Source organism: Netta rufina, assembly GCF_964035555.1.
Source record: "Netta rufina genome assembly, chromosome: 1".
Taxonomy (NCBI): domain Eukaryota; kingdom Metazoa; phylum Chordata; class Aves; order Anseriformes; family Anatidae; genus Netta; species Netta rufina.
In genome coordinates, this window is record NC_140123.1 from 63,679,367 (window position 1) to 63,740,796 (window position 61,430).

Below are 61,430 nucleotides of genomic sequence, written 5' to 3' on the forward strand. Positions count from 1 at the left end.
GGCTGTTCTCTTAGAAAGCCATTCCGCACGGGCATCATCAAAACACCCTCCTGATCCTCCCCACAGCTCTTCTTCCTTAAAATCCCTCTTTGCCATGCCACCAGCAGCAGTCACAGTAGGCTAATGATACTGCTGCCAATTGCACTGCCTAGCTTTGTCTCAGCCCTTTAATCACTCTCTCTTATCTTTTATGCTGCCATCAAACTGTAAAGGACTGGGGCAATGCCCATCTTGTCTTTTCTGTGTATCGTTTAGTCCGATAGAGTCTAGCTCATGATGAGGAGATAAAGCAAAAGAAATGAAAAGATATATACTGTGAAAAAAAAAATAATAATACAGAGTTAAACAAAGGAAGCAATAAGGCCTCATACTTAGCATATTATAAATATTTTTAAACAGCTGGTAATGGAAAAGATCACCATAGGAATAATAATTGTTACTATTTTTGCCTTGTGTAGATCTTTTCAACTATAAATCTCTGAGCACTCTAATTAAAGACTTAGCACATATCCAAGTACAAATAATTCCCATCTGGAAGGGATGGGATGCTGAGAGAGAAACAATCTAATGCCAACAATCCCCTTGTCTGATGTTATCACTGCAGATCTGGGGTTAAGTTTCCATTTTTAATTAGCTAGCACTCTCAGTATGACACAACTGGATCAAGTCCTCCTCTACTGTTTGATACGTGGGCTGGCAGCCACCGTCAGGCCTTGGCTGTTTGCTATGGGCATGTACCAGCAGAACTGTGACTCCTGAAGTGACTCAGTCCCTGGCTAGAAACGCCCGCATGCCGCTCTGCTTAGTTTCAGCAATAAAGCTGGGATTCAGCTTCAGTGCTGAAGTTGGTAATTTCCTTCCCGTTTTACCACTCGACTTGTGTGGTAAAATAATTCCTTCCTCTAATTTCTTATTGACAGCATTGAGATTTCAGCTTTCCCTTTGTGGGATGGCAACCGCCTCTTCTCGGCTGTAAGCAACTGAGCAATCAGTGTCAGCAGTAACCACACACCTTTTCCTTGGAGTCAGGCAGCCGGAGTCCCAGCAGACAGTCTTCTCTGTAGAAAGCAGCAAGCTTTTACATTTCTTTGTACTAAAACTTCTGCAGCTGCTTGGGTGTTTTTTCACTTTGCTGTGTGCCAAAGGGGAGGGATGAAGGTAAGCACTTTCTCCCTCCTGTTTGATAGCAAGGTGAGTGGTTCCCATATGTGTTTTTGAGGCCAGCAACCTATCTGCAAACCTCCCAGCTTCCAGACTCTGTTGTCTTTTCACCAACCAACAAGCTCCTTGGAGCAGCTCTGAGTCAGTTCTGGGTTTGTGCCACGGACCTGTCACCAGCAGCCAGGCAGCCAAATAGGTGAAAGGTGACCAGTCACACACTGAGCTCCATCCTTTGGTAGCTGTTTCAGCTAAAATTCCCTTTTTGTTCTCCCTGGAGCAGATCTCAGACCCTCTCTGGGGAGAGGAAAGGCTTCATTTAGCTCCTCGCATGGAGCCACACTGCGTCCTTCCCCCTGCCCAGCTCTGCTGGCCCAGATGCGGCCTGCTCAGATGGGTTGCAGTAGAGAAGGGTCTAGGAGGAAAAGTGGCAGCTGAAGCTGGACCAAATCAAATTATTTAATCAAACTATTTAAAAAGTGCCCCCATGCAGCAGACTTTGAGCTTCTTGCTTTAAAAACCCTGCAACTTGCGTTATTTTCCTCATCTCACCCCAGCTGTAGGAGTAAAGGGCTGGCCCCAGACCTAAGTTAAAGTATTTGTGAATGTGAAGCTCAGGTGGCAAGGTGACGCTGCTTGTGTACTGGCTTTAGCAAGGGGAATTGTTTAAAGGGGTGATCAATCTTCCCTGTCATGTTTGCTGGGTGAACTTGCCTGTGCAAGATAATGCAGTAAAAGCCTTTTCTGCGGCCTTCCCGTGTTGACACAAAGCTGGCAAATCTGGTGGTAGCCCTTCCCAGGTGCCCTTCGTGTGATGAAGCCAGCATGTTTTGCAAACACGGAGTTGGCCGAGACAGACGCTTTTGTGAGCACCAGGATTTGCCTACATAAAGCTCTGGGAGTGGATGAGTAAAAGAGTGGCAAGCAGGCCTGTGGGGACTGGTTTGTGCCCGTGCACTGATGTTCTTTATGCAGCTCAGAATACAGTAAGCCTCTTGTGCAAATCTGATGAGATTTAGCAGAGGTGTTTGGTACCTGTTGGAAGCTGTTACTTGCCCCCTTCCCCCACCTTTTTTTTTTTTTTTTTTTAAATTTCTGGTTTGACAAAAATAATAGATTGATTTGGCTAGATGGCTGATAACAAATCCTTAGATAGGGCAACTAAATATCTGACTTCCGTCGTTGAATTTTGCAGTCAGTATAGGATGGGGGGAAAGCGAAAGTTGAGACCAACACGCCACCAGCGTTTGCTAGCAGGACAAGAAAATGTGGCAGTGGCATCAAGCCTGCCTCTAAGACTTAGGTCTTGACTACTCAAAGTGGTCGGATAGTGCAGTTAAGGTCCATAAACCTATGGCTGCTACTCTGACAGAAGTGCTGGTGCCAGTAGTTGTGTTCTTGGCATGGAATTGAAATGTCCCAGCCAACCTGCAATGAGATCCCCCAAGAAAAGGAAATCTAGCTACGAAGTCTGCCAGACTGGGAGATAACCCAAGCTGATCAGAGTCAAACTTCTCCTTAATTATGTTAATAGTAGACAGGGGACAATCTGTTTTTTTCCTGGCTTGCATCCCGATGACTGGGACCACTACAAACATTTCCTATCTTTTCAATCTATTTTTATCTGGAGGAGGTTTCACAGAGCATGCAGTCTCTTGGGGAGGACAATTCTCAAGTAAATCGAACCCTGTGCCATGTTCCAAGTAGGAAGCGGTTTTGATAAGCTTTCCTAATGCTGTCTTGATAGCTTCAAAAAACAACTTGACGATTTAACAATTTGATAGCTCCTGCTGTCTACCAGGGGCTCCATCTCATCATTTCTGGGAGATGGAAGGAGCTGCGAGGAGCCCAAAGCCATGTCTAACCAGACAAGGGATTGTTTACTCTACACTGGGGCAAGGTGGTGTTTACTCTACACTGGGGCAAACACCCTCTAACATCTGTGCTCATTGCTTTTGTCATTTCATGGCTGTGAGGTGTTATGTTCACCTGGCATCAAAAGGTGTTCCCTAAGACACCTTAGGGGATTGGCACTGCTGTAACCAAAGAGGAAAACACCTGAGTCTCTCAGGGCAGTTTTGCAGGGGAGAAGACAGGGATCTGTGAAAAGATCACTAAAACGGGAGCAAAATATTAACTAACCCTTAATGGGAAACTTTGGGGAAAGTTGCTGCCAGATCCTACAGCTCATTTGTGGACAATTTGTGGAAATGGGCTGTAAATAATCTCTCAAGATGCTGCCTTGTAGCATGTGGCTGTAGATCTGCAGTACGGGTGCTTGTCTTGCTGTGGAAATGAAGAAATCCCTGCCAGCTTAAATGTCACCCAGAAGGAAATGAAATAGTGAAGTGTCAAAACACAGCAGGACAAAATCCTTCCCTTTGAGACAGACTGCTTCTGACCTGAGTTAACCGCAGCAGCAGGGGCGGTGTTGGGCTCGTGTCTGAGGGAGACGCTGGCAGGGGGAAGCGGTGTCCTCAGCAGCTACACTGCACTGAAGTTTTGTGTCCTGCCCCATGGGAAAACACCCTAGGTACACATTAACGTGGTTCCTTCACTAGTGGCATGGGTCCCAGCAGGGGGACGAGCACAGAAAAATGATCCCCAACTTGTGTTTCACCTTTCAAATGTCCAGAGTTCAATGCTGCCTTAAGGTTTCTCACAGCCTCATAGTATTGGGACAGCCTCTGCTGTTTCTTACACGGTGATCTTAGAAGCTAACGTGGGTGGTGGAGGCATAGCTAAAGGTGTGGTTAGACAGCACAGCGCAATCTGTTTAGGGGAGTGGTGTTGTCAAAAGCACCTGCCCTCTTCTTTCCCTTTGCTGTTGCCAACTTGCTTGGCCTGACACTGTTTTTCCCTGATCCACCTTCATTAAAAGCACCAGCATGGGGTCTGCTAAGCTTGGGTAATTTAGGCAGTCATCTAGGACAGCAGGGAGAAAAAAAAAAATGAAGGAAAGGAGAGGGGAAATGCAGGGGGAGGCTTTTATGCCCTGCCTCAGGTACTACATTCTCTCCTCCGTGCTGCCAGGATTAGCTTGTGTGCTCCAAAACCTTCAGGGGAAGCCAAACGACAAATGAGAACAGCACGTCTGTTACTCAAAGGCACTCAGCCTTAACGTGTACACATGCAGGGGAAAACGTGGTGCCATAATCCGGCTTTGTGCACGCCAGATCCCAGGCCAGAGGTCACGGGGATCAGCCCGGGCCACACAATCCCAGTCCCACTGGAAAATAAACCTATAAAAAAAAACCCTGTTGATACAACAGATTAGCCATGAGAACTGGACTGTGTGTCAAAGCCTAAGTCAGCACTTCACATTGTGTAGCTGCGAGATGTTTCTGCACCGTGAAGCCGCGGGCACAGGAGGGGAATGTAAGGAGCCACGTGGGGCCGGAGCACCCAGCACCTCAGAAAATGTGTCTGAGAGTCTTGGCCTGTGGAAATCTGCAACTTCTGCTGGGCCTGGCAGTACTCAGAGCTCCCAGCTCTACTGTAAGCGCTCACAGGAGAGAAGCGACAGCTTGCCAAGTCCAGTATCTACGTGAGAAGCTGGGGAGAGGGAATGTGAGAAATTATCTTTCCACATTCTGATTGCATCTAATTTGGTGGCTGACCATCTGTCTGCTTTGTTTAGCTTCTTTTTAAGTCTGTGGCATATGTGCTGGCTTTTGAAATCACTTCCAGATGTAAAATTCTTTCAGATAACAACCCCTTGTACTCTTTCACATTAGATATTTAGGTGTACAGGGCATTGGAAAAGTGATTTTTTTTTAAACTACTACCTTCCCCATTGATGGGGATGAACGTGAAAAGAGAAGGGAACCCGCATGAGGAAAATATCAGTGCTGCCCCCAGTGACCAGATTTTTTTTGAACAGCTACAGGGATTTGCCCTAGAGAGTCAGACTTTAATGGTGACATCAACTGAGTTCATGGAAAACATTGAAATAAGCAAAACACTAAATCCACATGGAATGCCATGGCTCTGAATGTCTGAAGTTTGGCTCCTGAGGATTTCTGGACAACAAGCTCTCAGCACTCCTCAACTGAGAGTGAAAATGCTTTGAAGCCAGCTCTGAAATGAATGCATTTCTACAGAGGCTTCATCTCCACTCATGTCCTTTTATTTTCTGGCTCAGCTTTACAGAACATGCTGGAACCATCCTTTCTTTACAGCTCATCATAAGCAGTATCTTCTGCCTGCTGGCATTCAGCTCATGATTGAGATGAAGGATCACAAGTATTTCCATTTCTTTAATCAGAAAGTTAAGAATCTCTGTGTTAAATTACCGGTAATGAAAAGTCTTCTCTGAAACCAGGCATTGGTTATTCACGTTACCTGGAAGTAGGATAGCAAAGATAATAGATATCTTGAATTGTAGATAGTTCAGAAAAAGATGAAAGAAAAAGAAAAAAGATTTTGCTTTGCATTGAAACAGAAACTATTGAAATCTGTGAAATCAAAAGGTTTGAGAAAAATAATTTGAGGATAAATACTTGGTTTAATCTCAAATGCATCATTTTTCTGCTTTGAGCATTTTTATTCACATTGAAATTACTAGAAAGTAAACTTCAAGGAAACATTGAAACAGAAAGCTGAAAAGAAATGCATTTCGTTTTGAAAAAAAAAAAAAAAAGTGGAACTGGCTCAAGTAATTTTTTTCAAAAAGCATTTTATTTATTTATTGTTTTCTGACTAAACAAAACCCAGTCTCAATTCACAAAATGTTATGGTATTACTGAAGCTTCTTGTGCTAGTAACAGAATTCTCTCTGAGCAGTAATTCCCTCATCTGCACATGTAAGTTGCTTTCCAGGCAGGAACAAGAGGAGAAAGGACAGGAGGAGGATGCAAATAGCCATAAGGAGACAGCACTTGCAGGGCCTTCTGGCCATCTCCTCCAGTGAAAGACCCAGGGGGCCCCAGCCCTGGTTTGCTGGCAGGACTCTCAGAGCAAATGAATCCGCCTGGGGCTCCCAGCCTACACCGTGCACAGATGGAGGCGTCTTAAGCCAGAGGAAAGATATCAAAACCTTTTGTTCTGAAACGACTTCAATCTGCAGAGGGAGTGACCTCCATATGGGTACTAAAGTGAGGAGAAATCCTTAATGACAATATACCCCATTTAGTGCTCCCATATCTATGGATTTAGGGAATAACCATAAAAGTTTGTTTGTTTGTTTGTTTGTTTGTTTGTTCTTGATATCCCCTTTCTGTCTGTCAGTGGCTCCTGAGATGCAGCCTTGATTCAGGGCAAACTCCAGAGAGCAGGAACATCCCTCTGGGCCAGCACGTGGAGCACCTGCAGCAGAGGGACTGGGGATCTCGAGCCAGTGCTCTGGACTCTTCTGGTAGGATGCCATGTCACTGTGTCACTGTGATGGTATTGCAGCCTGGGTGCAGCTCTGATTCTCACCTTTTAGCTTCATCCCAAATTTCAGGACCACTTTGTGTTTGATTTTCGATCCACGCTTCAGCCTACTTCTGCTTTGTAGGTAACTGATCTTCCTGAAAGTTCAATTTGCCAGCTCCACAAGGCTGCTGACAAACAGCTATTAACTTCTGCTAATACAGAGGAGGAAATTTCTGCCAAAAATGTGAGTGTGATTCCTACTCTTAAGGGCAGGATATCTCAGCTCTAAAACCTTATCTGCACATGAACTCTACTACCATGTAGTGGGTTACCCATCCTAATGTGGAAATGGTTATTTCTGGAAAGAAGAATTCCCCTGTAGAAGAATTCCACCTTTATACTAGAATTAAGGGAGGTGTGACCATGAAGGTGTGTGTGTGGAATAAATGAAGCAGTAAGAGCAAAGCCTCAGCCCCATGCGTAATTCAGTAAAAACTTTCCAACCTGAGTGTTTTGGCAGTGCGTCATTATTTGGAAGGGCATATGACTGCAGCGTGGTGTTTGCTTGCTCTCCAGATAGACTATGTCCTCTGTGGATTAAAAAAAAAAAAAAAAAAAAGAAGTATTTTGGCATCAGTCAAAGCAAATAAACAAAAACTTTAGAGCAAGGCTATTAAGCACAGCAGTCTTTCTGGTGACAATCACACCGAGCAGTAGGAGGCTAGTATTCAGCAAAATTGGGCTGCTGGCACAGCAGGTTTGGGCTAGCAGGGCTCCGTTGTCATTTAAAAGCAGGCATATTTAAGGGGTTAGGATGTCTTCCTTCCACTTTGTTCTGATTTGGCGGACCTCCTTGTGCTTATTGCTCTCTGAGCACACTTAAGAGACCAAGCCGTTCACTTCCATGTTCAGAAACACAATCGTATTTTCATCAGGTCACTCTTTGGTGAGCTGCAGTTTGCTGAGTGCTGTGCTGGAAGCACTTGTTGGCCTCAGCCACGTGGCTTTGTCCCTGCCCTTGAACCATCTCCGGCTCTCGGACGAAAACTGGTGAGACAGTTCTCACGTGGAAGAGAAACACTGTCGTTGTTTCTCATCATGTCATCAAACCAGCCCCAAATACAAACTTTGTCCCTTCCACAGAAGCTCAAAAAGATAAATAATATGAAAATAGTTGAAAATCTCATTCAGAGGCCACCATGTCAGTAAAGGTTACTGCTGGCACATTGCAATTTTTTTCTGAAAAAGAAAAAAAAAAGTGTTTTTTTTTTTTTTTTTTTTTCTAGTAACACAGCTTGTATCTTCCAGCTGAACACTTGCTGCTGCTTTGCCGTGGTGTAACTGAGGCTCTGAGGTCTTTGTGTGGGAAGGAATTTTCTGGAGTCTAAGCAAAACTTGCACAGAGAACAGCTTAAAACGGCAAACGTGTAAATCTAGATTCTGTAGAAATGACGAATTTGGGACTTCTATGACAGTAATGGAGATTTAGCTGCATACCTTTCAATAAATAGTATGAGGAAATCCCCATGTTTTCCTTGGAAAATTTTAATATAAACTATTTAATTGCAGACAACAGTCTTCTTGAGAAGCACTGTAGCTCCGATCCTTTTTAAATACCAAATTAATTAGAAAAGAATGAATGAAAAGAACTACAGATAAACTGTGACACATATAAAATTGCTCAAGAATTGAATGCTTTCCATGGTGATTAAAAAAAATAATCAAACTCTTAAATTCAAACCAGCATTTAGGGAATATGACAATGTAGAAACCTTGGCAGGATAAGGAGCTCTGCCTGAAGATTATTGTTGTTATTCATATTCCGGTAAAGCAGGAGCCAGTTGTGCAAGAGTCTTTCCAAACAATTTAAAAGGGAGCTTTTTGAATACCTGTACTTAGTTCTTTTATTGCGCTCTTACACCTCAGACCACTTCTGGTTTCATATTTTTTTTTCTGTCGAAACCACAGACGTTTGCTAAGGAAGAGGTGGTTAGCTCAACTCCCATTTTCACTGCTTTCTTTCTGCCCATTGTTTCTTTTAAATCTCACGTGTGGAGGGGAGCTCCACGGATTCAGAGCTTCAGGTTCCCATTCTTTGACAATCCCTCTTGGGAGAGCCGGAGCTTGACATAACACTTGGACTAAAAACCGTGGAGGAGTCAGATTTCTGCTCAGTCATCTTTTGTTTTTTGGTCAGTGTTCCTTTCTTGCTGTCGTTTCCCACTGACCAAATTATACCCCAAAATGAGGTGAAGGATCAAATCTGTAGGGTTCCTAGAAGAGGGAAGTTGAACAGATTTGAAAAGAGACCTGATGAGAATGGCTGCAGAAATAGAAACAGAGAATGACTTCTGTTTGGCCATGCAGAACCCACTGCCCTGTCCCCCCCCCCCCCCCCCCCCCCGAGATAAAAGACTCCATATCTTCACATGTGGTCTTCACAATACATTTTGGAGAGAACAAATAAGAAACCTGTGCCCTTTGTGGCTTTTGGTATCTATTCATATCCCACCATCCAAGCCAAAAGGTGCTTTGATACCATCCATGCCTGGCTGCTCTAGGCCCTGAGGTGGAGGTAAACAGCCCAAGCACCAAAGTCCTACCTTTGACCTGAATTTATTTCAAATTATTTTTTATTTGCAGTGGAGGCTTGGCTCCCAGTGGGGTTGGCAGGCTAAAGAGCCTCACCAAGCAGATGATCCTGTATCAGAGGCTGTGGGAGCATGCATTTGGGGGTAGGGTGTCTTTCCTATTGTAGGCCCCACCTGGGCCTACACAGGTGCATCGAACCACAGCGTCAGCCAAAAATTTCACATAAAACCACCCCCAGGTGCTGTTTTCTCCTTTAGAGCCTTTCTGATGGCTGGGGTCCCAAAACATCAAACTTCCTTTGTATTTTCATATTTCCACATCAAGTAAGGTACTTTCAAATCTTTGATGGCAGTTCTTAAGCCTGGAGGCATGGGGTGATCTGCAGCAGTCTGTGGGTTACTCACACAGGGGTACAGTGCTCATAAATTCATCTGGCTCAATTTGCAGTTATCAGAACATAATGCAAGAAATGGATTGAATACTGAGTACTTTCTTAAAGCTATTCTTTAATTTGTGGGCTAGGAGCTGATCTGCTACGTCACAATTTGAAACAACGTAGTTTGTGGTGTGTAAATGATGCAAATGATGGAGAACTCTGGTGCTCTACTGAGTAATTACCTTAAAAATTTATGTTGGGTAAAAACAACTTATCCTCAAAAGTCCCTATTTCCTCCTTTGACTATAAAATGATTAAAAAGAATATCTGATCGAGGCATTTAACTTCTTGATAACTGTACTAGTTGTGCAGATCCTACCCAATCAAGTTGGTAATGCTGCTGCTAATAAAATACGAGTTAGCAAATGCATGCCAACAGCAAATGTATTCCTGCACTTGACACAAAGAAAGTGTGGCTAAGGTTAATCATAAGGAAATTCTAATTAATCATAGCTCTGGATGTGAACTAGCAGTAAAGTATACAAATTAGTGTAATACAGGGCAATTTTCAGCCAGAAAAACCCTAAAATTTACTATTATCTCCCTGTGAAACTGTAATTTGTAATTTGCACTGTAATTCCATCAGCTGTCTTTTCTGCTTCTGTGCACAATCAGATATATCATCACTGTGTCATTAAAGAAACAATTATTCTAACAACAGAACTAATAAATCCCTTCTGTTAGAGGCAGGATTTAGCCAGCAAACACAAATAGACCTTTTACATCAATACTGGCTAGGATGAACGGTGACATTTAATGTCACCCACTCATTCATGAATTGCCACATTGTCATCGTAAGCCACAGGGTGGAGGGGGGGAAGACAGGAGACGACTGTAGCAAATGCAAAGTTATTCATGGGAGTGAAGAAACTGCGACTATTTAAAGATGTTACTCAAAAAGTCTAAAATTAGCAAACATTTGAATCCCACGTGAATTCCATATTTGAGATTCTAGGATTGAATATTTACCGAGAATTTGGTAGAACAGCTTACTTCTTTTCTAAGTACAGAACAAGTTAACGTTTCCTACTTGTTCACACCCTTCCTGTGTTAACTGAGACAACCTGCATGCTTGTGTGCCTCTCATTTCCTCAGGCTTATGACGTTTGGTGGGATACATTTTACTGCAGTGTTTCACATTCTTACATGTGAAGTGAAAGCAATTCTGTAGTGCCTGTGGAGAATCTGGAAATGCTGGGTATCGGTAGGGTAACACCGATGTTATGATGAAACATAGGAACCCGAGGATCCCAGAACAGTTGGCACTTTTCTTCTCACATTCCCCAAATCAAAAAGCAGCAAGGTTAGTGAGATCCTTGGGTGATATGTGGTTAAAATGATGCCACAAAATTAGACCAAATTTCAATAGTGAGTGAGTGTAAGTAAAGCAAAAATCAAAACATCTAACATCCCTACCCTGTGGCCATGACTACTGTTATATAACACGTAGAAAATATATGAGGAAAAACATAGCGAGCTATCAGCAGACTGGGCCAAAAGCTTCTTCTGTCCTGCAGCACTTGCAGTGGCAGTGTTGGTGGCAGAACAGAGGTGCCTGAGCCTTTCTTATCGCAGTACCACTCCATCTCAGCACCTCTTCCTTTTCCCTTCTGGCTTGTCAAGGGATCCTTGCGACAATCTCACAGAAACTATGGGATGAAATTAGAAATACTAGGAGGGTGTAGAACAATGAGCTGATCTCAGTGTCCACATTTCTGTTTGTACAGGTAGACCACTGGGTGGAAACTCTTCAGTGCCTCCTGGGACCTCCTAACTAGCCAGAAACGCAGGTATTCACTCCCCCCTTTCTCAAAGTTGTCAGTACACCTTTCTTCACTGTAATTTTGAAGCACTTTTAATGCCATCCTAGTTCTATGCTGGCCATGAGGTACAGTGCCAACAGGAACAATTAAAAATGAAAAGGATGGGTAAATCTATCCAAGCAGAAGGAAAACTGCCAGGTGGCCCAAACAATTATGGTGAGTTTTTATAAAAGCCCCATCAGATGTGAACATACACGCTGTTAATGAGGAACTTCCAGGGTGTGCTTTCTAGAAGCTCGTTACAGAAGGGAAAAATGGGGACTGACAGAACATTTACTGTTACTACTGCTCCTATTTTGGAAACAGGAGCAAATTCAAGCATCATCTCCTTTATTTTCTTCATCCTTTGTAGAAGAAACATGATGTCAAGTTTTCAACACCTATATATTTTTTTTTTTCCCTGACTTGTTTTGTAAGCGCTAGTGTAGGAACACACAAAATAGATTTTTCCATAGCACTCGTTACTGGGGCAGCTAAGTGTCAAGCCTGGGACCTAAATCCAAGCTGTCAGTGAAGGACTTTTCACCAGTTTTGTGGTCATACTCTGGAAATGCACTGATGATTTTCACATATGTTCTTTGACCAAGCTGGGCTTAAGTTTCTTCATTAGCATATTAAACCAGTTTAAGCCAAATTCAGCTGCGTTGTTTAAATTAGGCTTTAAGCATGTTAGTTTGGAGATTTAGGCTACTGATATCCCCTTCATGCTATTTGAAATTTCATTAATTCCAAATATGCTAAAAGATTTGTAAAAGAGTTGACTGACTGGCTCCCAGGAGAGTCAGGCACGAGGGGAAAAGCAGCAAAACATCTAGCCAAAAGTGGTATGGCTTTTCTTTTCTTTCTTATTTATTTATTTAATGTATATATAGATATATGATCTATTTTGCATATTTGATCCCTGTTTGAGTAGGCTGCAGAGATTCTAGGGTCAGGAGCAGCATCTTTTCTCGTGTTTGGACAGTACGTGATATTTTGAGATACCAATTGTGATTTGGCAATACCACTCTAGAACTAGCAGTAGCAATGTTATCAGCAGAAGTTTGACAGCCTAATACATTTCCTCTGCTCCCAGCTGATCAGATTCCACTCCCTTAACATCACTTCCTTGTCTTTTCACTCCACCTCAAATCAAGGGAGTAGGCGAGATGTTCACAAGGCCATAAAGGACCATAAGTCATGGTGATGTCAACAAATCCATACCTTATGGTATCAATTCCTTTTTAAAAAGATCACCGGGGAAAAAAAAATAAAAATCAAATCCATCTCCAAAGTCTTCCTGCCACTTCTTTCAGCCAAGGGAAGGTGCTATACTTTAAAAAACATAACAGCACTATTTTCTGAGTAGGTAATTCATCATTACTGACCCATGAAAGCCAGGGGTGCTTCCTATAGAGGTCAGTGGCATCGAAACCTTGCACAGGTTTCAATGAAGAATGCTATTGTGGAATGGGGAACGCTAAAATCATTCAGGGATTAAAAAAGAAGCTGCTGCCCTGTACTGCTTAGTCACTGTGTGTGCTGGCATGCTTGAGACGCGTTACTTTTTTTTTCCCCCCCTTCTTTACCTCAGGCGTTCGGTTTGAAGGGTGTGTAGGGAAGTGAACTTTCAAAATGATTAGTCATCTTTAAAGTCACAGTCTTCTATTTTTAACAGGAGCTGAGGCAAAGCTTTCCCAAATCTGAATTCATCTAGACAGCTACTGAAAGGAACTCGCCTGCACAGGAGGATGGGGTGGGCCCTCTGGCTAAGCAGAACTCCCATTTTAGGACCCACCATAAAAGACACTAGTTTTATCACGGCTAATTTTATTGTCAGTGGATATCCTGGGAGATGGCTGTGAGAATTTGAAGGTAAGATAATTCCAGGTTAAAAAAGAAAAGCCTAATACAGCCATTTCCAGCCATTTGTTCACATACAAGTGTAATACCTGTGCAAATGTCAGAGGCAGATGATGTGACGTAGCATCTCTGCTCCCATCCCCATCAAGGGAAGCACTTCTAGCAGCTTCAGAAGCCTTGAGATTCGCCACTGCCACAACCCACGCCGTGCAGCTGCGATGCCTGCAGACTGTTCCACCCAGCCCATCTGCGATGAAGGGGAAGCTTCAAGAGGCAGAAGTGTGAGAATGGTAGCTAACGGTGCTGCTGTAGGAGGCAGCTGAACCAGCAGGGCCTAGCTGCAACCCTTTAATTACAAGCTCCCAAGTTAACACAGTTATTTCTGTAAGATGTACCTGTGGTAAGATGGTATGTGATAGGTAAAAAGGCAAAGAAATAGAAAATATAAATGCTGTTATTTGTTCAAGTGTCACTAATATATTTTCTGGAATTTTGAGGTTTTCTTATTTCAAACAAATTTATGTTCAGTGAACAGAAGACATCTTTATAACCTACATAACTCATTTTGTTGTTCTGCAATCAAAGTAGCAACATGGACAGCACCTCCTTAATATGAACTGTCTCACGGGATCTCTGTGCCCCAACAAATCTGCTGATATCCTTCATCTCTTTCCTGAAAGAAAGAAAAAACCAAAAACCACAAACCAACCACAACCACACACACACAAAAAAAAAAAAAATCACCCACCCTAAAAAAACCTCCACCCAAGAACACCCACCCCTCCAGCTTCAAGAAGAGGAATGAATCCACTACTCCTGCCCACTCTGCCACCAATTTCTCAGGTGCTCTGGGGAACTACAGAGTGAAATAAGCAGTGGAGCTCAAGAGACACCTAGCAAAAGCGAAAGGCCTCTAGCTCCAGGGGAAAACTACTGAGGAAAATCCCAGTGTTTCATCTACAGGTAAGGCTAGGTCTAGAAACAACCCAGCCAACTCAATTATTTTGGTGGCTAGGGACATTTAAGTTTCCAAACTTTTCATGAACAGGAATGAGTGAGCATGCTATAGGCTGTCTGCTTTGGGCCGACAGCAACAGCCTTGATGACTTACTGGCACTGATGTGGATACATGCAGAGACCCAACTTTATTGACTAGTGCTGCTGCCGCTTGACATTGCTACCATAGGTTCGTAAAATGCCTTTTAATGAAACAAAGTTATGTTAAAATAGACAAAAGTTGTATTAAAAACAAACAAAACCTGGTAGCTTGGCTCAGTTTTTCCAGTAACGTGCATAATTAGGACACATCAGCACTGATTTTGGCTAAACTGAAGAGTGAGACAAGATAAATTCTGGAACAGATGCAAAACGTGAAGATAAGATGTTTCACTGAACAACTCTGAAAATGCAAGTCATGTTCCAGTTCTCTCCCCAAACTGTTAATAATTTAACCCAAATTGAACAGCTAGCAGCTCTCCCAAACCCTAATATTAATCTACAACTTCTTCCCTGCCCTTAACACTCAGGGGAATAAAAAAAATAGCAATATATACTTTTTTCGCCTCAACTTGAGGGAAAAAACCAACCAACTAAGCACCAAAATGCATAACCAAACTCATCGTTTTTCTGGATGAAGTCTCCAAAGTTTGTTCTAATGTCTTCAGGCTCATGCAGCCCAAATAGGCACAGTAAGTCAGGACTGCAGTCCCCTTACCTTTCCTTTCCAGTCAATGGGAAAGGAAGATAACAATGCAATACCGAAGGGCTGCTCTCCCAGTGAGAAATCTAAAGTGGGACCAAGCTGATGTTCAGAGACTCAACAGCTGTAGCTACGCTCAACAGAAGAGTTGTTTGTACTTCTTGCAAACAGTACTAGCTACGCTAAGAAACAACAGTAAGAGGACCAACCAAAATACTTCACATGAGACATTAATTTACATTTGAGCTCTCAGCGAGTCGTCTCTCCCAGCATTACTGTGTAGCAGAAGGGATGTATGTTTATTACAGAGCTTTCTGACCAGCTCCTCAAGCCATTGCACGACCAGCAAAGCTCACGTCCTCGCTCTGTCCCCATAACCTCAGCTGCTTCCCGCATGGCCCCGTTCTCCCCTGAGCTCCTGGGAACACCTCCCCTCCGTCCTCCTCTCACTCACGTCTCCAAACCACTGATCTGGGGTTGCTTGGCTTGGAGCTGTTCGCATCCTCATCAACCTGTAATCCTCAGCAACAGCGGAGCCTTTTTTCAGTCTGAACATAAATTTGGATGGCTCTCAAAGGATTTATTGGCAGCATGAGGCCCACTAGTCTTAAAATATGTTTAAGTGAGGCAGCAAGTTCAAAGGATATTTAGGTAGACCAAAATCCATGTGGTACTGCCGTCATACTTCCCTACAGAGAAGCTGCTGGTTGTGGTTCAGACATTACAAAAAGCCTTAATCCTAAACCTTTTTTAATCAGGTATTGACCTTTACATACTGGCAAAAACTAGTATTAAGTCTTCTCAGAGTCAGAGATTTTTAATTGCACAGAAATAAGGTCAGGGTGCTATTTTAAGTCAAGCAACACCACTCTCCCAAGCCCTTATTTAGACATACTTCTCTGCAGAAACCCTGTTGTGTCTTCATTTACTTTGACATGAGTTATCGGAGGGCGACTGCTAAGGAGGAGCGTTACTGCCTTTCAAGCAACTCCACTATCTTTTTCCCATCTTTTTCTTTCTGTAGTGTTAGCCAGTATCAGACCTCTTCACGATAGCAGAAAATCCAAAACAAGGCATAGTTTTACCAGCCAACACGCCAGCAGCCCCTAAGTACGTAGCTAAGTACAAAAGTAGATCCAAGCGCGAACAATTCATGGGCTCTTTTTATTTCGGTAGAACTAAAATTTACAGATCCTTAACTCATAACCATTGAGAAAGACACCCATAAAAAGCGGTATTAATAAAAACTGACGGGCTTCCAGGCCTCTAAAATATTTCAAGCGTTAAGATACAATAAAAGATATCAACCGTTTACATTACAGCCTTGCTGCCTTACACACTATCACAGAAAGTAAACAAACACATTCAGGAACCTCAAGTGTACTATTAAAAAGACACCAGTAAGTGCTCCAGTTTTCTGTACCATACAACTTTATTTCGAATTCACATCTTTCTAGGCAGTGTATCCAAAAATACTTGACTAAAGAGTACCTTTAGACTGTAAATATTGTTAAACAGGGCATCAAGTCTTTCCTGCCTCCAAACGAAAACTTCAGTTTTAGCTCATGTTATAAAAAGTAACTGTGTGGAATGTGACAAGTCATAATGTGAAATCAAAGTGCTTTAGTCCCATAGCGCAAATATACACTAGTGGTTATACAGCCATCTGTCAAAAAATATCTCTAACGCCAACGGTACCATTTTTTTAGGGTTTGGACTTGGTGTCATCGCACCCCACCTTGTGAAGACCTTTGGACCATTAAAGTTAGGTTTCTCTAGCTGATGAGACCATATGAGTGAACCAAGAGTTTCACTTTGACAGTTCAAGCGATGAGTTACAATGATGTGTCTTCTTACCATTTGTCAAATTCTCTTAGTAATTACCAAGTTCTACTGTATTACGCAAGATAAAACTACGTTCCAGTTAGTCTTTTAAAATCCAAAGGGTTTCATATTCCAAATCCCAAGGCGTGGAAGTCCTTGACTCGTTTCCCCAAACCACAACAGCTAGCTAAGTCTCAGTAATTCTGTGCAATTCTTTGCTATTTGCATGTGAAGAGATAAACACTTGACCCAACCGTTCACGTGTAAGAATTATAAACTCTAAAAGCAGAAAGTTACTTTAATAAGATTTGGAAGTAGTTGAATGGAATGTGCACAATCCAGAAAATGCCACGCTGAAGAGGACTCGTGTCCAATTGAAAACCTTTTTGCAGAAGGCTAAAAAGCTATTTATCTTCTGTAGTGAATGAAGTTTAAATTTTAAGTGTTTAATTCTCTCCTCTGCTACAGAAGAATTAGCTCTGAAGAATAACACGTGTAATTTTTTTCCCCTTTCAGACACCCAATAGTTGTATGAATTGACAGTTTAAACAGGAAGGGCTGGGGAAAAAATTTTTGGTCCTGTCCCACAGATGTAAAGACAAAGTGCTTTGCAAAACTGACTATATCCAGCGCATTTGTAGCAACCAACCCAAAATGAAGGCACATGAAATCTCTATTATAGCTATAGTTTATAAACTAAAGCTGAACCTCTGCATAATTTTTAGTCTTTTTGCATGAAAGTAATGACCAGCACCTCTCCAGATTCAATTTTTCTTCCATGTAACTTTTACTAGAAACAGTTAAGTGTTGCTTGCATGCCTATCAAATACTGTTATTTATTAGGTTTTGACACAAAGTGCAGATACTGGTAATCCATGTGCATGGGAAGTCTGAAACTGATGAATTGCTACCACTCCCTTCCTCTGTCTCTAAAATAAAGTAAACCACCAGCAACAGCTACAGACAGCTGTTACCTTGAAAGTGCACAACTCCCAGCAGCAGTTTCCCTGTGAAGTGTTCTAGAGCTTGTGGCACGCACTTAATCAGTGTCTCAAATTTGGACTGAAACCAGTCAAAGTCTACCGACTTTCCATTCGTTGCCTGACAGACACGCACAAACATTCTGAGGAAGCCAACCTGAAACATGCTCTGACAAGCGTTGCCTTGAGACTGGCGGTACCTTAACATCTAAGCACGGGTGACTTCTACCTGGAGCAGCATTCAGGATCCAGGGGCAGCTCAATACCTCACTCTCAAGGAAACCCTCCTAGATCGCTCTGGAATTGCTACCTTTAAAGCAGAGAAAAAAATATTCAAGGTTTCAGAAAGCTTTAGCAGACAGACACGATGTTCAAAGCCTTAGTTATTACTTCTCTAGAAATACAAGTTTAAAAGAACTCAAACACCATTGCTGCCACTTAACTAAAATATGTCATTATTTGGCTTTTACTGAGCAATATAAATGGGGATAAAGCTTCAGGGTTCTGGTTATTCACCTTGTACCCCCTCTCCCCCTTTTTCTCCCTACCTTCTATTTCTCCACAAAGTAAGTTGAAGGGATTGGCACCTAAGTTTCTAGCAAACACGGACCTGTACCTATTACATTACAGGACCACATCAGTTTCAGGCAGATTGCATGCAATGGTGTCAGTGCTCTTTTCTAAAAGAGAATGACTTTCACATGTAACACATACAGCACATTTTTTTTGATTTTAAATGCAGCCAGTTACACAAACATGAACAAGACTTGACCAGACTGAATAAACGGAACTGCGCTAGGTCTGGCACTTGAGAATTCACAGTGATTAAAACAAAACTGCTTTGCCTAAGACAAAACGTAAGACACCAGCTATATAAAAGACTCTTCACTCGCGTTATTTTCTATCAGTATTACAACAGTGATGAGCGAGTTCAGTAGTACCTCAGACAGCAGAGACCTCAGCACATGGTTAACTTTGTTCACTGCTTGCAGTGCAATGTTTTTTTTTTTTTCCTTTGATATTCACAATGTTAAATCAGGCAATTCTCAGCGCACACAGCTAACACAGGCTCAGGTCTTTGCTGGACTGAAACTTGGATTCTGACTGGAAACTTATCCACGGTCTCACTTCGGGTACCCAGGTCTGTGCTGTGCCAGGTGGTATTGCTGTTAAAAAGAAACTTACAACATACTCGCGTATTACTGAGGTGGTGTTCTTACACAGCAAGATGTAAGGAGTTTATAGTACCAGCTGATAATATAAGAGCAGAACATTTGCATTTTCCTCTCCCCCCGTCAACTCGCTAATCCTAGGATTTACGGACACAGGTTTCTGACCCAGAAGTCTGCCTTCAGAGAGGAAGGAGCACAGCTTTCAGACACCCCAGCATTTCTCAACACACCCGACTGCCCCTCATTTCAGCGCCGAGGGCCCAGTCAAGGCAGCTGCCTCCTTGGCAGCCACCTGAGCCCTGCTGCACCGAGGGTTAAAGCAAGATGCTCGGGACCCATCTCCCCAGAGCACACGAGAGTCCGGAGGAGCCCTCGCCTGCAGCTGCCTCCCCTTCCACGCTACACCCCGGGGTCGCTGGTCCGTGCGCCCACCTCCCCGACCTCCTGCTCCCCGGCCCTATCCAAAGACGTTGGACTTCGGCCTGAGCTTGAACGAGGCTTTCAGGGATTTCTCCTCCTGCTCTTCCTCCTCGGTGTCCCCGCGGAAGGAGGGCGTGTTGTGGATGATCTGAGTCCTGAAGCGGATCTTGTTAAGCCGCGGCTTCATCCTCCCGCTGCCGGAGGCTTTCCTGGTCATCTCCTTGCCCTTGCCCGGCACCGCCGCCCCGTCGGTGCCCTCGGCTTCCTCCCCGGCGCTGTGGTGATGATGGTGGTGGTGGTGGTGGTGGGAGAGCCGGTAGCTCATCAGGTTGGACGGCAACACCTTGGAGAGCCTCCAGCGCCCGCTCCCGTTGCCGGCGGCCCCTTCCTCCTCCTCCTCCTCCTCCTCGTCGTCCAGGGCCCCCACCAGGCTCCGCATGTCGCCGGAGGTGCCCTGCTGCAGGTACTGCGCGGCCTTGCGCCCGCTGTAGTCGCGGATGTCCACGTCGGCGTCGTAGGCGCCCACCAGCAGCTTCACCACCTCGGTGTGGCCGTGCATGGCGGCGATGTGCAGCGCCGTGTGCCCGCCGCTGGTGCGGGCGTTGATGTCCACGGGCAGCCGGTGCCTCTGGGCGAAGTTGACCAAGGTGGCCAGCAGCTCCTGCCGCCCGTGCTTGGCCGCCCAGTGCAGCGCCGTGAAGCCGCTGATGAAGTCCCGCTTGCAGCACAGCGCCGGCTCGCAGCTCAGCAGCCCCTCCAGGCTCTCCCACCGCCCGTCCGAGGCCGACAGCATCCAGGCGTGCTCCAGCGGGTCCAGCGCCACCGACCCCGCCGCGCTGCCCTCCTCCTCGGCCGACGACGAGGCCACCGAGCCGCTGTCCGAGTCGCGGCCGCGCCCGGCGCCGCGCTTCAGCTGGGGCGAGCCGCCCCGCAGGCTCCTGCGGCCCCCGGGGGAGCCGCGGGCAGCCTCCTCCTCCTCCTCTTCATCCCCCTTCGCTGGATCAGGAGCAGGAGCAGGAGGAGGTGGTGCTGCTGGTGGTGGTGGTGGTGGTGGTGGTGGTGCCCTGGGGGAGGGCGGCTCGCAGAAGCGGCGGCGGAGATGCACGTACTTGGCCCCGGTGCCGGGCTCCGGGCGGACAGTGGCCACGGCGTTGACCAGCTCCTTGAAGCGCTGCCGGGCTGCGGCTCGCTGCCCGGGCTCGGCGGGGCTGAGCCAGCCGCCGAAATGCTCCAGCAGCTCGGCGTTGCGCGCCCGCCCGCCCCGCTCCCGCAGGAACCGCACCACCGCCTCCTGCCGCAGCTCGCCGGGCTCCGCCATCTCATCTCACATCCTCCTCCTCCTCCTCCTCCTTTCTCCTTTCTCCTCCTGCTGCTGCTGCTGCTCACGAGGGCGCGGCGGAGCCCGGCTTCCCCAGCCCCTCCTCCGGCCGGGAGGGAGCGGGGCGGGTTCCCCCATAGAGCCGCCCGCTCTCCCCCTCCGCCCCCCGGCCGCCGCTCCGCCCGTTGGGCGCCGCCTGCCCTGGGTCCCAGCCCCGGCAGGGGGTTGCCATCCTTCATTCCCCTCTCCCCTTCCCTCCTTCTTCTCTCCGTCCCCTCCTTTTGGGGCCATGGCCGCCCCCCGTGCCGGCCGGCAGCCGGTAAGTCCCCGCCGCGGTGCCCCTGGCAGCCGAAATTTGCCGGGGGGTGGAAGAGGAGGGCTGGAGGAGCTCGGTGGGGGCTCAGCTGGCGGCCCCTGGGCTCCCAAGGGCTGCAGCATCGCTCCCCGTTTTGGGGGAGACACACGGGTCTGTGTGTGCCTGCAGCCGTGCCTCACTGCATGCCTGGTGACAGCGCAGAGCGGTTCTAGGAATTGCTAAGGGCAGGGGGATTTGGGTTGTTTTGGGAAAGAAGAGTGGTTTTCAGATGGTCTTGTGTCTTGTGGTGGTGGGCAGGTGAAGGACCTGTCTCAGTGGTTATTGGCTTCGTCCCGGTGCCATGCTGCTGGCCTCGGGTACGCGGCACAGCTTGTGTGGGAGCTGGAGGAATGGAGAGCGGCCACCACTCCTTGGACGTTTTCGTTCCTTGGAGCAGCTCCTATCCAGGCCACCGCTCTTTTGAAGTTTTCTTTCCTTGGAGCAGCTTGCATCCCAGCCAGTTTTCCTCCCTGTCTCTCTGTGACATAACCCAAGGGGCGGCGTAGAAGCAGGGGCTAGAGGAGGACCCGGTCTACCCTTGCTCCTGGTGCTGAAATAATTATTCGTCCTGCTATTGTCAGAGCCATCCACCCAGCTCTAACTAACCTTCAGCAGGGGAATGAAGGGGCTTTGTTCATGTTCCCCCGCTTGCCCAAGACTTGGCTGTTGAGTGTAGATTGCTTTCCGTCAGAGTTCATGTTTGGAGAGGTGCATTTCACAGATACTGTCGTTAAGGCACGGATAAATCCTCTCGAGTGGCGGTATGATGTAGTGTGATGCATTAATTTCATGCTAGCTTTTTCTCTCCATACATACATCCATCTATATAGCGACACTGAGAGTCACTGCTTCACGGGCTGGCTCTTGCTGGAGGAGGCCAGAAAGAAGAAAAGCCTAAGAGCCGAGGTTTAAGAAACATTACAAAATGCTTTTGTTGATTAATGTTTGCATGAAGAGTGCAGAGAGAGGCGGTAAACCAGCTAAAGTGAGTGAGAGTGGGACTTGAGGGTGCCCTAGATCTGCTGAGGGATGCATGGAAATGGAAAGCTTCACAGAGGAGAAAACTAAAACCAGAGGTGTAAGATAGGTCTGTAAGGGAGGGGAGTGATTTAGTCCTAGCTTTATAAGTAACGGAGACTGACATCAAATAAGATTTTCTAGTTTCACACACGCTGTGTAATTGTTAAAGTATTTCTTACTGCGTTGTGGGAAGGATTTTGTTTTCAGTCCTTTCACAAAAGAAATGCAAAATCACTCCCAGAATGCAGCCTGACCTTACCCTGTAAATCTATTTACAATCAGGCTACACAACGTCTGAGATGCAAGCATTCAGTACTTCCAATTCTTGAAATTTTGACTTCTGGGAAAGTTCTGGCAGCTATTGCTGCCGTACAACAGCACACAATGCTTGCCATTGACTAATTTAAAAGGAGGCGAAAGAGAAGGCCCTGCTGCAGTCAGATGCCTGCAGATAGCAGCTGCCATTCTCACATCCAGGACCAGCACTTTCTCATGAGGACAAGCAAGGTCTGCATCAGGGTGGCTGTGGTCGAGGGCTGTGGCTTGTATGCGGAGACTGAATTGCTGCTCTCCAGGAGAGAAACCCAGTGCTACAGCTGCAGCACACACAGCTGCGCCAGCACAGCCAGACCAGCATAAATCTTCAGAAGTGACAGCAGTCACGGTGTTAATGCTGAGTATTTTGCCTTATCGTGGTCATCTCAGAGGGCAACGGCAGATTTCGGTCCCTTTGTTTTTCTCCTTACCTTCAGCAAAGGAGGAACAGGTACAGCATGTGCTGGATTTTCAGGTTACTCAATCATGTGCTGGTGAAGAGAGGCCTTTGCGGTGTTTGCAAATGCATACGTTGCTGTCTGTGAACTCACCTCCCCACAACTGAAAAATGAGCAAGGTATTTCTGCATTTTTGCTTGTTTGTTCCTAAGTACCTTAAAATACAGTCCAGCAGTTCTCTCCAGTAACAGCCTGCATGCTGTGCCTCCTTTTTCTTTGCTGAGGAGGCTACAACTTTTTCCTCTACTTGGCCCAGGGGATTTCAGGGCATTTGTAGAGATTCTGCACTGCCTCAAGTCTTTTCAGACAGAAGCTTAGGACACAAATGTCACTTTTTTTTCTTTAAGGTTCCTTCTAAGATATTTCCATATATACATACACGTAAATAGAATCAGACATATATATGTGTGCATCAAGGAAATACTGTGGCAACCTATTATTTAAGGCAACATAATCTGTCTTGTGTGTTAAAGTGGGTTAGAAAAAAAAATTGTAGGTACAACAAAATAACATGTAAAAAGTCATTTGCAAGGGCTGCTAGGAGAATTCTGAGCTCATGGTATTTTGGACCAATCCCTAAAAAACTGGCTACAATTTCTGTCATGGTGAATAAATTACTTGATAACTGTGAGTTAAATTAGTCAAATGAGTTTTCATTGAAGCGTCTTTTGGCCAATACTTTTTTTCCTATGGAAAGTTTTTGGAATGTGTTGTTTCATACTTGACTTGCTTTTGGTTTTATAGAATAGGCCAATGTATTCATTCTGTGCGATTTTAATGTATTTCCTTTCTTACTCTGCATCTCCATAGACTTTTCTTTCTGTATTTTTCTACCTCCCATATGTTTTTGGTTCCCTTCCTTCTGCGTTATTTTGCCAAGGTTTCCTTTCTGTTCCCGTCGTGCCGCCCGCCCGTGTGGTGTTACGGGCCTGGCTGGCCGGCATCTACTTCTATTTTCCCTCACGCTTCGGAGGGTGCTTTTCAGTGGTCTTTGCCCATGATTATATGGTTAGGCTGCGCATCTGGTTCTGCAGGAGGCTTATATAGGAGACCTACATATAGTCTGAGACCCATTTTTTATTTATTTTTAATATTAGCTTGGAGGGAGGCAGGTCTCCAAATCAGGACCGTAGGCCTCAGTGCTGTCATGTTTGCCTCATGGAGAACGGACATTGAAGGATACAAGGTCTTCTATATCGGCATGGCTGAGGCTTTGGCCCAGTTGAACTACACAATATTTCTTGGAAGTTTAACAGCCTAAATTAAGAGCTTTTACTGGGACGTTTTTGGTGAAACTGGTTCCTGGAAAATCAATTGTCTTAGGACAGCTCTCTGAACAATTTAGGAGCAGTTAAAATCCTTAAAAAAAATTATGCATATTTAAAAATAGAAATAGATGCTGAATCTTTGTTTCTAGCTTTTCTTCAAATTTTACTATTAATATAGATTTTTGTTTTGTTTTGTTTTGTTTTTGTGTGTGTGTTTGTGTGCATCCTGCCAGAAGTCTTCCCATTGTAGGCACTGTAATCAAGTCAACTCTGCCCACTTTTTTTGGAACGACTTAATTAGGTTGTGCTTCTTACTGTCTGTCTGCAAAAGTGATTTCCATAGACCACGACTTTTCCTTTTCTGATCCTCCTTCAGCTTGTCAATCTTCTTTTTAAAACGTTAAAACACTTGAGCAAGACGTTTAAGCACGTTCTCATGACGTGTATAAGTAGTACTCTCCCCTGCTTGCCAGTCCTGCAGTCACGTAGCTGGTGGTTATAGACGTCCTCCTGCTGATGTTCTCATTGCCAGGCCATATGGAGTTGGCGATGTGCAAGGTCTGGGGTGGAGGTGGTGGTGGTTTGTTGCTTTACGAAGTCATTACCTCTGGCAGAAAGAACTGGGAAGAGTGATCTTGTCATTAAGGGGTGCATGAGCTTTGTGTTCTTGTGGCCTTTCCTTTTATCGTCTCAGCTAACAGCTTTACCCTATACTCAGAGTAAAGATGACATGGCTGGCTTGCCTCCCTCCCCTAGCCCAGGGCTGGAGATGGCCGTGTGTAAAACACTGCTGTTGTGTCGGGGAGGTTCATCTAAGCTCCTGGGGCTGTAATCCGCTTTTATAGCTTACCAGGGCTTTTCTGTCTGGTGTCAAGGTTTCATCTGAACCGACAGAGCACTTGTGATACACTTCTGTATGTTTACATATCCAGAAAAACAGTTTTAATTTTCACTCCTAGCAGTGTGGTGTTATTAAATTAACTTCTATGTACCGAAGAAAGACATAAACGTGGTATTTTTAAGATACTGAATTTGAAATGTCTCAGAATATCTTGACAAATGCATCAGTACCTATCGCAGAAATTGTTACTCACTTTCCTGACTGAAATACATATCCATAAGAATTATCTTTGGGAGGAACTCCGAAATACAAATAAATTGAGCATCTTAGACCTCCAATATAAATTTTTAAATAGTGATAAATCCACATTGTTATAAACAGCCATAGTTTTTTAAGCTCAGCACAGAGAAGGCACCTTGTTTTGCAATTTTGTTATTTCCCTTTGTCCTCTGTTTCACAGAAATGCTGATAAATTTTGAGATAAACAGCCAGTATAATAGTGGAATAACTAACTATTTTTTAGTTTTATTCCCAGAAAACGATACATTTGAGCTGAATTGCTAGATTGCAATTAATCTCTTTCTTCCTTTTGGAAATGAAATTTATGGAGGCAATGGCTATGAGGACTCCTGCCATCCGTTTTCCCACCTAGCCAGTATAGCAGACACAGCTGAAAGACTGGTTTTCTATGTCTACGCAGTTTTTAATCCTGTCCTCATGTATTGTGGGTGATGCAGTATTTCTAATAACCTTTGGAAATGATTGGTAAGGTTGTGGCTTTTGTTGCTTTGCCCATGGAAATTCAAGTGGACTTGAATGAAATTCGGTTCTTCTTGCTCTAGTGTTTTTATTTATTTATTTATTTATTTATTTATTTATTTATTTATTTTGTGGAGAGTAACAAATGATTAGGCAGTGATTTTGAGGGTAGCCTGACAGAATTTGGATTTGGGCTGGTGACACATGAAAGGGCTCCCTTCTGCAGTTATGCTGAGCCTCTTGTACTGTCTCTGGGTGTGGAGTCCTGATGGTTGGCTTGTGGAGAGCTTGTTTTGGCGGTGACAGAGGTTGTTTGAGTGTTAGACTGTGTAAGTGTAGTTGCTCCCTGTCTGTCACACTGAACTTGGCTTGTCTTGGACACTTGTCTTTAAATGATTAGGATGCTGCAGTCGTCAACACTTCTCTGCCCCTTTTAATAGTAATTTCCATATAGTAGAATACCGTGTGGAATTTTGTGTTTAGATGTATTTTGAATGAATGTTTATTTTATTTCTCTTAAAACTGCACCCTTTGCTTACTCATATTTTTCGTTGTTATATTAGTCTAAATGGAGTTATCTGGCTATATCAGTCTAAAATTGGAGATCAGTGCAGTGTAGTCCCACGTGAGAAGTCCTGTGCAATACAAGAGGGTACCTATTTGCTGTAAGTGATGGCCACGTCCTTTTAGCAACACAAAGTCTGAAACTTTCTATGCATACCTGTTATAAAAGGTGGCACTTTGGGGGGCTTGTAAGTATTAAATGAAGATGTTTCTACTGTTGGCTATGCACGTGTTCCCAGGAACCACTAATGGCATGTGGATTGGAAGCAGAAGAGACAGAATAGTATGGACCTGTCACTTTTTACACATTTGATATGGAATGGTTCTTTAAAACCACTGTTTGTGTGTGTGAACCAAGATACTTCCTTTTAATCTTCGGCATTTTTAATATGGGCAATGCCTTGGTGTTGTGATGCAGGATTCCTAACATTTTAAACTGACTGTGCTCCTCTAGACATTTCTAATAATATATAGTAGAGTTTTGGTGTGTAGGTAAGGTGCTATTTTATATAAATAATAATTGCTGTACCAGTTACCATATGTATACGTAGTTACCATATACCTTCCTGTGATTATGGTCCCTTTTTTGAAATCTGCCTGTTAAGTTGTTTTAAAACGCTTTTTTCTTAATTTCTAAGAGCAAATCGTCTATAATCTACTGTTCTGTCTATGGTTTTCAATTTACATTTTTAGTTGGGCTTGTCTGCTTTATTTCATTCTTTTTTTTTTTTTCTTTCTAAAACATGGTCTTCATTTTTACACTGCGAATAGTCATGTGAAGTAAGTCCGAGTATTTTCTCAAGTCATGGGATAAAGTTGACTTGATGGATTTTTTTTTTCTGAACTTTTGCTTTTCTTGGTTCCTTGTAAATTATAAGTGCTAGATTACTATCAGAGTTCTTTTGTTACCCTTGCTAATTGCTTTGCAACTCACTTTGCTAATACATTTTTCAATATTTTATTAATTTAAAGCCATGTCATTAATATTTAATACATATTTCAATATTTTATTTTATTTAATAGCAAAATGATGGCTATCGATCCTTACCCTTGTCTGGTCATGTCGGTTTTGATAGTTTACCTGATCAGCTGGTTAACAAATCCATCAAGCAGGGCTTCTGCTTCAACATTCTTTGTATTGGTAAGTAATACATGGAGTTTTTAAGGTTTTGGTTGCAAACTATCCCTCTCCTAAGGAAGTGACTGAAATTTAAATCCATTTGCAATGTTTATCTTTTTCTTTAATATTAAACATGAACTATAATTCCACTCTTGGTCCAACTTTACTCATTTGTATAAATCCTTTGTTTTTATAGTTAGCATTTCAATTGGATATTTGTTTGTACTTTAAAAAAAAAAAAAAAAAGTGTCTGGGCCATTCTGCTTATTCCTCATCAGCAGGTAAGTAGTACCCATCTCCTGCTTGTAGGATAAAAATTGAACAAAATATATTTAATGCTCATTGTAAAAAAGGGAATGTAGGCAACTGTTCTGTTCAGAGAAATTAGTTGACAATTTTTTGACAAATTTGTCAAGTTGTTGCAATAACACTTTATATACTTAGCAGGTATTTGATGTGCACAATTTCTACCCCACCCCTTCTGTTCAACTTCAGGAGAAACTGGAACTGGGAAGTCGACCTTAATAGACAGCCTGTTTAACACCAGTTTTGATGACCCTGTGTCAACTCATTTTCAGCCAAATGTAAGACTTCGAGCCCAGACATACGAACTCCATGAAAGCAATGTTCGTTTGAAACTAACCATTGTAAATACCGTGGGCTTTGGTGACCAGATAAACAAAGAAGATAGGTAAGTGTTGTCTTGTTTCCATGGTGAGCAGAAGTCTTGGTCTTCAATTCCAGTTTGTTTTTTTCTCCTTGCTTTGTGGTAAATATTTTTCTTAACGTACATTCCAAATACTTGTTTTACTGTTTTCTCTGTACACCAAAGCAGGCATGTTGTTCTTCTTGTCTAGGAAACAGGTTGAGAAATCAGCTGAACTCTGCTCCCTCTTTATGATACAGTATTTTATAAATACGTGTAAATAAAATGTGCGATAATGACTAGAGTTTCTTTTGGGGTGGAAGGGAGAAGGCCTACAGGGATACTATTTAAACAACCAACTAGGTTATCAGGTACAGTACATTATACAGAATATATCTATAGTGGTTTTTCTTTTTTGTTTGTTTGTTTTAATTATTGGTGTATATTAAAGATGTCAGACTGGAAGGAACATCACATGGATTCCTGAAGGTATTTGTTCTTCTGTTGGACAGATAAACTAAAAGATGTAGAGGTACAATGCTAGTTTTTTTCAGAACTTGTTTTTGAGTCTCTGCTTTTATGAATTGAAGATTTAAAAATATTGAACTACACTCCAGCAAATTTTCTTTCACCTTAATTGTTATGAGTTCTAGCAGTCCTTTATGAGTGCCTAAAAGGTGGTGATTGTAAATGAAGGTTAGAGAGCCATGTTATGATTGTCATGAGATCTCTATTCTATGATATAATAAGGAAAATAGCTACTTCTAGAGAAATGGCTACTTCTGGAGACTTGGATGAATGTGATGTAAGTGGATATTAGTATGGATATTGGTGTTGATGCGTGTTGTATTGTAGGAAGCTGCCTTTTAACCCTTCTTTGTTAATTTTGGATACAACAACTACTTCTGAGTTTTGATCACATTTGATCTAGTTTACAAACTTTTTGTAGCAGCAGAACTGTGAGGGCATGCTGCTAGTGTGTCCAGCAACACTTTCTTCTTGAAAGCAGATTACAGTCATGTTTTAAGTAGGGTAAAGTTTACTTAAACTGTACTTAAATTGCAAATCAGATTTTCATTCTTCTCTCACGTTCCTCCTTTTCAATTTTTGTTTATTAAGAGCTCTCTCATGTACAGTACTTCATCTTCAGAAGATACTGGAAGTCCTATTTCTTGGTACTGGTAATTGCATGTTCTTTCTTTTCTTGTATTGTGTCTAAAGAGTTTCTTGCACCTTTCCTGTATCTAAGAGTCCTGCAGTTGCACAGCTTGATTGATGAAGTTTATAATACATCACTTGGGAAGACTGATAATAAGCAAAAGTAACTTTACATAGCTTTTTTTTTTTTTCACTAGTAGTAGCTAGAGAATGTATTATCTATATTAGGTGCACGATTAATTTTTGAGTAGTCTCTCAGAAATTAGGATCACTTGGTACATTTAATTTTCTGACGTATTATGTAGATATGTAGGCATGCTGCTTAATTGTAAAGTGAAAATCCACAAAAGAATACAAGAGGAATTCCTTTCTTAGCCTTGCTTAGCTTAGGAGTAGGTAATATCTGATTGCTAAATTTTATTTTATTTCTTGCAGCTATCAGCCAATAGTGGATTATATAGATGCCCAATTTGAAGCCTATCTCCAGGAGGAACTGAAAGTTAAACGTTCTTTATTTAGCTACCATGATACTCGCATCCATGCCTGCCTCTATTTCATCTCACCTACAGGCCATTCCTTAAAAACACTAGATTTGTTAACCATGAAAAGTCTTGACAGCAAGGTAAGACTTTGAAGCAGTTGTAAGGATTTGTCATATTTTTCGAATCATCTTGCAGCTTGTGGATGTGTTACCACGTCTTAATTGTATATCTGTGTATTTGGTTTTGGGGTGTTTTTTTTTGGTACTGGTGTACCTTAAGTTCAGAACCAATTAGTTCAGCAGGCAGTTTAAGGTTCATCACCTAGTTATTTACAGATCAGAAAGACAGAGAGAGACATCCTCTTTAGGACAAGTTTGAAAAAAAGAAACAGCAGGGTTTGAAAAAGAAAATAAATTTAACTGTTCTTTTACTAAACTGTTAACATCTTAAAGTGATTGGACAGGGTACCATCCATGAGTGCTGTAATCCTTCTAATAAAGTTTGATTTTAGTACATTGTCGAAATTTGGGGCTGCTGAAATGTTGGCGTATAAAAAGCTTTGCAGCACTGTGAAGGACCTTATTAAATATAACTGGATAGGCAAGTGCCATGAGCAGAGCACCTTGCTAGCCTGATTTTTTTTTCTACAATAAACTGCATTAATGTATTAAACTTACATCTTGATTTCTTTGGAAAACTTTAAAATAGTATTTTCTAGTATGTTTACTTGTACTTTCTAGATTCTTAAGATTCTTCCTGCTTGTATGAATTGGATGAAGCTAAATATTTAAGCCATCTTAAGAAGTATTATAGCATTTGGTAGAAGACAGAAATTATCCATTAACTGTTGAAATGTTATGAAATTTGAAAACTTCAGTGTTTTTTCTGTTCCTTTGTGCTTTAATTTTACTCTGTTTTTACTGACTCCGTTTTTACTACGTTTTGTGTATGTGAGCCTTAAGTGTACATCTTAACCTGAAGACACCTACCAATATAGTTAAATGAATCTGCAAGGTACCAACCAATACTAACTTCAAGTATAAGTATTTTTTTTCATTCTCTGTAGCATAAAGGGACAACAGATGCCTTAACATTGATTTAAGGTGTTACGTGAAATGCTAATTTAGAACAATAGGGAAATGGGGAAAAAAAGTGATACTTTGTATTTCAGACAGAATGATGATCAAAAAAAGGCTAAATTTGGTTCTAGCAAACAGGGAAATTAAGTGCATGGGTAAAATTTAACCTTTATCCTGGTGACTTTGTATGGTCATTTTAGTTAAACTCGTTTCTGTATTGGTATTGAATGAAGTAGTATCAGTTGCTTCTTCACGGTGTGCATGCTTAAGTGCTTTCAGCAGCCAGTTCCCTGGATGAAGGAACTGATTTAAACTGAAAGCTAAAGATTTTTGCTTGGTTAGGGAACTGATCAAGCTGAAAAGTATCTGGCTCCTTGAACAGCTGCACTAATTTTAGTTCTGCCTGGAAGAGAGCAGCTGCAGGCATGGGGAAGATCTGGACTGCTGCTTTAGTTGCAGATGTAGATTTTTTTTTTTTTTTTAATGTAGGATTAAAGTGATTTTGTATTAATGGCTTATAGCCTTCTAGCAAAATTCAGTTTTGTAGTAGTGGGAGTTGTAGCAGTGGAGAAAGCTGGAAGGAGTCAGTTGGTGTCCAAGTGAGCAGCAGGTGTAGAAGGGAGCACTGGGACTTGAGGCACATCTGGACGTGGTCCAAATCAAAACCCTTTAAGCCTCCTGTTAGTACAGGTGTGTGCTTTCATTTCATGTTGTTCTTGGATGAAAGTGCTGAGATACTAGTAATCAAGAAAACCTTGAGTGCTACAAGCAGAAATAAATCTTGCTTAACAGTTTAAGAAAAAATAACTGTTTCTGTTGCTTATCTAAAGTCAGAGTAGTACTGCTTTTAAATTTTAATGACGGGTGTGATTTAACATCAATATTGATAGCTGGAATCAGTTTGCGGCGATCTTGCTTTCTTCTGTTACCTGCCTCCACAGCAGTCTTCCTCTGCCTTTCTTTGTCCAGCCAGTCCCTCCTAGGTGTGAGTGGTTTGTGTTCAGAAGACAGCATCAAGGTTAATTTCAGTTCAAGGATTCTCTCTCGTCCATTTTGAAAGCTACACAGTGGAAAACCTAAATCGACATACCTCGACTAATTTAGTTGGAGCTCTAAGTTTCTCTCGTTTATTCAATTTTAAGTTAATTCAGTTACCAAAAATAAAAAATAAAGCATTTTGATTTTGGATGTTTTACAGCATATGTGCTTAGGCTGCATATGCTGTGCCGTAGTCTTAGAAGTTGTACATTGTTGGTATACTTTCATCTTTCTGAAATTTTGCTTAAGACATTGAGAAGACTTATTTCAAAACATTGAATCTCAGAATTGCCTCACCTGGATCGAGGTTTTTAATTGTAAATAAGGTATTTGCACTAGAAGAAACTGGGAAGGGAAGAGCCCTAGGGGCAGGAAGATAAAACGAGTGAGAACGAGAAACTTCTAGTTTAAGAAAAACAATGCTGGTTTTATTGATACTGATTTTGAGTTTTTTTTTTTTCTTTTCTTTTCTTTTCTTTTGAAGTTGAAACACCATTTGTTTTGTGCAGAGTTAGGGGGAGAGCACAAGATTTGTCTTCCTGAAATATTCCTGAAATATTGACATGCTAGGCCTTACGCATACCTGCCTTGCAAGCACTTCTGAGCATAATCAGCTATGTTTCTAGGAGGGTTGTTTATTTGATTTAGTACTTACTACTTTTTTTCTCTCCTCTTGACACAGTCCAATCTTTTTTAAGTCTTTTTGTCTTACGGTCTCAGAAGAAATTACTGAATTGGGATTTGAAATTCCATGCTTAGGAATTTCCATTCAGACAGAATAGTCAGAACAATGAAAAGAATGTGTTTGTATATACTGGGGAGAGTTTCTTCCTCCTTTTTTTTGGTATCTATAATCAAGAAACTATGCAAAGCTCTCAAATCTTCTGAAATCTGGAAGAATTGTTTGTATTGTTTCACCAGAATTTTGGACGTTGACTTTAATTCTTTGGAGCTTGTTAGGAAAAGTGCCTGCTTTGGACGTGATAATAGGAAGAGAATAGGTGCCAAATTATTCTTAAAAATACTGACTTACTGTCATAACCATTTTAGCAAATAGGGCACTTTAGAGCAGAAGGATTGCGTGCTGAATTCTGAATAATTACTGTAAAAACTTGTAGGCAAGATTGATTATTCAATCTCAGTCATTCCTGCCCTCAGCAGATGCTTGTGAAACTCACTGCTGTGTTAGGGGCTAGAGTAAGAGCTGTGGGTGACAGTGGTGAGGTGAACAGGGTGTTGTACCTGAAATGAATGAGCCCAGGGAAGAGGCTGAGGGGTTGGCAGAGCTTGGTGTTAAGCTTCCTTTTCTGTGTGCATTTAAACTGTCAACTTTCATTTAACACCCAAACTACATCCCCAAGTGCTATGAACTAAAAAAAAATATATATTTTTAACAGAGACATAAATACTTAATATCATTTCGGTAGTAGGTAGACATTGCTGATCTTTTCTTTGAGTGCTCCACTGTATGAGGTATCCCTCCTTCTTTTCTCAGAGTGAATTATGAGGGAATATATTAGATAATGTGTCATTATTTTGTTAAGATGATGCCAATGAATAATTCTTTTTATGGTTTGTGAAGCTTTCTTTGGTTATTGTTGAAACTCATCAGATATTGATGGGAAAGTTTAGACTGAGGGGAAAGTTTTGAAGAGCTTATCACCAAACAATTACATTGATAAAAGTTGTCATCTCAAAACTGAAGGCTTACACATTCCATATAATGTGTGTCATTAACAGGTGAACATTATACCAATTATAAGCAAAGCAGACAGCATTTCGAAAACAGAACTGCAGAAGTTCAAGAACAAACTCATGAGTGAATTAGTTAGCAACGATGTCCAGATATACCAGTTCCCAACTGATGATGAAACCGTGTCTCAAGTTAATACAGTCATGAATGTAAGTAAATGGCACTGATATTTCAGTATTAAAGCATCACTCTCTAGTGATGATTCATGCCCATTCTTCCACGATTATTCTGAGGCTTATGGGTTTGTGCAGCAAGTTTGATACTTATTTTTCCTGTCCTTAAAAAGTTCCTGTGTTTTTGGGCTTCCCCTGCCCTCCCTCCCCCCAGTCATCTTGTCATCTTGTCCCTCTGCTGTTGATGTTGCTTGTTTTAGGAGACATTTTCTTTTCTGGCTCAGTAACAGAAAAGAGGATCTCTCTCAGAAATACTTTTCCTAGTTTCTGGATAATTAAAACATAATTACTAGCATTAGTGGACAGATTGGATTTGCTCTTTTCTAAAGTGAAAGTTATCTTACATCTGTTATGGGAGATACTAAAATGCCTCACTTCTTCAGTTTTCTCTGGTCTTTATGATTTCAATTTTTTTTTTTCCATTTGCCTTTTCCTTTTATCTGTTGCTGTCCTTCCAAATAAGGACAAATTTTCTTTGGGAATTACTAAACCAGATATACTTTAGGCTTTTTTTACTGCTGTGCTTTCAGATTGTCCCAGTGGTACGCACCAGGTTAAACCAAGCTTGTAAAGCTAGACTGGAGTATTTTGAGAACTCTGCCTGTATCTACTGTTCATCTGCATATGTTTGTATCTTATCCCAGCGTGTACTCAAGTTTGAAAGCAGGAAGGAGGAACTGAGATGTGGAAGTATATGGCTCTGCAGCCCCAGCCTCCACCCCTTGTGCCAGGGACTCTAAACATCATTCAGAAACAGAGCCTGCTGTGGGCAGAGGTTGTTTTCTGATATTTAGGCAGTGTCATGCTTTTCTAAAGATTTTTTCCCAGTTAGTGACAGTTTTTTATTAGGTCAGTTTTAGCAGGTCGGCACCCAGACAGGCAGCACCCAGTCCTGTATTTCTGGTCACTTGGCAGAGCCCATAGCAGTAACAACATCTCAGGTCCAGACCTGTGATTGTCTCCTGGCTGATGCTGCTGGTTCAAGCTCTGGTTGGGTACAAATGAGAGTGGCAGAGACATTTATTTACTGGTGATGCTCTTCCTGATTCAGCCTGGGATGGTGTTGGCCTACTTTGCTGTAAGGGCAGACCTGCTGGGTCAGGTTCCACCTGTTGTCCACCAGGATCTCCGTGTCTGTTTCTGCCAAGAGGCTTTCCAGACAGGCAGCTCTCAGCATCTGCTGGAGCATGGGGTTGTTCCTCCTGAGGAACAAGACTTGGCATTTCCTTTGCTTGAACATCACCAGGTTCCTGTCAGCCCATTTCTCCAGCCTGACAGGTTCCTCCGAATGGCAGCACAGCCGTCTGGTCTACCAGTCACTCCTCCTGGCTTTGTCAGTGTAACTTTTGAATGAGTGGGTTGCCTAGCCAAGAAGATCCCTTCAAAGTTTGAAGGGTTTGGCTCAAAACTGCCTTCTTCTGAAATGGTGTTGTGTCGTGTGTCCATCGTTCCCCCCCCCAGTTTATTTTCAAAGTGTTTGCTTTTCAGTTCTGACGTAAGAATGTGGAGAGATAAGGCCGTGTTGGTGTGACTTTTACAGGGTCACTTGCCATTTGCTGTAGTAGGAAGCACGGAAGAGGTGAAAATTGGAAACAAAATGGTGAAAGCTCGTCAGTACCCTTGGGGCATCGTACAAGGTAACTGAATTCTCAAAGGTGTTTTTATGTTTTTATATATTTTTTTATTTTTAAATTGTAGAATTCACTAATTTTAAAAGTGGCTGTTATTAGCCACTCATGTCATACAGATTGTATTTTGAGTAAACAGTTTAGGGAATTTAGTAATTAATATTTAATTACAGTAACTGGTGGTAGTTTCAACACTGATGCGTCCCTGGAATCAAGTTGTGAGGTGGTATGTGTAATATTTAGGTAGGTTAGTATTGTGGCAGTGCCACCAGTGCTACCAAATGTTAAAATTTCATAGTTGTCAGAACAGAAGAGGAAAAAAGAGAGAAATTTGATTGTTGTTCAATTCAAATGGGAAATCAGGACATATTGGAACATGTTTACTGGTACTTACAGTTAGTGTTTCAATGTCTGTATTAGAAATTACAGGGAAGTCTAAGAGGTACAACAAATAGAGGTACCTTTTCCTGGAAGTATAGCTAGTAAACAAAATAAAAGGATCTCAATGCTATTTAAAATACATATTGATAATTTATATACTTGTATGTAATAATTACATTTCCCTCTTGTAACTGATTAGTGGAAAATGAGAACCACTGTGACTTCGTGAAGCTTCGTGAGATGCTTATTTGCACAAATATGGAAGACTTAAGAGAGCAGACTCATGCACGCCATTATGAGCGGTACAGGCGCTGCAGACTGGAGGAGATGGGCTTCAGAGACATTGGCCCTGAGAACAAACCAGTAAGGTAAAGGATTTTTGTGTACAGCACTGGCTTTCAGCTTTCATTCACTTTGCATTTGACTGTATCAATGCAATGCAGAATAAGGTTCATACTTGTTCTTCTAAGAGGTTAATACATACAAGGTTCATACAGTCCCTCTAAGAAAGAGAATTTTTATGTATTTATTTATTTTTTAGTTGTAGTAAGTACATACATGTTCATTCAGTTATCTTCACGGAGCAGGATATGGGATTATATGAGCATTGCTTTTACAGACGTATGAGCTAGTTGTATTTCTGAAATATATCTGTTATAATAAACATGAAGATTTTAATTTTCAGCATGGAGGATGTTCATTTTCCTCAGGTACATACACCTTACGCCTTTTAAAATATTTTCACTGTACATTAGAATGCTGTTTTACTTTTTCTCTTGCGAATGTCTGATTCTGAGCAATGGTTTGGTTGGACTCAAAATTCAAAAGGAAATGAACCAAAAATGTTTGCAAAATCATTGGTTACACCGTTGATTTCCCACATTATCTGCAGTAATAACAAGTGTCTAGCCTTTTCAGGTCAAGAAGTCTCTTGCTAGCCTGTAGGAAGTTATTAGAGGATTAGGGGTTAGAGACACTTGGTTGTTTCATGTAGTAAAGCTTTTTACAATCTCTATATCCAGTTTGTTTAATCTTTTATTTCAATTTCTGTCATCTCCCTTTTCCTTTTCCAACTTCCTTTGGTCATTTTATATGTAGGACTGTATTTTGCAAGTATGCCAGTTGTTAGCATGCTGATAGGGAAAAGCTGATGCTTCAGAAGTCTTCAAAGTCTTCATAATTTAACAAAATGGTATTATTGCATAGTTATTTTGGAAAATACCCACTTAAACAAGACATGAAAACAAAATACTGATTTGCATTAAAAACAGTTTCTAGTGCTTTGAACCAGCAGGTTTTTTTACTTGTTTTACTTAGTGATCCAGACTGTCTTTACCCATTCTGTTCTGGTAAAAATGGATAGCTTCCCTCCAAATCACTGTTTTTAGTGGCTTAAATTCTTTGCTTTCACCTCTACTTCATGCAGAAGTTGTAAAGCAGTTGTAATTACTGTAACTCATAGTGTGTTGCAGCATTTTTTTCGCTTTGACTAGATCTAATTTATACATTTTTCAAAGAATTATAAATAAGAGTAATGTCGTCAAGGAATCGTCACTGGACTTAAGAAGGGAACAAATCCTTTTCATGAATGGAGGACCAAAGGTGACTGAGATTTAAAGCCCACTGAAATTGACCATAAACATGTCTTTGGGTTTAAGAACATACACTAACAGCTGATATCTTACTTGCTTTATCCAGGGAAAGCCTTTCTATAGCTGTGTTTATAGCAGTATTGACTGCAGTACCTTTTGCTTTCCTGAACTTGAATTTCACAGTGTACAGCTATCTCAAGATAAGCGTTCTGAAATTATAAAAATTAACATGTACATTAAAGTACATTTTATGCTGCAAATTCAAAAATTGTCTTTGCGACACCCCTAAACAGTTGGCACTTTGTTTACAGTGTAAAGTGGCAGGTTTATATCAGAATGTCATAGTATTTTACACATCAGAAGCTGGTTTAGAAATAAATTCCTTCATGGAGTTAGAGAAAAGCTGAGTTTCCTCTCATGTGTTGGTTTTTATGTAGGGCTCGCTATACATCAGTTTGTTGAGAATGTTGGGGCAAGGCAGTGCTCTTAAGAAATTAGTTTTGGTGAATCGTGTCTGTTGAAAATGTCGTTGTTTTGGAAGGATGAGAATAAACATGGCATAAGAATCTAGAAAAATTAACTTTTTCCCAGACTTACTGAGACAGGAAGAAACAAGTGGGACTGGATCTAGGATGTGTGGCATAGTGAATGGCATTGGGGTCTGACAGAAGGCATTTGGTCTTCTGGGAGAGAAGCTTTATGATACCAAGAAAGGGAAGAGAATGCAGAGGATCTGTCTGTGGTGTGATTAGCAGACTAACATAGCCTAAGGTGCTTTATGGAGCTACCAATGAAACCTTCAAGTGTGATATCCTCAGCGGTGTGATAGAAAATGTCTCCTTCCACAGAGGAAGTTCAGTGGTTCCCATTTTGCTGACTTCTGGATTTCAATATCTTTCAGGATAGGGACTATCATGTTATTGTAAGCAAATATGTACTATTGAACTCAATATTTATCTTATCTGTCCTCAAATATATTTACAATGTATGTATGGATTCTAAGAGCTTTAAAGTCTAGTTAATACACATAGCAGTGCATAACTGATTTTTAGAATTCCACATCTCTTGTATACATAATGGTCTAAATGCATGTTGAAAAGTTGTATTTCATGCCTGTGATGTTGCTGCTTACATGCTAAATTTGGTCATCTGATTGGGTTGTTTTATGTAAATTTAGAAAATTTCTGGTAGACTTGGGGAATTGTTTTGGCAGCACTGGTGTTTGTAGCATTTGAGTAGCTAACGTGCCCTACCTTTTTGCATATTGTGAAAAAAAATACTTGTGGAGTTTCAGTACGGCTCTTTTGGATTTAAAAGTAAAATAGTAATTTATTCATCCAAAACTGTATGCCAGTGCAACGCAAAACCAGTAATTCTTGGATTTTCAGGTACCTTGTGAGATAAGTTACAGACAGACGTCTGTAAAGCTTTTAGCTCCTACATGTGGAAAAAAAAAGTTGCCAAGCTTTACTTTTCATGGGATGCTTGAAGTCTTTTATGTCCAGATGTATTTCATATTTTCATGAAAGATGTGGAAAAAGGTGTTTTCAGGATGAACTGAAAATATATTTGCACCTTTATTTTTAGGTGTGAGGAGAGAAAGTAAAGTCAGGAGCAGTCTGAAATGACTGTCTGGTGTACAGTCTTAAAAATAACAAATCCATAATTCTATTTTTTTTTTGTGAATTTGTGTCATACTAACTTTTAGTTTATTTGCAACTGCATTCTAAGAATTAACTTATTTGTTAACCAGATTCCAGGGAAATTAAAGCTTGCACTATGAGTCTGTCAGTCTCTCCCTAATGACTTCTGAACCTGCTGTCCATTTTCCAGCTTCAGTTGGGTGCTAGTATTGGATGCTTCCAGGGGATTATCCAATTGATATTCTCACTGCAGGAAAAAAGAAGACCTTGGATCTTACCAGATGTCTTACGGAATTCTTGGGAACTTGGCAGTATTGTAATACTACGAGAGGGTAATAGGCGATTTGGAAATGCCTAAGAATAGTGCACGTGAAAGATTCATGAGGCTACTCACAGTACCTAGGAAATCTGAAGGGATACTAATTATATAGTTAAAAAGGTGTAAAGATGTAGGTAGGACTTTAGAATCATTGCAGAAATAGTAGAATATACATGTAAAATATCATCTGTCAGAAGATAGGCTGTTAATTTTGCTGCTTTGAGGACACCTTGCTTATACTGGGATTTTTTCAAACCATTATATATTCAAATTGGATAACAATAACTAGCATGACTGAAAGTAATGGGTACTTGGGAGCTTAATGAATCAAATTCATATACTTTGCAAAAACAATATGCAAAACTTTTTTTTTTTTTTTAATGAAGAATTCAGTCATTTAGTGGGTATTATTCCAAAAGGTCATAAGAATTCCAGTCACATATTTACCATATCAGATTAAATTACAATATATGGTAAACCATTTTAAAAATTAACAATCCATCATATGGTGCATCCCATCTAAGGCTAAACATAGTCATGTAGATATAATTTGGTTTCTGATCCATGAAAAGCAGCCAGTCAGCAACGAGCTTGGAAAGCATGTTACTGCAAAATTTGTGTAATGAAGTGAATGGATGGCAGAATACTTGGGGGATGATTTAAGCATTTTGTGCATTACTTGATGGATGTAAAATCTAGGAATTTCTTCCATTATCGTCTTTTAATATGTAAGAAGGTTTGTGTTTCTTTGATCATGCTGGAATATAAAGAAAGACGTGTGTGTGTGTGAGTATATATGTGCCTAGGAAGCTTAGATGTTTGCAAGGGAGGAGAGGCTTACTACTGTTTAGAATTTAGACATTTTGTAAATCCATTTTTTAATCTAAGCTGTGTTGCCTAAGGGACGTGCTAGTGTTTAAAGAAGACAAATGAGATGCATGGATCTACTGAAAAAAAGCCAATGATTGATATTTGGACTGTATGCTTGCATGTTTGGATTCTCTGATATTATTTTCTGTTTTAGTTGTTTTTCTGTGTTCAAGAGTACAGTCTGTCCATTTTAAATGTCTCAGTTTCTCAGTATGTGAGCAACCATCTATATTTTGTGCTTTACTCCTCCCTAAAACTGGAATATTTGGACCTAGCAGTTCCCCAACAAAAACATGTTGATTTTCAGTCTGTTTTGAGGATGATGAGAGAAAAACAGGAAGGATTCAATCACATGAGTAAGTTCATGTGGAGAGGAAAATTGATATGATTCTAGCCGTATTTTCTATGTGGTGCTTAGGGATGGGATTTAGTGGGTGATATTGGTGGTAGAGATAGATATTGGTTGAACCAGATGATCTCGGAGGGCTTTTCCAACCCTAATGATTCTGTGATTCTAGGAAAGGAAACCACCATATTTGAAAGGCCATCAGTCTTCTTCCTCAAGAAGTCTCTTGGGAATGGAGATCATCTGACCAGCTGTTGATGTTTGCATTTGAGCTAAACATTTTATCTTCCTTATGGCAACACTGAACCCCATCTAAAATACACGCTTTTCATGTCCCTGTTGGGAAAACAGTAATATTTTGACCTACCACATCCTAAGTATTGTTTTATATCAACACAGGTCATCCACTGAGTCAAGGGACTCGTAACAGTACCTGCCACTAGTTAACTTTTTAGTTGATTTTTTTTTCTAGTTAATTTTTTTTTTCTGGTATACTTTAACTGATACTGGAACTCTACACAGAACGTTCCAAGTGCATTTTTCAAAATTGACAATTATTTTAAATGAACAAACTGTAAAACATTGGTTGAATATCTCTGTTATCCAAAGTTCACAAAGCACACAACAGTTGTGTTCCACCGAGAGCTGAATTCGCTTCGGTTAGAGTCTTTATTAATGAACAGATCATGTCTGATTTGCATCTTTATCTTTAGGCATCTATGTTCTAAGTCTTACACAGATAGGAAAACTGTATGTCACAGCTTTGCTTCTGTAGAAAGGTAGGTGGTAGCGCTGTTACGAGCTATGTAATGGGTTAGTGAGGCGTGTGCTTTCTTCACAAACAGGGGGTAGCGTATAAAATTATAGGGGTCCAACCAAGAAGAGTGAGAGGCTACATGAATTCGTTTGCCATAATGTGCTGTATGAGAAACAGTGAGACCAATCTTCAGGTAAACTGAAAAGTGTTTCACTGCAAGTAGTGTATGTGCTAACGTTTAAAAGATCCTGTTGGCTTAAAATCTGGTGAGCTATTTCCACCTCCCATCCCTGCTGCTAAAACCAAAGACTCTTTAGGTCTTTATCTTGCTGACATGCCAAACACAAGGTTCTTTAATTTTCTCGGTGCTTTCCAAAACAATTCAGTTGAGGAGGAGGGGGATTTAAAAGTACATTTTTCTTTCTCACATTCTTTGAACATGTAATTTGATTATTTAGTAAATCCAGAGTCTGCAATGTTAAGGTGCTACTAATATCATGGCAGCTCCTTTACTGATTTTACCTGATAAGCTAGCTTAGACTGAGTCTAAAAATGTGCACATACTGAAATAAAGGTGCAATTGCAACTGTTGCTTTTTTTTCTTTCTTTTTTTTTTTTTTTTCTTTATTGCACTTGAAAGCAGTCTGTTTGCTAGCAGAACTGGCACATAGTGAGACTTAGCATTTGAATATCCAGTACTGAGGCTTTATTGTTAGTGCATATGCTGTCTAAACTCAAAGATAGTGTGAATTAATATACCTGTGTGAAAACCATGCCCTTGTTTTCAAGTAGTAGATACAATTTCAGGATGACCTAAATTAGTTCACAGCTGATTTAAAAAACAAAACAGAAAGTTGTTCTTCTGAACCTGCTTAGTTGCGATTTGTGGCTCAAATAATGTAGGGTAGGAAACGTGCTTTGACTTTGTAATCATAGAAAACGTTAAGGCTGCATGTGCTATTTCAAGATGATTTCTGCCTCTCTTTGTTTATATTTTTAATAAAACTATGTAACTTGGGGATTAGGAAATTGTCCGGTCATCATAAGTTTAAATAAATAAGAGATATTTCATCTTGCTGTTGCTCCAAATTATTAAGCTTTTAGATGTCCTGTTTCATAAGTCCTTCTATTTAAGAACCCTTTCCATAAAAGTTGTAAAAAAAAATAAAGAATGAGACTTAAAAATGGGTACAAAAGTGTATGTATAATGCATTTAAATTTAAGTTAATATATTAATACTATAAAGCAGTTAAAAGTATTTTATATTTTTATGTATAAAACATATATTTACATCAGAATGAAAGACATGAGATGCCTGGCAAAGGAATAGCAACTCATGATAACTGAGAAAGGCTGACTAGTCAGCCTTCAGGAAGTGTTGAATGCTATACAAGCATAGCCCCAGAATAAAGAGAATATTATCAATATTTTGATGCTTTTGTAAGCCCTACAAGACACTGGGGAGATCCTTTTGGTTTTGTAATACCAACAATCACAGCTCTGATCCACCAGTTCTGCTTTTGTGGAATTGTGATTTGAAGAAGTTGTGTGGTAAATGTTTTGTTGGAGGACTTGCATCGCTACATAGGCATGCTTTTCAAATGTAGCCTGCTCTTTGGGGTATGAATTACATCTGTACACAGGCTGTATTCTTTTTTACCCGAGAAGAACAACTTGCCTGTCTCCACAGTGCTGATAGAAAGTTGTGGTGTGTACCTAGAAAATACCAAATCTGTGGTAGTATTTGTATAAATTATCAACACCTTTTAATGTGCTATGATATGCTTTGATACAAAAGAAGTTTCTCAATTTCAAGTGCCTGTTTTTCAAAGGAAAGAAAATTGTCTTGCATGTTGGTGTCTAGTAGAGCAAGTTTAGAAAAAATTGGAAGAAAGGAATAAGATGCTGAAAATACGCACTGATGTCAATGTGAGACCTCTCAATTATTTTTCAATGGTCTTGGGAATCTGGAGAGGTCCCAGTTGACTGGAAGCTGGCAGGTGTTGTCCCAGTTTTCAAGAACAGCAAGAAAGAAGATCCTGGTAATCACAGGCCAGTCAGTCTAAACTTCAGTGCCTGTTAAAATCATGGAGAAGGTTATTCTGGGAGTTACTGAAAAACACTTGAAAGACAACGCAGTCCTTGGTCACAGCCAGCACAGGTTTACAAGGGGAAAGTCCTGTTTAACAAACCTAATTTCCTTTTATAAGAAGGTTACCCATCTAGTTGACCAAGGGAAGCCAGTTGATGTAATCTTTTTGGAATTCAGCAGAGCTTTTGGTACTGTTTCTGACAGCATCCTTCTGGACAAAACGTCCAGCATACGGCTAGACAAGTGCATAATATGATGGGTGAATAACCAGTGTGCTGTGTTAATGCTCTAGGTGTGTTGTTTTTGTAACATCCTATTTAAAGACTGAGGTTTTAATGTTGACAGAAGTTTGGGGGGATTTTTCTGGCAATTTTAGTGCCTTTATTAATAAGTAATTTCAAGAAAAAGATTATTCATGTTGGAGGCAGAAGGCTCTAACACTCCAGTCTTTTAGAACACGAGTTTCCTAACATGCTTTATTTACTTTGTAATATCAAGTGCCCTGGAGCTGTTAGTTTAAATAATTTGATGTAGGGATGTTTCCTTAGGAAAGTTTCCTACTGAAATAAACTTCCTATTGAAGTTTGTTTATGAATTTTTACTTGGAGAACTGTGGTAGTTATTATTTCAGGTGAATATGAGTTGCTTAAATCGTGTTCCTGATTGTTCGTTCTCCAGATTGAGTAAAGAGCTATGCCAGAGACTTGCTAACATTTTTGGACTTCAGTCTGCAGGAAGCCTATGAGGCAAAGAGACATGAGTTCTACCTTGAGCTGCAAAGAAAAGAGGAGGAGATGAGACAACACTTTGTGCAGAGAGTGAAGGAGAAAGAAACAGTATTGAAAGAAGCAGAGCAAGAAGTAAGCATGCCTATCTGTCTCAAGTTTGTTTGCTGTGATTTGTTCCTAGCAAAATCACGAGTTGACCTTTATAATTGTCTAATATTTAGGTGGCAGTAATACTTAAAATCAAAAGTAGATTGATTACACAGATTAGATTAGCAGATTGACACTTATTTGCTAGTCTAATCAGTCTTTTTGGGGGTGAGAGAGTTTATGCTCTGTAAGTTTTGGTGGATAGCTGGGACCAAGTCAGTAGAGTAGGAAGAAATATGGTGACGTAAAGGAGTGATGAATATAATGGTTATGTGTGTCAGTAAAGTAGGCGCTTTGCAGGCATAGGTGCTGGAAGAGTAGGCTGCATACTGGGACCTCTAAAAATCACATTTTGGCAATTCACAATGGTTAACCGTGGCCTAGTCACTACTGTACCATGCAATAGCAATTTTTTGTACATTGTGGTAGAAATGAGTTTAGTGGCGAGGTTTTAAGCAGAAAAGACTACCATAACAGCTGTTGTCTGAGTGTTAAAATACGATAGTAGATGGATTAAATTGTGGTAAGTTTTGGAACGTTTTGAAAATAGGGGAAAGTGTCTTATTTAGTGCTTTGGAAGATGCTAGTCAATTTATGTACCTTACTCCGGGTGTAAGGTCATTGTGTCAGTAATCTAAAGATATGCTTTACAGAATCATTTCACTGTAAAACTGAGATTTCAGGAAAAAAAAATCCCATGAGTTGTTTTTCATCTCAGGTAGTAGGGCATGTATGCTTGCATGACCTCCAGGATCAGTTACTTAATATATTCTCAACCAGCACCTTGAGAGGTTTGAAAGCGTTGGTTTTTTGTTTTGTTTTGTTTTGTTTTTTTTTGCTTGTTTGTTTTGTTTTTAAATCTGCTTCCAATTCTCTTCAGAGTTTTAGCAGGGAATGAAAAAATCAATATATTACAACTTCTAGATCCCTGTCTAATGTCAAATACCTGGAATTTGGCAATGTGGAACATTGCTTGAATATGTTGTTGAAGATTTAGTTCTGTTAAACTGCACCAGCCAAACAGGATCTTCTGATCTACTTTCTGCCAGACTCTGTCATGGTCATATGTATTTGTATTCAAACAGTGGTTTAATTGAAATTGGAAATCTGTTTGCTTATTAATATTCTTTTCCGTACCTCGGTCTCTCAGCAAAGATGCAGCACTTTTTTTTTTGCATGATGTTCAGATGCACGTTTTAAATACGAGGAGTATTTTGTTTTCCAAATGTTAAATCCTCTGTGCTCTGGGTGGAGGAAAAAAAATCAGGCTCAATCCTTCTGAGCACAAGGCTATCCAGTTGGAATAATATTTGGCTGTGTTCCAGATAGGCTCAGCTAGGTCTTGCACAGTGTCTGTGATACCCTTTGATATTTTCCCTTCTATGCTTTCTACCATGCAGTGTCTGTGAGCTCTGCATACTGCCATCAAATTATGGATATTAGTTTTCCCAGTTCCTGATGCAAGAAAATGATAATGCAATCACTTCTAAAGGACACGTGTGGTATACTCTCGCTGCTTGCTCTCCCAGAAGCATGTATGTGTGTATGGAAATGAAAGAAAAGCAGGAGTTTCTCTTGTACCTGAGATTGCTTTCATGTCCTTCATTTAGAAGAAACTTGTAGTCGCAGTGTGCAGCATTACTGCTCCTGAGTGGTACAAGTAAGCTTAGGACTGCTTAGGACCTTATCTTTGCTGTGGGGAAAGCTAACTCCATCCCGGCCAGACCTGGTACAGCACTGCATCTGATTAACTGCTGTAATTAAATAAATAACGAAAGGATACATACATACATACACACGTTTATAAAATCTGACAGCTCTGCTATATAGGATAGGCAAAAGTCTGCAGCTGTGCATGTCGATTGTAAACGTTCAGTCTTTTCAGCTGGATCAGAGATACAACGCAGTTGAAATCCAGGGGTATTTTGGTAGGGTTACAGTTTTCAGCCAGATCAGCATCTTGATCCAGCTGGTCACAAGGATACCAAAGCAGGACTTCAGGTGAGCGTGGGGGGTAGATGGGAGGTGAGGAAGTGAGGCATGCAGCACCCTGTGGTTATCATGCACAGCTACACAGTGTATTTCAGCTGATCCAGTACATCCCAAGAGCAGGATCCATTAACACATCAAAAGAACAATCAGAGAGTTATTGCTGCAGAAAAGCAGTTAACTGCTGACAGCTCACAAGAAACTCTCCCAACCAGATATATCGTGTGTGTACATATTAATATATACATGTAATTAATAAACATTTTAAAATACATACCTGCGTAACTAAAGTATGTGTGGTTTCTTGTCCATTCCATCTGGTTATAGGGAAGCAGATTTTGCCTGACCCTTCCTCATTTAATAGTTTTGTTGATGATTGTTTCCTATCTAAAGAACTCCTTATTTTTGATCTAATAAAGGTATATCCCATAGTAAATCTAACACTTAGTGCCTCCTGTGGTTTTCACCCCTTACTTTGTATGCAGTCACCTGGCATCCAGGCGAACAATCTGATCTAAAAGATTATTCTTCTGGTTTGTTGATTTTTTAGTCTTCTCAGTTTTGGGAAAAAACTGCAATTTTGTGTGACTTGCAATGCAAGCTGAGGTAGCTTTTATTGTTTAATTGCTGTGCATTTGTTTTGTGATATCCCCACCTTGTGTTATGAGTAGGAAGTGCATTTTTTGTGCTTTCTCTAAACAGATACAGAGTAAATTTGATCGTCTTATGCTAATGCATCAAGAAGAGAAACTGAAATTAGAGAAAAAGAAAAAAGCTCTAGAAGATGACATGGCTATGTTTCATAAGAAGAAAGCTAATGCTGAATTACTCCAAGCACAAGCGTTTGTCTCTACTCCTGTTGTTAGTCTGAAGAGAGACAAGGACCGCAAGAAGTAAGTGCTGATGCTAGTCATCAGAAATGGCAATAAAAAATGCTTTACATGTCACTTTTATAACACAACTTTTAGTAATCTTTTAGAAAAGATACAAGTGTGCTCCTATTCTGTTATGTGCTAAGAAGATAGAAGTGTGTAAAGTACTATCATGCTTGGATCTCTGGCTCTAAGATTAACATTTAGAGTAATTGCTGTATATTCTATGAGTTTTCCTTTTTTCTTTTTCTTTCCCCCCATTAAGGGAACAAGGTTTTCGACTTGAACTCCTGTGCTTTGATATCAGAAATGAAGAAACTGTGAATGTTCAAGAACAGAGCGAGAGGGAGAAGTTAGAGAGGGAGAGAAATTCACCCAGGGAATTCCAGAAATAGTATTTGATTGCAGCACTCAGGTTTTGAATGTAGCGTATGTTAGTTGTATGAAGCTGTCCAACTGCTGTTGTCCCATAACACTAGATGTGTCTTCCTCTTGCAGACTTTTGAGAGGAGAGCTTGATAAAATTGGCTGTAAAATTACACCAAGTGCGGAGTATGACCTGATGCACATCTCAGTTTCAGAGCATATTGATGTTTCTTCCCTCTCCACCAAAAAATAAAGGCTTGAACAAACTGTGAGATTTTAGAAAGACATTTGAAGGTAGTCTCCAGAACAACATGCTCATCTTCGTAAATAGACATTAAATAAAGTAACAAAAACAAGAGATGTTGTCAGTTAATTTATTATTTTCTGATCCTGATAGGTTACAACTTTACTGCGGATAAAATCTGGTTGGTTAATGTCTTGTTGCAATTGAAAGCAGATTGTATTGTACACAAGTTATACATAACTGCTAGATTATGAAAAACTTCAGGAGCTACATAGATGCACTTACTGCCACAAATATCAGCAGGACAGCTTTGACATTTCTGGGATGTACACTTTTGGTTTGCCCCCCCCCCCCCCCTTTTTTTTTTTTTTTAATTTTGAGTAATATTTCTAAGTTCTTACTAAGTTCCTTTTCCAAGACTTCTTTTTCGTAGAATCATAGAAGGGCTTGGGTGGGTTGGAAAGGATCTTAAAGATCATTTAATTCCACCCCCCTGCCATGGGCAGGGACACCTCCCACCAGCCCAGGTTGCCCAAAGCCCCATGCAGCCTGGCCTTGAGCACCTCCAGGGATGGGGCACCCACAGCTTCTCTGGGCAACCTGTGCCAGGGCCTCACCACGCTCTTGGTGAGCAATCTCGTCCTAATATGTAATCTAAATCTCCCCTCTTTTAGTTTAAAACCATTCCCCCTTGTCCTGTCATTGCCTGCCTGAGCAAAAAGATGCTCTTCATCCTTTTTATAAGCCCCCTTTAAGTAATGAAAAGGTGCAATGAGGTCTCCCTGGAGGCTTCTCGTCTTCAGGCTGAGCACCCCGAGCTCTCTCAGCATGTCTTCATGGGAGAAATTGGAATTATATGTGAAAGTGGAATCATTGGTAACATCAATCAATATGTGTACTGTTGCGATTAATTCTCAAGTTGAGAAGTTTTCCAGATTTGTTTTCTCTGTTTCAGCTTTATTTCTTCAGAGTATGGTACAGTTCATATGCCTGGTTTTGTTTTGCAGTTCCGGCTTTATGTGATGCTGCTGGTAGAAGAAGCAATATTGGTAATGTCTCTTGAGGAAGCTGTGATTCGCAGTGTGCTTTGGAGGTGAAGGAGTTGCAGTTTCTTGCTAAAGGAATTGGAGAATCTCTCTTGTTGCCACAGGCTACAAGAGAAGAATTTTTAAACATGATCCACATGCATACGGTGTGGGAATTACTGTCAATGTCACCGTGGACTTTATAGGATGTGTCTGCCTTGATGGGCACTTAATTTACCTACGTGGCCAACCTGCATTCATTTTAAGTGCGTTGTACCAAAGAAAATGCGCAAGCCATGAAGAGTTCCATTCATAATATGAATGCTGTAGTACAAAAGTATTCAGTGAATATATCTACTATAACCTTTCTAAAGAATTATTTTCTAAAGAGTTATTATTTCATACGGTTTGGTAGATTAGTCTACTAAATACTATTTAATACAATTGCTGTCATAGTGCAACCATTTACTGATTCTGCTGACTGGTTTATTTATAGGCTTTTATGTAGCACTGTCTTTTTTTTCCAATATAACCTTTGTAATCAAAACTTACTGAGATATTTTTGCAATCCTGCCCTGTTGCATGCTATTTTATCTGACGTTACTAACGATTTGGAAAGTACCTACAACTTCTTGTTGCTTGTGACTGGTGTTCAGTTACAACAACAGAGATGAAGCTTTACAAAAGCAACTTCAAGAGCTTCAGGTTAAAACAAGTTTCAAACGTTTTTGTATTTTCAGTAGTTGTAACTAATGGGAAATGTTCTCTAAGGGGTGACGTTCTCTGAAGGTGTTTTGTATGACTTCTAAGAAACGAAATGCTAAGTTCATAGAAATAAAATACTTTGCTTAAACGCTTGTGTTGTTTGTTTTTCTCTCCCTCCCTTGTTATTAAAACCAAGGAGTCAGATTCCACATTCATCTGGAAAAGCATAAATGCATTGCATCTGTTTAAAATATTTTAAGTCATGTATTGATTGGAAAAACTAGGTGAGTGTGAATGCTGTGTTGGACAGGCGATACGACTTGTCATACACCACTGTACTTAAGATTTGTCTAGTTTATTCACAGGGTGTTCCCCATAAGATGTTTTTTCTTCAGCTCCATAGCAGTAGGAAGGAATATATGGTATGTAAACCTTTAATTGGCCAGGAAAGGCTCAAACCACGAATTCAGCCAGTTCCACAGCCAAAGCAGCCTGTAACATAGGAGGGAAAGGTTAAGAGGAACTAAGCCAGCATCTAACTGGCACTTCTTTCGTGAGAAGAAAACTGGCCCTGCATTTGTTGCTTGATCGCTCCTTCCTGAGCAGATTTAGCATGATGACAGGTTGTACTTTTTGTTTGGTTTTGTGCCACTGACTTGGCCGTTTGCGTCTGCCTGATGGGAAGCACGGCTCTTCGTGAGCATTGCAAAACTGCAACGAGAGGTGGACTTTGCTGGCTGTGGTGGGGCCACTTTGCTGGGGATGACGCTGGAGATGGTGAAGCAGTTTGCCCTCAGTAGCTCTGTGCGTGGCCAGTGCTGTGCTGTGACGGCTGGGGACTGTGAATAATGCTGTGTGATAACAGGATTGGTTTATGCTGGGGTGCATGTGTTAGCCTGGGGGGTCCACGTGGGCCCTGCAGGACTCGGCAGCAAAACAGAACTGGTGCAGGCAACTGCGTGGGGCTCTGCAACAGGCAGCAATTGAAGGGACTTGGTTAGTTCAATTGTAGCACAGGGTGATCTCAGAGAACAAGGTTTTTTTTTTTTTCTTTCTTTCTTTTTTTTTTTTTTTCATGAGATTCATTCCAGTGATGGAGAGTCACCTGTAGGTGCAGGGAATTCCATAATCATCTTGTGTGAGTTACCCTAAAGATCAGATAGCAGATAAGCACACGAGTGCACGTCACAACCTGACAGTCGAGTGGAGTTCAAGGCATGACAAAGGAACAGCTAGCAGCAGCTCCCGAAAAGGGAGAATTAATAGTGGTAATAAATAATAAAAGTAAAAAATGTTTCACTGTAGCTTACGTTAGCTATGTGCTTTTAAATGAACACTTCTGAGAGGTTTATCTTGCAGATAAAATGCTTTCGAGACCTTAATAAAAGGTCTCTATTGTTATAGATCCTGTACTTGCTACTGTGACATTCATTCCCTTGCAAAACCTTTGCCTTTTTAGAGCCTTTCCGTATATGCTTGGTGTATTTGTTCTTAACTACATCTTTAAATAACTTTACCATGAGAAATGATAAAAGGATTCATTAATGTTTTTATCTTCATCTCCTTCTGCTAACAGGGTAGCGTTGCCAACATATTTGATGACAGAAACATTTCGAGTCGTGCTGTGGAAATAGAAATAGACAGCTCTTCCAAAATTAAGCGTGTTGTGGACTTTCCTGGCTCATTCTAAATTATGGAAACATGAACCTTTTCCATAACAGTAGCAACATCATTTCTGTATAGAAAGGACAATAAAAGAAAAATGACCGCTTTTCAAGACCATTGTGAAAGACTTGCAGAAAATATTTTGGTGTAATTCAGCCAGGCCAATTACCCGTTAGGATTTTTACAAGGTACCGAGGCACCCGTCTCTTCTTATTTTCCTGTATATATTTTTTAAATCTAGACCTTTTTGTCAAAGTAGCAAAGCACTGCAAGGTAGAGATGCTTTCAGGATGTTAAACCAGGAAAAAGGCTTCAGCACTACTCTCACTAGGGTGCGCTCGAAGGACGCAGCTTTCATTGTTGTCAGCTATGACTGGCAAATTCAGCACATGCTGAACCGAAGAGGGTTAAAGTACTGAAAATAAGCATTTCCTAGTGTGTTTTATAATCTTATAACTTCATTTTGATAAATTTACTATGACCTCTGTTTCGTGTAGCTAGAGACAAAGCAAGCATTGACCTAAGGTCCGGGAATGCTGAGTTCTGCTCCTGGATCTCCGGGATTTCCCTCAAGTGTCAAAGGTATTTTAACTCACCTCAGTCACATCTTAGCCTTCAGCTGTGTGTGTGTGTATAAATATATATATTATTTTTCATTTTGTGAGGGCGTATTTTTTTTTTACATTTTCTTGATTTGAAAGCTTTCTGTTGTACCAAAGTGTTTACAAATTGCCAAAGATCCCGGTTAATTGCTCAAAGTGTCATCCGCTATGTTATCTGCACGGCTAGAAAAGCCCAGGCTGTGTCTCATTGCTGTCACACAAGGTATTTAAGGGTAATTGGGGGTAGAAATAGTCAGCATGGATTCACAAAGGGGAAATCATGCTTGACTGACCTGATAGCCTACAACAAAATCAGTGGGTGAAGTAAGAGCTGTGAGTGTTATTTATTTCAGCTTCAGCAAGCCTTTCAGAGCTGTCTCCCGTAACATCCCTGTAGGTAACCTGATGAAGTACCCGTTAAAGTGGACTGAAAAGAGTGGTCCCCAGGATTTGAGATCCCTGATTAATAGGTTAAAGGTTTGGGTTGGAAGGGACCTTAGAGATCACCCAGTTCCAACCCCCTGCCATGGGCAGGGATGCCTTCAACGTAGAATCAGTGTTAGTACAGCAGTTCTATGCTCTTGAGGAATTGGATCTGTAGTCTTTGAGGTTTGGCAGCGTAGAGGTTCTTGCTTTTCTGGGGGAACGTGACGATCCCGGTGCAGTTTGGGAGAACCAGCTGGGCTGTCCTGATGAGGTGTGCGAACAGCTGGAGAGGTGAGAAATGCCAAACTATGTCACGACCTCCTCTCCAGTGTGTGTTAGCCCCCCTGTCATTCTGTTAAACACTCGTCTGGCTTACAAACCCCGGCGAAGGATTCTTACTAGCTGCCATCTAGAAACGCAGCAGGCGAGGCTGATGAACTGTACTGAGGAGTACGAAACACAGATGCTGTTTTATGGCCGTGTTCACAGTCGATGAATGACATCCAAGCTTTGCTCCAAGGTCAAATCGTTCTATACCCCTAATAATTTAAAATGTACAAATGCACAACGCAAATGTATATATGTGAGAAATAACTTCACTGCCTGTCTGGATGGAGTTTGAGATTGGAGTGTTTGTTTTGTCTCTGAAGTTACAGAAGCTTTTTTTGCTAATATTGGCTTCTCAGAGGAAAAATAATCTTAGGCAAGTTGGAGTACCTTCTGAGTGCTTCTCAGTCTTTGATATATTCATTTGCACAAAATATATTCAAAAATGGGAAGGTGCTACTGACATTTACAGATGGAAAATGAAACCCACAGTGGATAGGGCTCAGATTTTAAAGCACAATTAGATTTTTTACAAACTTATTATTACATTTGCACACCCTCAATGCAAATAAACCATAGATATAAATCCTCCATAGCTTTTATGCTGTTTTTGTGCTGTTGCATCTAGATTTCCCAGTCACTTAGTTTTGAGAGGTACTCATGTACAAGGTCAATGCCTCCAAAACTGTACTGGAACTCCTGGAGCATCGTGATCCATGGTGTGGGCCCAAAGCATCTGTGTCTGTCCTCACTGGAGAAGACTGCCACTGACATGCATGTAGGTAATTTATCCTGAATTGTTGGTCTATCTTGTTGCCATTTTCCATTATGTAGGTAATTTCCATTATTTAGGTAATAAAGTATGCATTGATTCTGAAAGAAAAAAAAGATGTTTTAAGTGAATGTCACATTTTGCTCATTGCTACAGTACAGATGCAATTGCTCATACTAAATGCAACCATTTCAGCAGGAGAAGAGAAAGACCTACCTCAGTGTTCCCTAGCCTGGTGGACAAGTTCCTCACCTGAAAGGTGAGAAATTTTAAATCCTTGCTCTTCGTTAGGCAATGCAAGGAGCTGTTTTTAAAATTCTTCACACTGATCTATTTATTTATTTATTTATTTATTTATTTATTTATTTTTTATGAACGCGTTTCCCCTAGTTCCTCACAAAGCAGGGTTTTCTTAGGTTACTGATTGAAGGTGCTGTTTGGGAGGCCACGTGTTCTTGTGACTGCTGTGAGGCTTGGGAGTCACCAGGAAAGAAATAAGTCCTGTTAACAAACTGCACCCCAAATTCCCTCTGCTGGGAAGGCTTCACATCACAGAACTGTAGAATCACCAAGGATTTTGGAAAAGACCTTCCAAGATTACCAAGTCCAACCTGACCTTCCAAGTCCCACCACTAAACCATGTCCCTTAGTAACTCTGTGTCTGGCCTGGGTTCTCTACCTGAAAACAACCTTAGGGAAAATGTGAGACGTACCAAGACTCCTTGGGATGCTACAATTCAGCAAACCAAATTTCAAAGATTACCAGCAAAATCGATGCTCTGTTTCAGGCGTTTTTTGAAGAAAAGAGGTGTATCTTAATTAAAAGCCTGCATCCAGATATTAATCCTGGCATACAAGGAAATGTCACCCTAATACTCTGGTGGGGCTGGAAACAGCTCAGTTTATGAATCCAGTTGCTGGAAATATGATCACAGAAACTACAAAACATAATAACCTGCAGGCACTGCCGCTAATGTTCCCGTAAGTGAGATGTAACTGTGGTAGATGAAACAGTAGATTTCCCCAGTAAGGCCTTTCATGCCAGTAATATGTTTTGAATATGTGGCACTTTGCCTTTGAGGTCAGGAGCGATCCTCAAGAGTTTCAGCGGATGATATAATGGAGCGTGCGTGTTGACAGAGCTTATTGTATCAATAAATAAAGGTACTGCACTGCAGGCTGTGAATGAACAGTGGCTGCAAGCAGTTGGCTCAGGTTGCTGTCAGTATAAGCATGCCAGTAAAAGAATTACAGCCCAGTATGCCCATTGATAAAAGCCATGTTTTAAAATTTGCCTGGTGTTTAAAAAAAAAACACATAGAATCCTGTGTTCTTTTTAAAAAGATTTGCAGCTTAAAAAAATCATAAAATGCACTAAAATATAAGTCGTTTCTCATCACACCTGAAGCAGTAAATTCACTGCTCTCTGACAGAGAGGACCTCCATGCTGAAATGTTAGTATCAGTTTTTAGAAACTGCCTTGGGCAGCTTGGGAAACTGCAGATGGACTGGTGAGTTTGACTTGTTAGTGACCTAAAACATTTTTCAAATAAAACATTTTGACTTAGCTGCTTAGAAAAAAATAATAAAAAAATAAATAAATAAAAGAGACCAGAGGTGGTGTTTTTGGAAACACCACAACTCTTTGCATGAAAGACTATTTTTAAAGAATACTACAATTTTCTGGGAAATTAAAAAGGAAAGATACATTGGCGTTGTTCTCAATCTTGTATGTAATACATTTTTTGATATATTTCTTCTCTCTGTATTTTAAAGCCCATTTTAGTCTATTTTATACAAGCTGCCAGAGAGGGGTGCTAAATAACCATGCTTTAAAGACTGCAGCTTCTGGAGCTCTGTCCTGCTGTAAGCCAAAAATGATGTTTAAGTGTAAAAAACAAACCCACGGGCAAAGAAAAGCTGTGTAAATCCCACTTTATACAGAGGAGGAAAAAAAAAAAAAAAAAAAAGACTGTCAGGATTTTATTTCCCAGAAGCAAGTGGGATGGAAAATCCCTGGGCAATTTGAGGTCCGTGTAAGATCGTAATTGCACAAAGAATTCAGCAACACAAGATGTGAAAGGCCACATCATGAGGTCTTTGCTTTGAGAAAACAAAGGGCACAGAGCAGCCAGAAAAGGTGAAGATGAGAGCCCTTGGGACAGGCATGGCATGGCAGGATCTTGACCTTCCAAGTGTGACGAGTTTCATACAATGTGTTTTAAAACAGGTCTTCCAGAAGGAAGACTTTTGAGATTTTTCTGTCTTGTCTTAGCTGTCAACTATGAGAGGTTTGTTGATGTTGTTTTTATTTAGACCATTATTTTCTTTTAATACCAGATGTAACAGCACACCCTTCCTCTTCCGAGTTAACTACTTGCTCAGTAAATCTCCTTGTGATTCTCAGCCTCAAAATCTGAAAATGTGCTTTTACCTAAGTGTGAAGGAATGTTCTTTAGTAATATAGTCAGTGTTTTACATCTTAAAACATTCTTTGAAGTAAAAACTCCACCTCTGATGTCTCTGTCCTCTTGCACTTACTGTCAGCACCCGAGCAGGAGGATGCGCTGGCTCTGCCAGGTGCTGTGCAGATGATCGCTGCTTCCTTCTGTGATGCTTTCTCAGGCCAGGTGTGAAAGGTAGAGGCTAAAGGTGCAGATGTAAGCAGGTGAGACAACACATACATCAGAAGACTTCCTCCTTAGGAGAAAGAAGTCCTTGGGATTTCTGATGTGACGACTTCTTGTAGGGCTGGAGGAGTGATGTCTGTTGCTCTTTAGGGTCAGCATAGGATGGGAACAGTCCCTCTAGAGCAAAGAGTAGGGACAGTGGAGGAAATAACTCCTCACCAGCTGTTACAGGAGGAGAGACTTCCCCACTGACATCTAATTTACCTGGAGAGGAACAAACTACCTGCTGGCAATTTCCTACAGTTTCCTGCTGGGAAAGAGCTTGGTATTTCAGTCAAATAAAGCACAAAACGATTCTTAGCAATGTGAAAGTGTTTTCTTCTCCTTTCTGAGCAAAACCCAATGAAATAAAGCAGTGAATTCCATTTCATTCAGCACAGTTGTTCCTCTGGGTGCAATGAAACGCTTTGTGCTAGGGCTGGAGTAGGTCGGCACGCTCTCACTCCGAGACCTGCAGCCTCCTGATGCCCTGGGACCAGCGATGCCCAAATAACAGCAGTCCCCAGGGGCAGGCAGCAGGGGACTGGTGGCAGGAGGATGGCTGGGGAACCATCCCAAGGGACAGGCGGAGGGGACAGGTCCATTCTGAGTCCCTCCTTCATGGCATGCCTGTGATTATTTTCCCCAGGTGTGTTGTGTTGCCCCTTCCCCAGCTTGAACTTCACAGCTTTTCTTTGTCCACGCAGGGTTTGCACGCTTTCCAGGTCCTGCTGTAACATTTCCCTGTCCTCACTTTTGATTCCGACACCTCCCAGTTCCCATATTGGCTCCAAATGCAGCTTGCTATTTTCTGTAAAGAGTACTAAGACATCAGCTTGACATCTACTCGGCCTCCTGCCAGGACATGTGCTCCCGACGAGGCTGTTCTCTCCTTACCCACCCTAACGAAGCGGTGACAAATCGCTGGGGTGTCTTGCCTCGCCTCCAAGGCCGTGAGGTCATGTCTCGTGCTCGTGTTGATGAGCGACCCGCTCAGCTGCACACAGCTCTGGCTCATTTAGGCTGGGTCCTGCAAGAGAGCCAGGCACCGTGGTGGGCCTGTCATTAAAACACGGTGCCCTTTGCTCCCCGATGTGTCACCACGGGTGTCGAAACCACCACTTCTTCACATGATTCGCCTCTATGGACCCAGGAGGAGCACGAGCATCTCGGACCCCACCTCACCAAGCCTGAGAAGAGGCTGCAGTGACCTCGGAAATGACTTGGGTTGACAACAGACGTTTGATAGTTTTGTATTTTTTTGGCTGATCTTAGCGATTGCAGTGGGTGAGAAAGCAAGGACAGATTTTTACTCTACCAGCTAGCTGCTCAATAACTTCGCAGTCGGTGTGTAAAGCTAAGAGCATCCTTAAACCTCTGTAGGACTGTGATATCTTTTTGTCTGTTTCCCCACCAGGATGGGAAGTTCCTCGACTTCTCTTTGGAAAATTGCACTTCTGCTAATTGCCAGCCAGGACGAGGCCTCCCTTAAGGCTTGTGCAAGCGTGGGGTGGGCACCAGGAGCCCGGGCGGCCTGCTTCGCTTCAGGCCTGCTCCGCCCGGAAACCTGAGGTAAAAAACAAGTTAAACTTATTAGGATACGATGGGGATTTAAGTGAGACGTTAAAGAGATGTGATCGGAGTAATATATTGGATTTGGTGTAATTTTATTAAGTCAGAGTTGGATTTGGCAGCCTGCCTGCCTTCCCTTCGCAAGTGCATCGTAGGTGTGGTTGATGGCCCCAGTAGTGGGAAAGGGGCAGGCCCCACGGGTGGATCTTTAATTCATCCTGTCCCAGCTTGGACCAAGGAAAGCTGATGCCTTAGAGGGGCTAAAATCAAGCCTGAAACCCTTATAAACAGAAAACGGGCTGGGTTCACATCCAGAAATGATTACCGGCCTTGCTATTCGGCACCCTAAAAACACATTTATGCCTAAATTACAGCTTCTGCTCAGCAAGGATGGTAATTTTCGACTTTCTCCAAAGATCGTTTCGTGCTGCATGCCTCCTAAAAGCATTATTTTCGGGTATCCTCTCTTCAGTCACAACTGCACCCGCGCCATTAGCAGAGCCGACACCGCCAAGCCCACTCCTGCACGGCGCGGAGACAAAGGCGAACTAATCTGCATCGAGCCGTAATGAACCTAAATTTCACCTTAACCGTGCTCGGCTCTTCTGCCGTCTTCATCGCATGCCAGAGGCCTTTTTCCTAATTGAAAATGATAGCTCCCTGGGTGCTGGGGAGTCACATGGCAGCCTTTTATTGCGGGATGTATTATGTGCCCACTATATTTCACATACTGCCTGGAGAAATGCGGCAGATTTTATTGATATGAGGGACAGTTCCTCATTGGGTTTCTCCGTCTCCTGCGTACGTTCTCAGTGCAGCTCATTTCCAATTTTATTAACGTCTGGGATGTGGCAGGAAGGCTTCCATACAGAAATTAGCAGAGAGAGCAGGGAGAAAAATTCCCTGACGGTTGGGTTACGGGGATGCACACCCACCAACTTACACTTGCACACATAAATGTGTTTTATTAAAAGAAAATGTGTGCAAAAAAGCCCCTCAACTTGCTTGATCATCAAAAAAAAAAAAAAAAAGAAAGAAAGAAAGGAGATTCTTTTGTCCTCAGAAAGGTTAATCTAGTCTCTCAAGCTGGGGAGATTAATGAAAGTGCAAAACCTAATGTAGTTTAGAAACTAAGTCAGTTTTAGAAAGCGAGATAAGGCTAATGACAAAATAAATCACTCCATGACCATTTAGCAAGTGCTTTGTGACTGACGAGCTCCCGGGTGGGTGTCCCGGTCCCTGCAGTGTCCACGGCAGGGCCAGCTGCTCACTCCCTGACTGGACAGGGCTGGGGTGCAGCCATGCCTGCTCTGAAACTGCTCGCAGCTCTTTGAGCCCTCAGCTTGGGCAGCGTTGGAGGAGTGAGGGGAGATGTTGCTCCAACAGCTGCTGGAATATTGTGGTAGGCACGACCAATAATGAGGTGATGCTGAGGCTCCCCACATCCCTGGGATGCCCTCCCAAACTGCTCGCCCATCCCATCCCATCCCATCCCATCCCATCCCATCCCATCCCATCCCATCCCATCCCATCCCATCCCATCCCATCCCATCCCAATCAGGCAGGGTATGGGAGCTGATGTGTGCCTCGGACACTCGCGGTCTCACTCCACTTCTTGTCTATGAATAATTTAATGCCCACTGGAGCAGGCACCGGCAACCTGATCCTCCCCGCACCAGTCGAGCTCTCTTGCTTTCTCTCCCTCTCTCAATCTCTCACCTAATGAATATTTATTCAGACAAAGTGTAGCAGTGCTTTTTACAAATTGTCTTGGGCAAAATTTACCCTTAATTGGGTGTGTGTTTCCAGAGCACTTTACTGTCCTGCGCTCATGGTAAATGGATGGAGGTGCAATATTGCAGCAGCAGCTTTTTGTACAAAGCCATGGAAAATGCTCAAGAATACATTTCTCTGCCTTCAAATCTGAATAAATGATGCTCTGTGTAATGAAGAACTCTTCTGTGAGGACTGGAGGGTCAAAGGAAGGATGACTTCACTTTTTCCTTTTTGCTTTGTTTTCCCTTTAAAGTGCCTTTTCAGAGCCCCCTGACATCAATAGAAAGCTTAGGCATGGGATCATTTCTTAAATGCATATTTATGCATTTGGGTTTGCCAAACTGTCCTTGGTCCTTCTCTCATGGTGTGAGGCATCCCTTGTGAAGGGTCGCTGAAGGTCTGGCTCACAGCAGCAGAGCCAGGGGATGAAACCAAAACCCTGGCATCCCCCAAACACAGGGCACAGCCCTCCCAGGTGGGCTGCGGTCCCCACTCCTTCATTGCCCTTCCCAAAAGCACAGACTACCGCAGCCACCCCGGCACATTCACTTGCTTTCAAATGTCCCCTTCAGTGTGGATTTTGGTGAGTTGCTTGGCTGCCTTGTATTAAACGGTCTGTGAGCCCCACCATTTATATACACACACAACCTGTGTTGTTTTTGCAGATCTATTGCTTTTTTCCTGCCTCGTAGAGAGCCGTGTGCATTTTTCTGCATGAGACATATTTAAAACTGAAAATAAAAATAACACATTAATCTTTTCCTTCCTCTGCATCCCAGACAAGCAAAACTGTTGGAGTAAACTCAAAACCATTCCTTAATTTATGGAGAAATGCAGAAGCCTAAATCAAGCTCAGAGACGGTTATATCACAAATTTTCCGTGGAAAAACTTCAGGGAGACCAATTCTGCGAGACGCCGAAAGCGTCGACTTCTTGACCCCCTCTGAACTGCCGCAGACACCTCTTCACCCCAGGATAAGGGTAAAGAGAATTATTGTTTTCCCTTTGGAAAATGCCACACCACCTAAATGCCAGCACAGCTCTCACGGGTAGCCTCAGGCAGGCTGCCTGCGTGGAGCGCTGCCCCACTACCCGCAGCACAAGAGGCAGCCGATAGCAGTCACCCCAAAACTGGGCACTGGAGCAGGATGCAGGGGCGAGAAGTAGGATGTAGGAACGCTGTGTGAGGCAGGTTTGAAGTCTCTGAATTTTGTACTAACTCTTTTTTTGTTTTTAATTCAACAAACCGAAACAGGAGCTGCTGCACATCCAGCCTTGGGCAACCAGCTGGGGAGACACCGCCGAGCACGTGGCGGGGGCGTCCTGGGAAGCCGTCAGCCTGGGTTGTATTGCATTTCTCAGATGTGTCCTGTAATTGTTCCTGCACTGGGAAGGACATAAATATCCCACCAGAGCAGAGCCTGGGAGCTGCTGGAGTGGCGGTGCAGGGAAGGGAATGGGGACAGACGTGTCACGTGTCCCAGTGCACGGGGCTCCTGGTGCACCGCGTGCTCGCCAGGCACCTTGGCAGGGCTGCCGTATACAAACCCGCTCATCTAACGGGAGAAACAGGCCAGGAGCATGGCAAATGCTTTTTTTTCTGTCTGCGCTCCAGCCTCTCCGTGTGTTTCATCAGGGAGAACAAGACAGGAGCCCTGGACGTGGCAGGGCTGTGACGGTGGCTGCTCTGTCATGCTCCACGCCAGCTCGGGGGCACGCGAGCTGCGGAAACACAACTGCAACGCCGCTGTGCTACATCTTGTTTCAAAAAACCCCAATTTGTTAAGAGAAATCCCGCACCGAGTGACCGATTCTGGTCCATTAAAATATGTAAACAGAGGGCCCCGCCGCTTAGCTGTCACGTATGCTGATAGCCTCTACGCACTGAAAGGCAATTCTCTCCCCTGGCTGCGCTATCACGTAACCTCATCAGAAGACGAACAGCCTCCTTACCCCCAAACATTTCCCAATTTGCATTTAGATTGTTCAGAGGAAGACGCTTCCCGGCTCCCTCAGACAAAACCCGGTTGTCATTTAGCACAGCGGCAGCCAATTTACGTTCCCATTAATGCGGATCCCAGGCAATTATACGGGGAGGGGAGGGGGGAGACCCTAACAGATTGCCCCCCACCCCTGTGCCTGCTCGGTTTATTGCCAAGCGGGCAGCTGCAGGGCAAATTGGATGCACCCGTGAAGAGGAGCACGTTAATGCTCTTCTGCTACTGCTTTGGGGGGACAGAAGGTGTGGGGTGGACCTTGTGCATGC

The 61,430-nt window shown here is 41.9% G+C and overlaps 2 protein-coding genes across 2 annotated transcripts; one reads left to right on the plus strand and one right to left on the minus strand.

The window, feature by feature from the left end:
• Positions 1-19,341: 19,341 nt before the first annotated feature.
• On the minus strand, positions 19,342-20,622 carry SOWAHC (sosondowah ankyrin repeat domain family member C; the record flags this gene model as incomplete). The annotated part of the gene is made up of 2 exons (XM_084286438.1): positions 19,342-20,295; positions 20,368-20,622. 2 exons carry the CDS (start codon positions 20,620-20,622, stop codon positions 19,342-19,344), a joined length of 1,209 nt encoding a protein of 402 aa, XP_084142564.1.
• Positions 20,623-20,911: 289 nt separating this feature from the next.
• Positions 20,912-48,753, plus strand: SEPTIN10 (septin 10; the record flags this gene model as incomplete). The annotated part of the gene is made up of 11 exons (XM_084306526.1): positions 20,912-20,941; positions 27,226-27,343; positions 27,818-28,013; positions 29,562-29,748; positions 33,466-33,627; positions 35,192-35,288; positions 35,860-36,028; positions 41,144-41,209; positions 44,007-44,139; positions 46,846-47,036; positions 48,633-48,753. The coding sequence occupies 11 exons, from the start codon at positions 20,912-20,914 to the stop codon at positions 48,646-48,648; spliced, it is 1,365 nt and encodes a 454-aa protein (XP_084162652.1). The 3' UTR covers positions 48,649-48,753.
• Between the last annotated feature and the right edge of the window lie 12,677 nt (positions 48,754-61,430).